The sequence below is a fragment of the Arachis hypogaea genome, chromosome 1 (genome assembly GCF_003086295.3).
Source record: "Arachis hypogaea cultivar Tifrunner chromosome 1, arahy.Tifrunner.gnm2.J5K5, whole genome shotgun sequence".
Lineage (NCBI taxonomy): Eukaryota > Viridiplantae > Streptophyta > Magnoliopsida > Fabales > Fabaceae > Arachis > Arachis hypogaea.
In genome coordinates, this window is record NC_092036.1 from 18,620,022 (window position 1) to 18,692,110 (window position 72,089).

A 72,089-nucleotide genomic window follows, 5' to 3' on the forward strand; every position below is an offset into this window, starting at 1 on the left:
CGATGAATGCATATATTGACAAGTACACAAGGGGTCAACGGGATTCAAAATAATGAAATGTAGATACAAAAATCTTAATGTTTTGTTATATATAAAAATATAGTGTATATAAAAAATTAGATAAAATTATAATAATATGTCAATATTTTATTAATATTAATATATAAATGAGCTTATTTAATATTTTAACTTTTTAAATTATACAAAATATTTTATATAATATATTATAATATAGTGGATACTACAATGAAGATTTTATAATTGTCTTCATGTGAATATATTTCTTTTTGACCCTTAAATGATGAATTGTATGGTTAGATTTTGATATTTATAAAAGTGTTGTTTTTGTTTAAAGTGTGGCTAAATAAATAAACCACACTTTTAACCAAAGCATCTTCATGAGAAGATATTTTTGCCATCTTCATTGTAGTATCCACCTTATAATATACTTTAGAATGACAGATGTTATTTTTCTACTTTTAAATTAGTTTCTATAATTAAAATAAAAAATAAAAATCTTTATTTATCATTTTATTTTATTTTATTTGAACACGACAAGTAAACAAACTGTGTCCATCTTCTTAAGTTCCGAAACAATGATGAATGCTAATCACATCATCGGTACAAAGAATCTTGCCTATATAAACCTTTCTTCTACAATTATCCCTTCTCACCTCTCCATTCTCACACTTACAAACACTTAAACACTCTCAAAACCCCACCAAAAAAAAATGGAAGGTAACACTCTTCTTTCTCTCGCATTGCTCTGTATTGTAGTTGCCGGCGTAGGAGCCCAGTCTCCGGCGGCCTCTCCGACCGCATTAACAACAACTCCGGCCACCACCACTCCAGTTTCTTCTCCCGCACAAACCCCTTACAAACCTAAATCACCAGCTCCGGTTGCTTCTCCCAAGCCAGCAGCTTTATCTCCGGCAACAAATGCTGCTGCTCCTGCTCCGGCAACCAACCCTCCGGCGGCGACTCCTCTGAGCACTCCGCCGACAGCACAGATTCCGGTGAGTTCTCCACCGGCACCTGTTCCAGTGAGCTCTCCACCTTTGGCAGTGCCAGTGAGCTCTCCTCCAGTCGCGGCGCCAATCACCCCCGTGGCTCCTGCTCCAGCGCCGACGAAACCTAAGAACGGAAAGAAGAGTAAGAAAAACGGTGCTCCGGCACCGGCACCGTCGTTGCTTAGTCCTCCAGCTCCACCAACAGGAGCTCCTGGACCCAGCGAAGATTCTTCGTCTCCTGGTCCTGCTGCTTCTTCTAACGACGACGTACGTTCGTTTATTTTCTTTAATTCTTAATTTAATAATTGATTTTTTAATTCTATTATAATTTTATAAAGTTAAAATGATGTAGCAACGTGTTCTTCTATCCCTTAACCAGATCGTATCAGTTGGATTTTTATTGGAGACCCAAACGACCGTTGTTCGATTCTTGTTTTGGGGGGGGGGGGGGGGGGAGGGGATTCTTAAAGTAACATATGTTATCATCAAAAAAAAAAAAGTAACATATGTTAATTTTAAATTTTAACAGTATTTAGGTTCTTTTTAATTTGAGATTTGTATCTCGAGGACTTAAGGAAAAGAAAATACTATTTATATATTAAAATTAATGATATTATATTCGTATATAAATATATATTATTTAATTTATTTTTAATATATATTTTATATTAATAATTAATTTTAATGCACATCTAGTATAATTATAAACAATAATGTAGTATTGTCACATGTGTCATTATTTAATTGACAACATGTCTGATTTGACTAACGAAATATTTTAGCGATTAATTTAATTAAAAAAATTTCTAAAATCAATTTAAAAAATAAATTATTTTAAAAACGAAATTAAATATTAATTTCTATAATATTTGGAATCTGAATTTGTCCGCCTTTTGATTTGCAGAGTGGAGCAGAAAGTTTCAGGAGCTTGAAGAATGTGATGGGATTCTTGGCATTGAGCTGTGCGGCTCTTGTTTTCATCATCTAAACACCACACACTCCTTTTGCTGTTGTCATATTCTTGTATAATTCCTTTTTATCTTTTTAAATTTTTCTTTGGGCCCTGCTATGGGCATACATTACATTTATTTACATTGTTTGCTTGTATCATTTTGTTCTTAAGGTTATTATCATTATCATTATCATTATAATTATTAATCTCAATAATGCTTGGCCTTTCGGTTGGTTCGATCATTTTGGTTTGTGCATTACTCTTTGAGTTGCTTTAAGGTTCAATGTCATGATGATCTTTAGGCTTTAACGACTTATGATTATGACTTATAAGTGGTTGCATTGCACACACTTGCCCTATCGTTTAGAGTGAAAGCGAAGGAAAGAAAATAATATGTGCTAGCATGAGGCTACTTTTTGTCAAAGAAAAAAAAAAAGAATGTGAGGAGGTCAGTAAATTTTGTGTTTTGTAATCATTAATTGATTATCAATAGTGTTTTTAATAGTGTGAAATTACATCTAATAGTAAAAAATTACTTTTTTTTATGGTTAAGTGTTCGTTAAATTGTTAAAAAATGCTGATTCTTAGACTTTAATGAGTCGATATTGTTGCAATATAATACGAATACTAAATTATATTGAATAGAAAGCTCAAGCAAAATTCTTTTCTCTTCTTGGAATGGTTTGGAAACAGTTTTATCCTTAGTTTACTTTTTTAAGTGGAATTAAAGGAGAACATGTCAATTAAACAAAAGTACATACGATAAGTAGGTTTATGAAAAGTCATTCTTATTATTATTGTCAAAATAGTTTCTAAAAAATTATACCTACTTTAATTTTGTTGTCAAAACATTGGAGCATCAAATCGGTCCTAATTTATGTCGCGCATCATCTTCTAAGCTCTTAGAAGTTAGAACCAATATGATTCGGTTATATTTTTTGGTGATTAATTTAATGCATTAATCTTTCAATAATGAACCTGACACACGTGATTTTCTAAAGACCATTTCAATAATGAACCCTAAACCATTTTACATATCAATAATCTTTGGTAGATGATGAACGGATAATTTATACACTTTTTGACATTGTTTTTAGGTAGTTTTTAATAAGATCTAGCTATTTTTAGGGATGTTTTCATTGGTTTTTATGCTAAATTCACATTTCTGGACTTTACTATGAGTTTGTGTATTTTTCTGTGATTTCAGGTATTTTCTGGCTGAAATTAAGGGACCTGAGCAAAACTCTGATAAAATACTGACAAAGGACTGCTGATGCTGTTGGATTCTGACCTCCCTACACTCGAAATGTATTTTCTGGAGCTACAAAACTCCAAATGGTGCGCTCTCAACAAAGTTGGAAAGTAGACATCCAGAGCTTTCCAGCAATATATAATAGTCCATACTTTATTCGAGATTAGACGATGCAAACTGGCGCTCAACGCCTATTCCATGCTGCATTCTGGAGTCAAACGCCAGAAACACGTCACAAACCAGAGTTAAACGCCAAAAACACATTACAACTTGGCGTTTAAATCCAAAAGAAGCCTCTGCACGTGTAAAGCTCAAGCTCAGTCCAAGCACACACCAAGTGGGCCCCAGAAGTGGATTTATGCATCAATTACTTATTTCTGTAAACCCTAGTAGCTAGTCTAGTATAAATAGGACATTTTACTATTGTATTAGATATCTCTGGATTGTATTTTGATCCTTTGATCACGTTTTGGAGGCTGGCCTCTCGGCCAAGCCTGGACCATCACTTATGTATTTTCAACGGTGGAGTTTCTACACACCATAGATTAAGTGTGTTGAGCTCTGCTGTACCTCGAGTTTCAATGCAATTACTACAATTTTCTATTCAATTCAGCTTATTCTTGTTCTAAGATATTCGTTGCACTTCAACATGATGAATGTGATGATCCGTGATACTCATCATCATTCTCACTTATGAACACGTGACTGACAACCACTTCTGTTCTACCTTAGACCGAGCGCATATCTCTTGGATTCCTTGATCAGAATCTTCGGGGTATAAGCTAGAATTGTTGGCGGCATTCATGAGAATCTGAAAAGTATAAACCTTGTCTGTGGTATTCCGAGTAGGATTCAGGGATTGAATGGCTGTGACGAGCTTCAAACTCACGATTGTTGGGCGTGATGACAAACACAAAAGAATCAATGGATTCTATTCCGATATGATCGAGAACCGACAAATGATTAGTTGTGCTGTGACAAGAGCATTTGGACCTTTTTCACTGAGAGGATGGGAAGTAGCCATTGACAATGGTGATGCCCTACATACAGCTTGCAATGGAAAGGAGTAAGAAGGATTGAAGGAAGGCAGTAGGAAAGCAGAGATCCAACAGGCACAAAGCATATCCACACACTTATCTGAAATTCTCACCAATGATTTACATAAGTATTTCTATCTTTATTATCTGTTTATTTATTATTACTATTCGAAAATTCCATAACCATTTATTATCCGCCTAACTGAGATTTACAAGATGACCATAGCTTGCTTCACACCAACAATCTCCGTGGGATCGACCCTTACTCGCGTAAGGTTTATTACTTGGACGACCCAGTGCACTTGCTGGTTAGTTGTGCGAAATTGTGAAGAAAGTGCTCAGTTAGTAGATGCGCATACCAAGTTGAATGCCATTATTAAAGATCACAATTTCGTGCACTAGTAGACAAAAATAATTAGATAATTTAAAATTATTTTATTTAGTATTTATTAATTATTATTAAAAAAATCATATAATTTTAAATATTATAAATATATCATTATAAATATTATGTTAACTAAGATAACTTTAAGTATTATTTTTTAATATTATTGTTTATATATGTTAATGTTGTACCTATTATATAGGTTTTTATGTTTCTTGATCAAATGCAGATATATTTGACAATAGTTCAGTCTCTAAGGCAACGTTTGGTTTATATATTGAGATAGGGACGAAAAATATAGATGATATGGGCCGTTACCAAATAAATCGGCTTTACGAGTTATAACTCGGCTGAGCTGTTACAAAACGTTTCGAACGTTACGAATCAGCCATTAATTGAAATAATTGCCTAATAAAGACGATGATAAAACACTATGTAACGGTTGATAATCAAATATAAAAAAAGGTAAGATGTCATATTCTCGGATATAGAAAAAATACATAAAACTAACTGATGAACGGATAATTTATACGCTTTTTTACATTGTTTTTAGGTAGTTTTTAGTATGTTTTAGTTACTTTTTAGTATATTTTTATTAGTTTTTATGCAAAAATCACATTTCTGGACTTTACTATGATTTTGTGTGTTTTTCTGTGATTTCAGGTATTTTCTTGCTGAAATTGAGGGACCTGAGCAAAAATCTGATTCAGAGGCTGAGAAAGGACTGCAGATGCTGTTGCACTCAAAGTGGATTTTCTGGAGCTACAGAAGTCTAATTGGTGCGCTCTCAATTGAGTTGGAAAGTAGACATATTGGGCTTTCCAACAATGTATAATAGTCCATACTTTGCTCGAGATTTGATAGTCCAAAATGGCATCTAAACGCCCACCAAAGACCCTTTTCTGGCGTAAAACGCCAGAACTGGCACCAAAGCTGGAGTTAAACGCCCAAATTGGCACTCAAGCTGGCGTTTAACTCCAAGAAGAGCCTATGCACGTGAAAGCTTCAATGCTCAGCCCAAGCACACATCAAGTGGGCCCCAGAAGTGGATTTCTGCACTATCTGCACTTAGTTACTCATTTTCTGTAAACCTAGTTTACTAGTTTAGTATAAATAGCACTTTTTACTATTGTATTCATATCTTTGGACCACTTTTCAATCCTTTGATAAGGTCTTCTTCCCCTGTTTTTGAATTCTTATGCCATTTGGGAGGCTGGCCATTCGGCCACGCCTAGACCTTTTGTTCTTATGTATTTTCAACGGTGGAGTTTCTACACCTCATAGATTAAGGTGAGGAGCTCTGCTGTTCCTCATGAATTAATGCAAGTACTATTTTCTTTCTTTCAATTCACGCCTACTTCTTCTCCAAGATATACTCTCGTACTTAATTCAGTTAAATCAGACTGAAGGGGTGATCTGTGACAATCACCCACTATCTTAAGCACTCGCTTAGCCAAGATCCGCGTGCCTGACAACCACAAGCAGTCTACATGATGTTCAATATAGTCATTGGACACCAGCTGGAGTATAATATCTTTGGTCTCTGATCCATGCGTTTAACTAGCATCTCCTGACAATAAAGCATTCAAATCAGTGAGATTAGAACCTTCGTGGTATAGGCTAGAAACGATTGGCAGCATTCCTGAGATCCAGAAAGTTTAAACCTTGTCTGTAGTATTCCGAGCAGGATCTGGGAGGGGATGACTGTGACGAGCTTCAAACTCGTGACTGTTGGGCATAGTGACAGTGCGCAAAAGGATCAATGGATCTTATTCCGACACAAGTGAGAACTGACAGATAATTAGCCCTGCGGTGAGAACCGTAGCTGGACCATTTTTACTGAGAGAACGGATGGTAGCCATTGACAACAGTGATCCACCAACTTACAGCTTGCCATGGAAGGGAGTGTGCATGATTGGACGAAGACAATAGGAAAGTAGAAGTTCATAAGCAACAAAGCATCTCCAAACGCTTATCTAAAATTCTCACCAATGAATTACATAAGTATCTCTACCTTATTTTATGTTTTATTTATCTTTTAATTATCAACACCTCATAACCATTTGAATCCGCCTGACTGAGATTTACAAGATGACCATAGCTTGCTTCAAGCCGACAATCTCCGTGGGATCGACCCTTACTCACGTACGGTATTACTTGGACGACCCAGTGCACTTGCTGGTTAGTTGTGCGGAGTTGTGAAAAGTGTGATCACAATTTTGTGCACTACTAACTTAAGCATCGGAGTGTCTTTTGCAGGTACACTCCCCCGTGTTCATATTGCTCGCAATAAGGAATATCTTCGGACGAAAAGCTCAGATTCTTCAAGTTCTAAGCTCAGCGCAGAGGAATTAACTCGGTGGCGATTCTTAAGAACCGAAGTTAAGCCCAGACAGGTGATCCAGAACAAATTGGCGCCCACCGTGGGGCCGAGAGCACAAAAAAAATCCCTCTTACTCATCGGTCTCAAATTCTCACGCGTTAATTCATGGCCAATGCGCCCTCTCCTACTCCATTCAAACTTCTTCGGATGGTAACAGAGCTTTAACAAGCAAACCAACGTATGGCGGAGGCCAACCAGCGAATGACAAAGGAAAATCAAAGAATGGCCAACCAAATTGCCAAGCTAGCTAACGCTCGGGTTGAAAATAATAATAATCGTCGTGAACACCTGGAGGACGAGGAGCACCAGTCTGGGCCAACACACATCTCTGAAACCCCTCAAAACGAGGGGACTCGGGGAGATGATGAAACTCGGCACAACAAGGAGACGCAACCATAGAACGTAAATGCCGAGCTTGACAACTCTGTTGGACCCTTTACAGCCGACGTAATGAACTTTGAGCTGCATAGGAGGTTCACTCTGCCAACAACCTTAACGCCCTATGATGAGTTGGGAGATCTAAAGAAATATATAAAAAAATTCATATCTATAATGATCGTGAATGGTTCTTCTGACAAAGTTTTATGCCGATGTTTTCCTTCTTATTTAGATGGTCTTGCACTTAATTGGTTTTGTTCTTTGCCTGCAGATTCAATTTCTAGTTTTCAGGAATTAATAAAGCTCTTCAAGGATCATTTTGCTGGCTCTACTATTTATTTGCATGACTCTGACTATCTAAACACTATAAAACAGGGATAAAATGAAAGCCTCAAGGACTATATGACACGCTTCACAAAGGTGGCAATGACTATACCGGACCTCCATCCCGAGGTACACCTGCATGCGATTAAAAGTGGTCTTCGGCCAGGCAAGTTCCAGTAATATATCACTGTTGCCAAACTAAAAACCTTGGACGAATTTCGTGAGAAAGCGAAAGGGCAAATTGATATTGAAGAGTTACGTCAAGCTCGGAGATCAGATAAGACCAGTACAAGGAAGATGACAAGGCTCGGTAAAATAAGAAAAATTTCAAATTAACGCCAAGATACGAGAGCTATACTCAATTCAATACAAAGAGGGATGACATAATTAAAGAAATTCTCAACTCCAAGCTGATCAAACCACCTAGGAGGGCCAGAACTTACCAAGACACAAAAAACGTAGACAAATCCAAATATTGTAGCTTCCATCAAAAGCACGGTCATATAACCGATGAATGCATTATTACTAAGGACCTGCTAGAGCGTTTAGCTCGGCAAGGTCACCTGGACAAATACATCGGCGGACATACTACACAGACGTCCCCTTATTTAACTGACAACACATCGGTGGGACAACACTCCAGAGACAAGGAAAAGGCGACTTCAAGTAATCCTGACCAACCCCGAGGTGTAATTAATTGTATTCCTGACCAACCACTTCAAGATCTATCACCACCACATCTATGGCAGATGACGTTCAAAGCGTCCGATCTTATCACGACCACTCTGACCTTATACGACCTTCTGGTACGCAAAATACTATTGGATCCAGGAAGTAGCGCAGACGTCCTCTTCTACTCAACCTTCCAAAAAATGAAGCTCAGTGACAAGATCCTCCAACCTTCTACAGGAGATCTGGTCAGGTTTTCAGGTGAACGCATCCCTATGCTAGGATCTATGTGGCTAAAAATCACACTGGGTGAGCATCCCATATCAAAAACCTATGATATACAATATTTAGTGGTTGACTGCTTTAGCCCATATAATCTGATACTTGGTCACCCCTTTTTAAACAAATTCGGTGCCATAGTATCTACTGTTCATCTCTGTGTAAAGTTTCATGTGCAGGACGACGTTGTTGCCACCATTCATAGTGACCATAGAGAAGCTCGCCAATGCTATAATATCAGCCTTAAGCATGTCAACCGTCCTATAGCGACACAAGTGAACAACATCCACAACATCGGCGAATCAACAAATTTATCAGATCTCGATCCTAGAGCCAAGTTCCTTGAAAGGCCAACACCTACAGAGGATTTGCAAAAAGTATATTTTGACACTAACTCAGAAAAATTTACATACGTAGGTACCACACTCAGCCCCGAGAAGAAGATCAGAATGCAAAAGTTTCTATCTCAAAATGCCGATCTGTTTGTTTGGACACCCGCTGATATGCCAAGGATTAATCTCAAGGTTATATCACACAAGCTGGCATTAAATCCATTAATAAAACATGTAGCTCAGAAAAAAAGGAACTTGGGCGACCAAAAAAGGCAAGCGTCCTTGGAGGAAACCAAAAAGCTACTTCATGTAGGTTTCATCAGAGAAATTCGGTTCACCACTTGGCTGGCGAACGTGGTTATGGTAAAAAAAACAAAATGGTAAATGGCGCATGTGTGTTGATTTCACTGATCTCAACAAAGCATGCCCCAAAGATGCTTACCCTCTACCCTCTATGGATTGTCTAGTTGATAATGCACCAGGTTACCAAACTTTGAGGTTTATGGATGCGTATTCTGGGTATAACCAGATCCTTATGCATCCATCCGACCAAAACAAAACTGCTTTTAGTACTGCTAATGGTAATTACTGCTATAATGTTATGCCTTTTGGACTTAAAAATGCAGGTGCAACTTATCAACGGCTCATGGACAAGATCTTCGCCCACCAAATCAGAAAAAATCTGGAGGTATATGTCGATGACATGGTGGCAAAAACTAAGCTCGGCAATTACCATCTAGCCGACTTTTCAGAAATCTTCAGCCAAATCCGACAATATAAAATGCGACTAAATCTGGAGAAACGTGCGTTTGGAGTGCAGGGAGGAAAATTCCTCGGTTTCCTGCTAACAAATCGAGGAATTGAAACAAATCCAGAAAAGTGCCAAGCCATATTAGACATGGCGAGCCCACAAACCATAAAAGAAGTACAACGCCTCACAGGGAGACTCGCCGCACTCTCAAGATTTTTACCATGCTTAGCCTCTAAATTATTTCACTTTTTCCAAACGCTTAAAAAGAAAAACAATTTCCAATAGAATGGAGAATGCGAGGTAGCATTTTTAGAAATAAAAATAATGATTTCAAAACCCCCGATTTTGCAAAAATCTCTTCCAGGAGAGGAACTTTATTTATACTTGTCTATTACTGATTAGGCAGTAAGTTCCATACTTGTTACAGAAAGGGAGAAGGTACAACCGCCAATCTACTTCGTCAGCAAATCACTTCAGAACGCCGAACTTCGATATCCGAAGATTGAAAAGCTGGCACTGACATTGATTTTGACAGCTCGTCATCTCTGACCTTATTTCCAGAGCCATATCATCAATTTGCAAACTGACCAGCCCTTAAGACAACTGTTACACAAACCTGAACTGGCTGGACAACTCATTAAGTGGTCGGTGGAGCTCTCTGAATTTTGACATTTGCTACAGAAGCAGAGGACCAATCAAGTCACAATATCTTGCCGATTTTCCTCACCGAGTTCACTGAATCAGACCCAACAAATAACTCGGCAACATGGACGTTATATGTAGATGAATCATACAACCCTCAAGAATGCGGGGCAGGGGTTATTCTAGAGGATGGGAATGGCTTCGCTCTAGAACAATCCTTGCACTTTTCATTCAAAGCAAGTAACAATCAATTCGAGTATGAAGCGCTAATCGCTGGACTAAAGCTTGCATCCATCCTAAATATTTCTGAACTACAGGTATATTGTGATTCTTTGCTTGTCGTACAACAGGTAAATGGTATTTACCAGGTAAAAGATTCCTTACTAGTAAAATACCTTGATATCGTAAAAGGATTAATTTCAAAATTTCATAAGTGTGAACTACATCACATACCTCGGGAAAATAATCACCGAGCCGATATCTTGTCTAAACTTGCAAGTTCCCAGACGCCAACTTCCTCTTTATATAGATCCACATTACTTACACCAACTGTAACTTTGACCGACATTTTGAGCTTAACTCAGGAAGAAGACTGGCGAAGACCTTACATAGAATACATAAAATCTGGGAACATCCCACCCGGTACCACAAATATAGCAAAATTCAAAAGAATGGCATCCTTCTTTATTGTCTATGATAATTGTGTGTACAGGCAAGGTTTTTCTCGATCTTTGTTGAAATGTCTTTCCAGGAATGAAGCCGAACTTGGACTGGCCGAAGCCCATGAAGGTATCTGTGGCACACACATTGGCGGCCGAAGTTTGTCCTCAATACTATTGCGCGCAGGCTTTTATTGGCCAACAATCCAAAAGGACAGCGCCAAAAAAGTTAGGACATGCCAGAATTGCCAAATGCATGGCAACATCACACACCTACTTGCTGAGGCCCTCCACAGTTCTGAGGCAACTTGGCCATTCCATCAATGGGAGTTTGATATTCTCGGTCCATTTCTATTAGCACCTGGCCAGGTAAAATTCTTAATAGTTGCAATAGATTATTTTTCAAAATGAATAGAAGCGCAGCCACTCACAATGATAACATCTCAACAAATGATTTCTTTTGTCTGGAAGTATAATCTGTCATTTCGGCATACCTCGGCACATTATCACTGATAATGGTCGCCAGTTTGCCGATCATAAATTCACTTCTTTTTTGCAGAATCTCAAAATCAAACAACACTTTTCATCAGTCGAACATCTGCAAACAAACCGATTAGCAGAGGCTGCGAATAAGATCATCTTACACGCGCTAAGGAAAAAGCTCGACGAGGCAAAAGGCCTCTGGTCCAAACTAATCCCTGAAATAATATGGGGATACAACACCACTGTACATTCAACAACTGGGGAGACACCTTTCATATTAGTGTATGGCTCAGAGGCGATGATTCCAGTGAAAATCTCTCAATCCTCAATCCGAGCACAACTTGATGATAATGCAGCGTCAAATCAGTCTAGGAGGCACAACCTAGATATGATTGAAGAAGTCCGATCCTCGGCAGCAATCTAACATCAAGCTTTACAACAGCGCATAGCTCGGCAATACAACAAGAAGCTCCAACCAAGAATGTTTCATCTCAACAACCTAGTGCTGAGGAAAACTGTGCAAGCCAGAAAACCTTCGAGCCACGAAAAATTAGCAGCAAATTGGGAAGGACCGTTCCGCATCAGAGAAGTGCTCGGCAAGGGGGCATATATGTTAGAAACCCTCGATGGTAATATTATACCAAATACTTGGAACATTTCCTCTTTAAAATTGTATTACAGTTAAAAGACAGGGACGGGCAAGTACTTTTTTTCCTACTGACAAGATTTTTTCCCAAACTCGGATTTTGCTTGGAGAGGTTTTAACGAGGCTTGTCTACCTGCACCTTTTTAAAAAAAGGTTTCACAAAATAATATATTTCCCTCATTACTTGTCCATTGTTTACATACTCATCAAACTTATCTAATTGGCCTAATATGCCTCTAACAAACTCGGTTCAACCCGAACAATATATCATACGATATCAAATCACAAAGTCGGCTATTATTTTTCTGAGTCATGTTCCAACAAGGAATATTACAGACATAATCATAATTAACTAACTCACACCCAAAACAATGAGTATCAAAAATATGTCAAAGAAGTACACACAGTACTCTCATAATTAAACATCAAAGTTAAAATTGTCTTCACCAAAATACTTTAACAAATGACCAAACGAAACCACAAAGAAGAAACCATCAAACTTCTTTGTTGAGATTGTCCGCGCCATCCTCAGCAACTACTTCATCTTCAACCAAATTTTCATCTCGAACAATCTTCCCAGGATCCATTTTCGACAAATCCTGGTCAGGCAGCAAGAACTTCGCTTGGAGGACAGCCCGCTCGAAACCCTCTATGAAGGCATCCAAAATTTCAGTCTATTTTGACTTCTTCAGGTCCTTCATTTTAACAGAAACTTCCATTATTTGCTCCTGCAAACTTGCAAGCTCAGCATTCTTCTTCTTCAACAACTCAGACTCGTTTTCATACTTCTCCTTCATGGTACAAAGCTCTTTTTCCTTCTCTGAAACTTTTTCTTCTAATTCATCAATAACTTTTTTCTTCGTCCCAAGCTCCTCATTAAACTTGTTAGCTTCCTCAAACAACAGCAAAGACTTCCTATGCCTAATCTCCTGGCTACGCCTGAGACTTGCAATCCGCAATCCAATGACCAGAGAACAACGCACAATATTCATAACAAAAAAAGCAAAAGCAACTGATCACCAACAAAAAATACACACTTATACCTGCATAAACTGGTCGATAGCGATATCACCAGCCTCCTCTACCACAGCCTTATTGGCCTCAGACTGGCCGATATCATCAGTGATAAAAATGTATGTGCCATCCTTACTCCATAGAGAGGAACCTTCCCCACCCTCTGTAAAACCATGAAAACGTTTTTTATTTTCAACAAATCTAGACAACTCTTCTAGGGGAACCCCCTTATCCCCTTCAGATAAATCGTCAGAATCTTCAACATCAATCGTACTCAACTTTCTCTTTTTTACGATAACCTTCCTACGACCTCGGCAAGGTTGATTAACCTCACTTTCCAACCCCACCTTATCCGGCTTCGAAGTCGACCGTTCTTTCTCCAAATTTTTACTTTTAAAACGATCCCTCAGGGTTGAAGCTGACACACCAGGATACTTCCCACCTGTAACAAGTAATTAACAGCAATATTAGGAACAGAACAACTTGAAATATACCGAAAATATAACAATACTTACTTATGTACTTAACCACAGAACTCCTATTGTCTTCCCAAGGGAGAAGATCAAAAACTGAAAACAAACTTGTTTCACGAACATCCTCAACTAAGAACTCAATAATGCATTCGTTCTCCACACTAATACGCTCCGGACCCAGGATATGGTTCGGCTGCGACGACCAAAACAGGGGAAACTTCTCCCAAGATTTTCATCCAGATAGAAAGGAAAACAATCTTCAGAAGCCCTAACCTTTAAGAACATCTCTTTAAAGTCTTTAACAGAAGACTTATACAGTTTAAATACATCAAACCCCGAGGTACTGTTTAAATTAACCCAGCTCCCTTTCCAGACCCCTTTAGCCTGGAACAAAGAAAAGAACAACTCCAAGGATGGCTTACACTCCAAAAAATCTAGCAAATTTTCAAAGCATTTTAAAAAAGCCCACCCATTTGGGTGAAGTTGGGAAAGTGCACAGTTTAGCTGCTTCAGAACAGCACACTCAAAATCAGGGAAAGGCAGTTTCACATATAGTTCCTCAAGAACACAACTATGCATGAAGAAAAACTCTAAATCATTTCTTCTATGAAAAACTCGGTCTGATCTAGGACATGGGAGTAACTCTATACGAATTCCAGAACCTTTTCTAAGAATCTTGTTCAAATCAATCTCACCAACACTCTCAGCATCTACGAACAGAAACCCCCATATCTTAACATCATCACTAACCCAAGTATATAAACCATCCTCTATCAAAGGTTGTTCCTTTTACAATTTTTCATTTCCCATTTTTTCCAGAAGAAGACAGAAAGACAAGGAAGAAACAGATAAGAAAGGGAGAACCGTACCTCTTTTGCTCATGCTGACTCAAAAAGTTTAGATAAAGGTTGATGAAAACCCTCTAGTTCACAATAAAACGAGCATGCAAAAACTATTCTAATCCCTCACTCAACCCCAACCGTTAGATTTCATAATGAGATACTATTTCCAACACTCTAAGTAAATGTAAGGGTCAAACCACACATCATTCAAGAAAAGGGGGGTTTGGTCATTAATCAACATTTTATTCTTCATTCATTGCAACACGTGCACACACTACCTATTTTCATTTTAATGAAGCATTTAAGCTTAGGGGCTAAACATGTTATGCAACTATTGACTTATAGCTCGACTTTCAATAAGCTCAACCTGCTTCATCAAAACGACAACAGGTCAAGATTAGCGGCTATGATATGGGCCGTTACCAAACAAATCGGCTTTATGAACTATAACTCGGCTGAGCTGTTACAAAACATTTCGAACGCTACAAATCAGCCATTAATTGAAATAATCACCTAATAAAGACGATGATAAAACACTATATAATGGTTGATACTCATATATAAAAAAGGTAAGATGTCATATCCTCGGATATAGAAAAAATACACAATACTAACTTAAGCATCGGAGTGCCTTTTGCAGGTACACTCCCCCGTGTTCATATTGCTCGCAACAAGGAATATCTTCGGACGAAAAGCTCGGATTCTTCAAGTTCTAAGCTCGGCGCGGAGGTATTAACTTGGTAGCGATTCTTAAGAACCGAAGTTAAGCCCAGACAGGTGATCCAGAACAATAGACATTACAGATATAGATACAAATTATATATTGTGTTGGGTAAAATATTGAGTAAAACATAAAAAAATAAAAATCATGCTTAAAATATTATGTTTATAATAATTTTTTTTTAAAATAGAAAAAAATCATCCATTGCTACTACTATCCTCCACCATCATAGATTCATCATCACACAATTTACCACAAATCATTTAGTAAGAATTTTTACAAGAATCAACAAGAATATTTATATTTCAAAAAAAAAAGAAAAAAGAAAACCGAAAGAGAAGGAGAAGACAACAGAGGAGAAAATTTGTGAAAGGGGGAAGAAGAAGGCAACGGAAGAGGAAAGTGGCAGAGACGAAAGGTGATGGAGATGGAGGAGGAGCCAGAACCGAGGTAAAGGCAAAAAAATTAGGGAGAGACGTGACAGTGATAGACTCAAAGAGGGAGATGGATGGGCAGCCTTGGGCGCCGCGAAGAGGAGGAGAGGCAAACATGAAGAAGGAAGAGAAAAAGTTGGCAACTTTGGACAGAGAAGGAGGAGACGCGACAGCGCCAACAAATCTGGCCGAAGAAGGAGACGTGACAACCACGGATTTGGACAAAGGGGAGGAGATGCGACAGCAATGGTTCTGGATGAAGGAGGAGGAGACGCAGCGGTGGCAGCAGTAACGGAGGAAAAAGTAGTGATTGAGGGAGAGGTCAGTGGTGGAAGGAAGATGGAGGAGGGAGGAAGGAGGAAGGTGAGCATAAGAGAGAGGGAAAAGGGGATTAATATTAGGGATAATTTTTTTATTTATAGGATAAAAATATAAAAATGGTGTCTTTATGTCTTGGCTCATTTTTTTCCATATGAAAGAAATTATGGTGTGCTGCAATGAAATGGACGTGTGTTAAAAATTTTTGCTGCTATGTCAGTCTAAACCACAACCTGCGTTTTACCCTTTTCATTTGTTTTTTATTTTTTTGTTTATCAAAACGATCAAACACAGCCTGCGTTTTAGTCTTTTCAAGTTTTTCAATTTTTGATTTTCTTTTGGCCCAAACGCAGCCTATGTTTATGGATGGCAATATTTGAATTTTTTTGAAACTCCAAAACACAGCCTGTGTTTTTAACGTGTCAAAATCTTTTTTTTTCGAAAGCTTCAAAACGCAGGTTGTGTTTTGTGTAGAAAAAATATTTTAATCGAGAGCCTTACTTATAAATACAAAATGCGATTCATCCGAAGTTCCTCACTTCATTTCTACTCTTATTCCTCTTTTTTGCATATATATCATAGTTGTGAGTTTTTTTTTTTTTGCCATTAGATGTGTCAAAAAAGTCGGGTTAGGTGAGGTTGAGGTTATGGAAGGTATTGCAAATTTGCGAGTGTATTATAACGATGAGATTATACCAAACACACACAAAGGAGTGACTTTTGTTTGTGAATATCCGTTTTCATTTGCTCTTCCATGCACCAGGAGTTTTGTAGAGTTACAAAATGGTCTTTGTGATAACATACAAAGTTACATTTTGTTCATGCCCTGGGTCGAGCTGTATGACCCGGGCTAATTGACGACAAGTCGACCGACCTCTTCAGATCAGGATTATCCGACTTCTTCTTAAAGAGCTCGGCCAAAATGCTACAAAGGCCCAAGAAGGCCCAAACAGAAGAACGCGACCTAAATCTAAAGGCAGCCCGAGACTAGAAAGATAAGGGCGGTTCCCTTAAATATAAGATAACTCCACTCAAAGGATAAGATAAGATAACTATCTTATCCCCAGAAAAAGTCACTCTACAACATTATAAATATACTGGAGCACCCAGGTATAACTCATACTCTGATTCTACAAAAAACATGCTTAATACCCTTGCTAACTTAGGCATCGGAGTCCCTTGCAGGTACCACCACCCTCCGATGACGAAGGATCAGCACGACCCTCCAGTCTAACAAGTCGAACACAGTGGCTCCGGCCACCACCATCAAGTCGAACACACAGCGCCGACCAGTACAGAAGATCTCATCTGAGATCGACCTACAATTTCAGGTAACCCTCGGAACACATTTCGAAAAGGGTGAGTAACATTTTATACAGGAATCATGTACAAGTATTTGGTGGGATGATACAGTTTCAAATAATGTCCATCACTGACGATGCAAGTATGCAACAGATGTTCTATATTTATCAACAAACTCGATTTCACGTGCCGATGATAGAGTTGTACGTTGAGTTCGAAAAGCATACGGGGCTGGACGTGGTTGGCGAGGAGGTCAATGTTGATGAGGTCGGGGATATAGATTGGGAAGAAAACAACAACGACAGTAAAGAGGAGTTCGAAACCAACTATGAAGTTGATAACAAAAACGATGACGGAAACCTGGCAAGCAATCCGGCGGTGCAAAATGAAGTGGATGTGATTGTAAGCCAGCACCTCTTTGATGTTTCATCTTTTATGCGAACTTTGGATCTCGAAGCCATGCATGCCCCAGAATTTCCTGAATATGCGAATGTTGGTATATTATGAATTAATTAAAGTTACCACTACCATTTATTTTATTTGCCTTGTCTGACGGATGGTGGTTCGCATGTCGTAGGTGAAGGCAACGTTGCGGCGGAAGATGGTGAATTTAATGTCGAAATGGAATTTGGTTCTAGAGAGTTGGTAATATCTGTAATCAAAAGCTACACAATCTCTAGAGGAGTTGATTACACTATGTATGAGTCTGAGCCGCAGACATTCTATGCAAAATGCAAGGGTTATAGTGCAGGGTGCGATTGGCTTATCCGAGCTAGCTTGATTTGAAAGAAAGCTTCTTGGGAGATCAGGAGATACAATGGCAAACACACGTGCACCATGGGCATGATTTCACAATATCATGCCAAGTTGGACTCAGACACAATTGCAGATGCTATTAAGCTGTTAGTTGAAGCTGACACGTCGATAAAGACGAAGTCCATTATTGCAGAAGTTTAGTCTAAGTTCAACTGCATTGTAAACTACCGCAAGACTTGGTTGGCAAAGTAGAAATTTTTTGTAAAAGTTTTTGGTGATTGGAAAGTTTCTTACCAGATTCTGCCAGTATGGTTGAAAGCAATTACTGCGAAGATGTCAAGATCTCGTGTTCAAATAAAAACACTCCTCGTTTACTGTGAGAGTGAAGAGGTTCAAGGTGTAAGAGTTCTCCATTGAATTTTTTGGAGCTTCTATCCGTGTATTGTAGCATTCAGACACTGCAAGCCATTGGTTCAGGTTAATGGCACACACCTGCATTTTTTACAACTATGCATACGAATGGTTAGGCATGCGTACGCACGAACACGATCACGTGCCTCATTAAAGAAAACACACTGGGGGCAATATTTAGACCTGTCAGAGCCCAATCCAACTCATTTCTGAAGCTATTAAAGGCCAAATTCAAGAAGGATGAAGGGGAGAGCACTTAGGTGTAGTTTAGAAACATATTTTAGGTCATTTTCTAGAGAGAGAAACTCTCTCTTTTCTCTAGAATTAGGATAGATTAGATTAATTTCCTCTTAGATATTAGGTTTTAAATCTTGTCTTGATTTAGTTTTCGTTGCAATTTCTTGTTATTACATTTTCGCTATCTTAGTTTTACTTGTTATTTCCTTATTTTATCACTTTTATGTTTATGAGCCATTGTTGGATTATGATTTCTATTAATGCAATTTGATGTTTCTTTGTCTATTGTTGTTTAATTGAGTTTCTAGTATTGTGATCTTGCATTTGGTAGCTTTAGATTTTATTAATTCTTGATATTTACCATACTTTCATTTTATACCTTCCAAGTATTTGATAAAATATTTGGTTGGATTTTAGAGTAGATTTTTATACTCTTTGCTTGAGATTGAGGACTTAGGTGCCTTAATATCATTGATGTCCAGTGTCATTGGTGATTTAAAGTTGTTAGTTGATTCTAGAATCAATCATGTCCACTTGATTTAACCCTCCGATGTTAGAGGAAAACTAAGTTGAATTAATCGTTTGTAATTACCATGATGTGGTCAATGATACAAGATAAGAAACCTTGACTCTTGATCCTTTCCATGAGTAACCTTTTAGCATATATATTATCTTAGTTGTTAGCTTTATTTTCTTGTCATTTACATTTCTTGTCCATCATTACAATATCCCCGAAATACTTCATAACTAAAAATATGCACACTTTCCTGCAATTCCTTGAGAGACGACCCAAGGTTTAAATACTCTCAGTTTTTATTGGTTTGACTTAAGTGACAAACAAATTAAACTTTGATTGAGGGTTGTTTGTCGGTTTTGATCTATACTTCGACGAGATTATTTTTGTGAAAATTCTAAACCGACGATTTTCCTCCGTCAAGTTTTTGGCGCTAATGTCGGGGATTGAACCCGGGTCACCCGCATGATAGGCGGGAATACTCACCACTATATTACAATGACCAATCATTGTAAATTTTTGGGTGAAAAATTCTAATTCAAACACTTTCACATTTTAATTTTACTGTTCTTATTATGTCTTGTAGAATTTTTATTTGTATTTTCTTGGTTTGCATATATATATATATATATATATATATATATATATATATATATATTATATATATATATATATATATATATATATATATATATATATATATATATATATATATATATATATATATATATATATATATATATATATATATATATATAATAAGCTTAGTCTAAGTAATGAAAATTTTTAAGAAAAACATTCTTAATAGAGTATTGACATCCCAATTGATTTGAGTTAAAATACTTTTCATTGAAACTTGCTTGAACTATATTGTGGAACATAGTTTTTGAGCTAAGAACACACAACCTTGTGAGTTTTGAGTCTAATTGTATGGTTGCATCATATATCCACTATTTTTCTTCTTGTGTGTTATTCTCTTTATATGATTGTAATATTTAATTTGTTTGATTCTTTATGTCTATATTCTGTGTATGAATGCATTTATATGATTGAGGTCATCATTTCATTTAGCTCACTTATTCAAATAGCCTACCCTTTTATCTTCCATTGTTAACCAATTTTAAGCCTATTTTAATCTCCCTTTGTTCTTTATTTTATCACATCACTACCTCTAAGTGAAAAACAATAAATATTCTTAATTTGGATGTTTGATTAGCTTAGACTAGTGAGAGTGTGTATCATTTAAGTGTGGGAAAGTTTGGAAATAATGGTAGAGATAAAAGTGTATTTTTGTATTTTTGTTGAAGATCTTGAAAATTTGGTACATACTCATACATTAAATATTTAAACCATATGCATTAATACTTTTGTATATATGTTATGTTGAAGAAAAAAAAGAAAGAAAAAGAAAATTAAAAAAAAGGAAAAGAAAAAGAAAAAAAAGAAAAAAAGCAATAAAAAGGGGACAAAATGCCCAAAAGAAAAGTAATAAGAATAATGCATATGGGATGTGAATGGAAAAGAATGCATGAGTGTGTGAAAAGTAAAGAATGGGTAGTTAGGTTTGCATTAGAGTAGGTTGTAGGTTGGGTGGGAAGTGTAAGTTAATTAAAGATTCAAATTCTAGTCCACTTGTCCAAATACAAACTTACCTTGACCTAGCCCCATTACAACCTATGAAAAAGCCCTCATGATAATTGTATGCATGCATTGAATAATTGTTGATTGTTAGATGAAAAACAAATCTTAGAAAGCATGATTTAGAGGAAAATTGAGTAAATCAACCCTAAACACTTGAGCGATTAGAGTGTATACACATCCGGTGAGGGTTTCGATTACTCAATTCTATGTTTTCATCTATGATTACTTCTTATCTTGCAAGTTGTAAATTCTTTTCAATAACTCTACTCAATTGTTGGATTTGACTTGGTTGTGATTGCTTTAGCCCTTATGTTCATATATGTATTCTTGAAAATTGATTTATTTTGACCAAGTAGTTGCATACATTTAGATAGATCACATGTAGATAGATTGCATATAGGTAGTTTACTTTCAATAAATATTTATACCCCTTTCTTGTCTTTCTTGAGTTTAGCATGAGGGCATGCTATTGTTTAAGTGTGGGGATGTGATGAATCCATATTTTATGGTATTTATTTGCTCTAATTGGGTAGATTTTATTGACTTCTCTTGTATTTATTCACTAAAATAGCATGATTTTGTGAATTCTTCCTAATTTGCGCTTAAGAGTGAAAATATGCTTTTTATACCCTTAATTTGCTAATTTTAATTCACTTTAATTTCATTCGATGTCTTGATGTGCTTGATGAAGTGATTTTAAGTTTCTAAGGCAAGTATGGTTTGAAGGAGTGGGGAGAAAGCATGTAAAAGTGAAGAATTCATGAAGAAATGAAGTTTAGAGTGTTTTACAGCCATATGCATGCACAAGCATTCATGCTATGCACAAATGCAGTTTTATATCCATGTGTACGCACGAAAATTGATTCGTACGCACGGCTGCATTTTTTACAACCATGCGTACGTATGGTCAGGCATGCGTACGCACGAATGCGATTACGTGCCTCATTAAAGAAAACACGCTAGGGGCAATTTTTGGACATGTCAGAGCCCAATCCAACTCATTTCTAAAGCTATTAAAGGCCAAATTCAAGAAGGATGAAGGGGAGAGCACTTAGGTTTAGTTTAGAAACATGTTTTAGGTCATTTTCTAGAGAGAGAAGCTCTCTCTTCTCTCTAGAATTAGGGTAGATTAGATTAATTTTCTCTTAAATTTAGGTTTTAAATCTTGTCTTAATTTAGTTTTTCTTACAATTTCTCATTATTACATCTTTGCTATTTTAGTTTTACTTGTTATTTTCTTATTTTGTCACTTGTATGTTTATGAGCCATTGTTGGATTATGATTTCTATTAATGCAATTTGATATTTCTTTGTGTATTGTTGTTTAATTGAGTTGCTAGTATTGTTATCTTACATTTGATAGCTTTAGATTTTATTAATTCTTGCTATTTACTATGTTTTTATTTTATGCCTTCCAAGTGTTTGATAAAATACTTGGTGGGTTTTAGAGTAGATTTTTATACTCATGGCTTGAGATTGAGTACTTAGGTGTCTTAATATCATTGATGTCCAGTGTCATTGGTGATTTAGGGTTGTTAGTTGATTTTAGGATCAATTATATCCACTTGATTTAACCCTCCGATGTTAGAGGAAAACTAAGTGGAATTAACCCTTTGTAATTACTATGTTGTGGTCAATGATACAAGATGGGAAACTTTGACTCATGATTCTTGCCATGACTAGCCTTTTAGCATTTATATTATCTTAGTTGTTAGCTTTATTTTCTTGTCATTTACATTTCTTGTCCATCATTACAAAACTCCCAAAATACTTCATAACCAATAATATGCACACTTCCCTGCAATTCTTTGAGAGACGATCCGAGATTTAAATACTCTCGGTTTTTATTAGTTTGACTTAAGTGACAAACAAATTAAACATTGATTGAGTGTTGTTTGTCGATTTGAATCTATATTTCGACGAGAGTATTTTTGTGAAAATTCTAAAAACCGACGATTTCCCTCCGTCATTTGACGAGATTATTGAGAATGCTCTCTTTATTCGTAAAATTGAATGTGGAGTTGTTCTTCTGTTGTTGTATGTTAATGACATGACCATTACTGGAGATGATATTGATGGTATCTCTGATCTTAAAGCCTCCCTCACCGTATTTTTGAGATGAAAGATCTTGGTTCTCTCAGTTGTTTTCTTGGTCTCGAGGTCATATCCACAGATGATGGTATCTATCTCTCTCAAGCTAAGTATGCTTCGGATCTTCTTACTCGAGCCGGTATTACAATAGTCATACTGAGTCTATTCCTCTTGAACTTAATGTTCGTTTTACTCCTATAGATGAAACTGTTTTGGATAATCCTACTCTTTATCGATAGTTAGTTGGAGGACTAGTCTACTTAACTGGCATCTGACCAGACATTGCCTATCCGGTTCATGGTCTTAGCCAGTTCTTGTCAGCTTCTCGTACTACTTACTACGCAGCAGTTCTTCGCATTCTTCGCTACATCAAAGGCACCCTATTTCATGGCCTTTATTTTTCTACCCATTCATCTTTATCCCTTCAGGCATACTCAAATGCTGATTGGGCTGGTGATCCCACTTATCGTCGTTCTACTACTGCTCATAATGATGTGTTTCATGAAACTGAATATCGTGCTCTCGTTGACACTACTGCTGAGGTTGTCTCAATTTGTTGGCTTCTCGAAGACTTGGGTGCACCATAGTCGTCCGCAATTGATTTTTTTGTGACAACTGCAGTGCTATTCAGATTGCCCATAATGATGTGTTTCATGAAGGCACCAAACACATTGAGATTGATTGTCACTTTGTTCGACAATGCATTCTTATTGATGTGGTTCGTCTCATCGCTATTGGAATACTGGATCAGACTACTGATATCTTCACGAAGGCTCATCATCTGACTCGTTTTTAGACTCTGATATCCAAACTCAAAATAGTATTCTTAGCTCCCACTTAAGTTTAAGGGGGGTGTTAGAGAATAAATTAGAATCAATATTGTATTAATTAGTATTATTTATATTTATATAATATATCTGTCTATTAATTATAAGATTATATACTTTTATTATTCTGATTCTTCTAGCACCTATATATACTTTTTTTTCAGTTTAATATCTTGTTTCTAATAATAATAATAATAATGAAATTGTATCCTTCGTTGAGAATTGTTCCCCTTGTTAGTTGTTACGTTCATGCCATTCATGTAAATCGTAGACGTGTTGTTGGCGCTAAATAATAATAATAATAATTACTTAAGGTGTTCCAGTAATAATTAAAATAATATATTATGATGTGAGCATAACGGATATATTAGTTAGTGTTACAGTAATAATGAAGTTTTAAGTATTACATAGTTAAATTCTACTAGATGTCACCATTAGATTTATTGAAAAAAAAATGTGATTTAAAAATTTTGGAGATATTATATGTATAGCGTATTTGTAATTAAATTTAACTAAATTAGTACAAGTCCAAACAAAAAAGCGCGAGTCATTTTTTTTTTACGTTTTTTTAACACATAAATTTTTGTTAAAAAGTATAAAAAATTATTGATATAGTACAAAATTTTTTGCACATAGAACAAACTTATTAATATAGCACAAAATTTGTTTTACTTAGCAAATAAATGTTTACTGCATGCTATAAATGTATTTTTGTTAATTGAGTGAGTCAATATTTTGTTTATGTGCTCCTTCAAAAATTTGTGTAACAAAATTTCTGTATTGTACACCAAAATTTATGTACTATAAGCTAAAATTTATATGCTATGTATATTCTATTAGTTGAATGTCAATGTTTTGGGTATGTAGTCTTTTAAAAATTTCTATGTTCTCTAGTAAAATATATATGTTATACACCAAAATTTCTGTGTTTTGTATTCTAGTTTTCTGAACATATATATAAAAAAAAAAAGATGAAGAAAACAAGGACTATGATAATGATAATAAAGGATGATGAGGAGGAAAAAGGACAAAAAATCATAGACGTGGTAGCACGACAGTAGTGATAGCGGCAATAGCAACAACGATAACAACAGCAACGACGATAACGAAAAAAAAGAAAGAAGAAAAAAAAGAAGTATCGTAAAAAACATTTGAACACCTAGCTTTATTGTTCAAATTTACTAAAACTCTTAATGTTCCAATTTTTTACTGAAACGTTTTAGAAGTATCCGAAATATTGCTAATCTTAGATGTTTCCATTTATCTTCCATTGATTCAATTTTAGTCCTTCAATTAGTCAAGTGTTCCTGACCTGTAATTTGTAATGTCCCACCAAGAATTTGTCCACAGTAACCGGTAGCATCTAACCGTCCAATAGATTAATACAATCTCTTTTAGACGACAAATCCAATGAGAAAAATAGCAATAGAGGAAATAAGTAAATAACAAAGTAAAAGCCACAGCCTAATAGAAATGCAAAAATTACAATATATGAAATTGCATCTCAACTGTATGCTGCCACTGTATCATTCACCTGTATATTACAATATTCACAAAAATAAGAAGAAAAAGAAAATAGCGTTTTACAGATGATGGAATATCTAGAGAATTTTCTGTGCCTCTATCAGAATTCAATGATCACTGGTTATCGTGAGCAGAATAATCGTTGTTAAAAAAAAAATCTAATCAGTTGATTGACCAGGTTTGCACAAATTGAGCCTTGATAGAAGTTGGATATGCTACTGACACCAATCAAGCAAAGATAGCAAGCAGTAGCTGCATAACATTATATATATAGCTCATAATGGCTGTAGTTCTTGCTCTGGAACAGCCGCATTCACTGGCTTGTAAGTATGTGCGCTTTCCTGTCTTCTTTTCCAAATTACGAATATTCCAAATGCCGATAATCCTATAAGCAATGCGATCAAAACAGCTAAACCCACAACCCAATAGTATTGCTGCCACCAATTCCTGCATCATTTTGGAAAAATGTATCAATATCCAAAGTCGTTCCAGTTAAGGCAAACCCAGTAATGAGAAATTCTCAAGTAGACACTACTTACCACAAGCATTCCATCCAATATTAAATTTATGTAAAGTTGTGTGACAAGAATTACATTCTAAGTTTGACAAACTGAGACACGCTGTCAATTGTCGAATGGAACAACTGTTACTACTGTCAACTTAAGAATTTCTCACTCCAATTTTTGTCAATATGTATCAGGGACTTGGGTATTATGGAGTACCCAAACTCCCACATCAAATAATATAGGATGCTTGGTGTTGTATTTAAGAGAAGTGGTTTTTCTTCCCTTAACAACTAGTTTTTAAGCTGTGGTTTCCATTTTTCTTAGGTACTTAACACTTTGTTGTTGAAGTTTTTCTCTCGATAAACCAGGAGAACTAAAAATATCTATATATATTAATATTAATAGGTAGACTAATTTTTCCAACTATTCACTCTTCATTTCTAAGGTGTAGTTTCCCACTTTCCTTAGGTACTTAACACTATGTCATTAAAGTTAACACTCGATAAACCAAAATTTTCCAACTATTTACTCTTCATTTCTAGCTCACAACACCAATGGAAACTATGAGAATTGAACACAGCATATACGTAAAATATTTGTTACCTGAATATAAACAATGAAACATTAACTTGTAAAGTGAAATTATAGCATGTTGTAAAGTGAAATTATAACATTAACTGAGTATCTGCTTCCTAGATCCCTCATTATATGCAATACCCTTTCTGAAATTCAGTGCAAACACACACACACACACACAAACCACAACAAATGCAGGAGGTTCACAGATAACTTTTCCAAATTTAGAGCTTTTCAATTTAAAGGAAAAAGCTACCGTTTTGATGAAGGCTCAACATTCCAATCAATCAACTTATAACTCCCAAAGGTGCCAGGAAGTTGCACATGGTGTTCAGCAAGCCGACCAATTATATTCTGTATTAAAAAAAAATAAAACAAAATAAGTAGGTAGTTTTCACACAAATTCAGCAACAAATGTCCACTTGCCTTTGCAGTTGTGTTAGAAATGTAACTTGCATGTGCACTTGGGGTTATGGCCCATCTAGATATGGAATCACTTCCAAAAGAAGTCAAATTCAGCAAGTGAACCTGTGAATATCCATCCATGAGTGTTATAACATAAAGTAACAAAAAACATATTTGCAAATAAAATTTTCTCTGGAAAACTACGACGTCTTCATGTCCTAGCTTAGGGTGTCTACCTAAATTCCTGCCTATGCTAAAGCATCCAAGGTAGCCAAAGTGGTTAGGTACATCTGTGACCAAAGCCTTTTCATTGCACTAGATTCCTGATTAAACTAAAGCTAAAATATGTTCCTAAATATGGTGAATGTCTGAACGATTTCTAACCTGAGAAGTATTAACATCTAACCCATGAGCAATGAGCCCAGTCAATTCAGGAATGCGAGGCTTCATATCCACGTAGCTGATGTTAAATGAAATTGCAAGTGTTATTTGTGCAATTTGGATTTCACCTGTTCATTTAAGTTGATGAAAGCACATCAGTCAATGAAAATATTAATTCAAAAGGAGATCACACTATATTCTGAAACACATAGGTATCACTAATTAAAAAAGAGATCAGCATATTAACTATAATACCTGGAGGTGCATTATGCTGTGATGCAGATGGAGCAACCGAAGGTTCAAATGTTTGGGATGAATTTTTCACTCCTGAATTTGGAGGCATCAACGGTGAGGCATTGGAGACTTGTAATCTTTCCCACAACTCAGCACAATTAGTTTTCCAGAAACCAATTTTTGTATGCTCACGATCATATGTAACAAGAGTGTTTCGGACAACGATACCTAGGCAGACAAAAATGACATCAGAATGGCCACTAAAGTATTGCAGAAGCCTTAAACCACAGAAGATAGCGGTATAATATGAAGTTTGAGAAGATCAAGAATTCTCTCAAAGCAAAGCATGAGGGAGAATGAAGTTACCAAAACAAAGCAAAAAAGTTACCTCCTAAAAGAGTAGTTGGATCCTTTCCATTCTGGAATACCCCTAGACAATAAGCACCTCGCACTTTTGAATGCTTCATGAAAAATTTATGAAGTAAAAAATCAGCCAGAAGTGTTTTGATAAACAATTTTGCAAAACTGTAAACACAACTAAAAATACTAAGGAGCATTATATAACTAACCCGGAACATGTAATTTTCAGGTGACAGTGAATACTTCATACCATTTCCAAATACCATGTCAACCACTGGAAAGCTTTTCGAGAGTTGAGAAACATCACTGAAATACACGTAAAGCCAAACTATTAATTGAACTGAAATGGAAGAGTGATTTGAACATCTAGTAATCCTATACACATACCTTCCAGCACCAGAAAAACATATATCATTGTAATTTGGATCTGGACCACTGATTTGCTTGAATGAATTAAGTTCCCTCTCAATCTGCAGATATATAATGATAGTCATGAGGTATAAGATACAGGAAACTTGAAAAAGAAATACGCTGAATGGTTCCAGTCTAACTGATAAATGAAAAACTAAATACTTCAAATTCTGATTTTCTTGAGACCACACAAGCAGAAAAGCTATTAAATAAGCCCACAATTCGAGAGACCAGAGATTCCTCAAACTTCAAGAAAGAGAATTAAGAATTACGAATAATTTATAAAAATCAAGAAAAAGATTCCTCAAAGCTATTAAATTGGCCTACAAAACTACTACTATTTATGCCTATTCCACCAATAAAGAGAATCAATAATAATTTATAAACGAACATCTAAGGCTTGGAATTCAAAACTTAGCACCAAACTCCAAATCAAATATTAGAGAGAAGCTGTACAAAACAATCAGATCTATATCCAGTCTTACATATAATGAATATCATTATGGATTGTACAAACTTCTTGCAGCATCATAATTAACTTTGCCAAAATTACCAGATTAATCTCCAAGACATACCTAATTCATTGTCTGTAAAATAATTTAAGCCATTTAAATCTTTATTACTTAGCAGGGAGTCAGGGACACAATATGTCCATGCAGTGAACATGATTCTTTCACCAACAATAGCATACAGAGGTGGCTCCTCTTTGTGTAATAGTCTAATAGAGGAGTCTAGGCCTCCCCAAAATATTCAAACTTCCAAAAATTCTCTTTTATGTTCTACTATGGTTCCAATTATTACAATATGTGTATATGACCTGAAAGAGAAACAAGACTCTTATATGTTGGATCCTTGGGCAATTTAAATCAATGCCAAGCCTAAATCATATGAAACTCAATTTGAAAACAACTCAGTGTGTTTAGGGAACAGCAGAATGTGACACTAACATACGCAACCCAGAAAAACCCTTTTGTGGAAATATACATTAAGGAACTTACAGCGTCTTTAAATGCATGAAATGCAGCTTCTGGTAGGTAAGCATAAGTCGTACCACTATCCAAGACAGTTCCATGTTTCTTATCAAAAACCTGTGGGTCTAGAGGCAGTTTCTTCCCCGCAACATGTATCTCCTTCAAATCGATATTGTAATATGGGCTGTTGCCACCCCGAAACTAGAGTAAATGTGTGAGATTAATAAAATGCATTTGTTAACAAAATGCATCTCATATCCATAAGATTGGTATTTTTAAATAGATACCTTCGCACAGGATCTGAATTTGCAAAGACCATGCCCGATGGGGGAGATATGCCACCAAGAACCATTGCGCCTCCACCAACATCCATTCCACCATAGCATAGAGAGAATGAATCACTTATTACATTTTTATCAACTAGTTGATCCATGATGCTAAGATCTCCACGGCCCAATCCCATGATGCCATCAGCATGCTGGCTATAAAGATCACCAGTCTCAACAGTTTCACAACCAAAAACAGCTCGCTGTGGGGAAAGCTCACTCTGATTTCCAAAGGATATGACATCCTCGCCAAGGACACCACTGCTAGAACTCATTTCAGCATACTGTCTCTCATACACACATTGGTTCTTGTCAGTGTCACAGTTGCAATCCAATGTACATTTGACAGCTTGATAAGTGCTTGATGAGTCTGGCTGGAACTTCGGATCCTGTTAAAATAAAATTGGACACAAAATCCAAAATGCTTCAGATAAATTGCATCAACAATAACAAACACATGCATTGGCATGATAAGTTTTGGATGAACTCATTTTTTAACATCTATTTCAACCTAGAGACCTAGACAAGGTATTAACAAGGAAACATATAAGAGGTATAAGTGCTAGTTTGGATTGGCTTTTTTTAGTGAAAAAGTACTCTTTTTTTTATAAAGTACTTTTATTCAATTTAAAACCTATTTGGATACATCTTTTAAAAAAAGTACTTTTATTAAAAAAAAAAAGCAAAAACAAAAGACGTTTTTAATACTTAAAAACTCTTTTTAAAAAGCCTATCCAAATGTTAAAAAAAGATCTTTTTTAAAAAGATGAAAAAAATAAGTACTTTTTTCAAAAGCCAATCCAAACTGACCCTAAATATCCTGGGTGTTGGTAGGGTTGAAAATAGCCAAATATGATAGGTATACCAATTTTCGCAAAGCACTTCCCTTAGAAACGCCCACGACTAGATATAAACTTTCCTGTAAGCTCAACTCAGTCTTCTCTTTTCATAAAATATTAAAACCTAAGGCCTGTTTAGAGATATAAATGCTTTCTTTTTTATTCAACTCCAAAAGTTATCTCAAGAAGCTTTTTAGTAATAAACTGTTCAGGAACCAAAAACAAACTGATCTAAGCACACTACTAGCTTATCTTGAAATCATATTGAGAGGTCTATATTGGACAAATAACTTTCAACAAGTCAATAGGCCAAGGACTTCAAGGTTTCAAATGGGCACAGGTATCATATCAAAATTATCACACTGTATGGTTTATGTTAAGAAAAAAGTGCAACCTAGGCTAACCACAGACTAGACCCCTTAAAAGGCATAACATACATAGACAAACAAGGGTAACTTGTCTACTAAAATAAAAACCCCCACAGATCCACCCTTGTCAACTATATTGTACTTGCTGTAAGTAAAGATGGAAAATATAAATATAAATGGTGGAATGAAAATGAAGGAAGTAGACTTATATAGTATCCAGTTGTGTAACAACACCTAACAAAATCTTGGTTACAAACCAAGCTGTCCTTTAATACACTAGCTATGTATTTTAAACTTTTTATTGTAGAGTTTACATATCCACATTCACAGCACAATAACATAACATCTACAATATTTTCACACAATTTAATTATCATTTTCCATTCGCAGAATACAGGGATGCAATTAAAGCAATGATCCATGTAGAAAAGGTACCCGAGAATCAATATAAGCACATATCATCCAAAACTGCAGATATCCTACGCAGAAGAAAATTTTGGAAATTAAAAACTCAAAAATGCATTGAAGCATTACCTGGTGGCTGCCACACTGTTCGCAAGTGGAGCAAGGAACATACGTAACTGTGCTCCCAGTGTCGACAATAAGCGCAAACATCTGCGGCGGAGTACCGATCCAAAGCCGCGTCGTGTAATACCTACGCCATTCAAATCTCAAATCTCAGAATCACAAATAAATAAAATAAACGAAAATAAAAGGAAGCAAAATGTATTTGTTGCGATGGTGGAAGAGGTTGATTTACCCATTGAGGAGGAGATCGTCGTGGAGCCTCATGCGAGCGTTAGGGTGGCGCTGGGACTCGGATCCCTGAAGCTGGCGACGAGGATCGAGCGCTGAGGTGGAGGAATTCGGTGGAGAGAGGTACAATGGAAGGACCATTGCGGTGTGGGAGCTTCGATGGCTGTTGCGGAGGAGCAGGGGGTCGCCGGCAACGCAGCAAGGAGCGAGGGAGAAAATGGTGGTGGTGATGAGGAGAAGGAGGTGAGTCTGTGCCCGCGCCATGATGAGCGAGTTGGGTGGCTCGGGCTGGGAGGAAACGAGTCGAAGATCCGAGTTATGGTTATGCGAGGAACGGATCAGAGAGAGAGAGAGAGAGAGAGAGAGAGAGAGAGAGAGAGAGAGAGAGGGGGGGGCGAAGGCGGGTAGAGAGTATCTTTTTCTCTCTCTATCTTTTATTTCTGTCTGAATTAGAGATTGGAGGGAAGAGAAGTCAGCGTCTCCTTGAAGAAAAGATTGCAGGATGTTAAATTAATTGTTAATAATTGTTTTTTTATTTCATTTATGCTTTTTGTTTTCCTTTCCGTTTTATGGATTTTCTGCCTTTATTTTTAGGTTGAAATTTGGATTGTATATTTTTAAACTCTAGACCTTTCTACGGTCATTTTTAAGCAATTCACTGTACCAAAAAAAATACTTAAGTCTTGATATGTGAAGAATTATTTTTGTTAGGATTAAACGCTTACATTAAATAGTCACCCAAAAAAACGCTTACATTAAACAATTATGTTTCATGAATCTGAAAAAAAAAATATCAGTTAGTTATTCGTTTATTTTTTTTGTTACACGTATATTTTAATGTAATAAGTCAATAACTAATTTATTATGAATTCGAGTTCCATTTAAAAATTTGTTGTTAGATAATAAATTATTAAACTTTGTTAGGAAGACAATAAAAATTTTTGACAATATGTACAATGGACTTTGAATATAGTTGTAAAAATCGGACCATATCGGCCGATTCGACTAAAAAACCGGTAAATCAGACCCTATATCGATCCGGTCTGAGATTAGGACCGTTCAAGGCAGAGAACCAGAATGAATCGGTTAAACCCGTAACGGACCGGCTAAAATCGGCCAAATTCGGTAAAAATCGAACCGGACGAACCGTTTGGTCCCAACTAAAGGCGAAGCTACGATGCATCTGGGTTCTGCAAGTCCATCATGCTCTCCATAAGCTCCAGCGTGCCAAGTGTCAAAGCTGTGTGGTTTTTGGAAAATTTTCCAAAATTTTCCATCATGCTCTCTATAAGCTCCATCAGGGTTGCAAGAAAGATAATCTAACCACCAAGCTACATTGCTTCTTACTAATACCAGCTAAACCCGTAACGAACCGGCTAAAACCGGCCAAATCCAGTGAAAACCGGATCCGGACCAAACTGTTTCCAAAATGGCTGATATGGGGTTCAAACTGCTCACTTCAGGGTTGCAAGAAAGATAATCTAACCACCAAGCTACATTGCTTCTTACTAATATATATCCAAATTATAATACATATAGCAATTTTCTATTTACTTATATTCAATTAATTTTAATTTTAAAGTCATTAATTTTTAAATCAATTATATTTTATTTAACTATAAATTTTATTTAAATATATATATATATATATTAAAAAGATAAAAAAATCATTAATCATAATTTAATTTTTCTTTTCATGATTATATGATATCTATTAATATTATTTTTTTAAATAAATACTTGTAGTATATAATAATAGGTAAAGACTCACATGCAGTTGTCTTCATATGAAATAGTTGAAAATTGTTAGATGATATTTAGTTAAACTTGTCAAATTATCTAACTATTTTTAAATATCAACTTCACATGAAAATTAACTGTATATAAGTTTTTACTTATAATAATATAATAATATAATAAATATAAATTAATTAATAAGTATTAAAATTTGAAAATGATAATTATTTTTATAAAAATAAAATAAAAGTACTTATAATAAAAAAATAATTAAATTTTACATAATTATTTAATTATACCGGATTAACCGGTTCGACCAGTGACCCACCGGTTGAACCAGTAACTCAGTGACCCAATAACTTTACCGGTTTGGTTCTGACAACTATGGCTTTGAATTTTGCCCAAATACATATAAAAAATAAAAAACCTTCAAAAAATTACCTAAAAAAAACCACTCAATTATTCTAAAAAAATAACTATCTCAAAGCCTAATTTATCAAAATATTTTACTCTAATACTCTTTTCTCTCACAATCGGCTGCCACCCCCAACCCACCTTCATCAAATATTATCCCACTTCACCATTGTTGCTTGACTTGCCACATGTCACCACCGGCGTCACTCACCCATAGTGAAAGTAACCATCCACGCAAAGATAAAAATAATCATCCGGATACTTAATAAATTGAATATCTAACATATTTTAATTATATCTAACTAAACTCAATCCAATCAAAATAATCATCCACATAATAATTAAAATAACCGTCTGTATACCTACTAAAATGACCATCCTATAATATGTTCAGTTGTGATTTCACGAATACAATTTTCAGCCGTCTTGACACTATTTTCCCGATATTTTTGTCAGGATCTTTGCAAATTTCAAGAAATTTGATTTCATTGTAATCCTACCAAAAATATATATAGTCATTTTAATTCAAATGATACATGGAACAAATGGTATTATTTAAACAAATTTAAAATACAAAAAATGAACACAACGAACATCCTCGAAAGTTAAAACAAATAAAATTATATATGATACTTACAAACATATTGATAATCCAAGTGAGATGAGAAAATTGGTCGAGAAAAGAGAGAGACGACGACAGTATGAAAAGAGAGACGGCGGTGCTTGAAAACGACTTTGACATTGGCTTTCGGCGTGGGAAAGAGATGAGTCTGGCACAATAAAAATGCGACGAGGAGGTAGGATTTATCGTCCGCGATTATGGCTGCCGGGAGAGTAGCGGGAAAACAGCGGCAAAAGGGCGAAGCGCGTCGGCTGACCGGCAGAGGTGGAGGCGGTGTTGGTGGGAGGCTGCGGCGGCGTCGGTATGGCCGGCAGGGAGTGCAGCGGCGCGATGTGAGGACCAGAGAAGATGACGGCAAGTTTTAGACATGTCTTGGAGGTTATGGTGAGATTTGAAATAATTGTACGTAGTGTGAATGAGTTTAAATGCTAATCTTAATTTTTTAAATTTTAAAATTTAAAATTAAATAATTAATTAATGATCTATTTTTTTTAATTCTATTGTACATGTTGTATACTAAAATCATTGTCTCCTCATACTTTCTCTAAATTATTACATGCACAAGGCAAGATTTAAACCTCCAATATTTATTTAAGCGGACTAATAAACTAACTATTAAACTAACTCAAATTGATTGCTAACAGTTATTGTAGTTTACATATGATATATATTTAGATTTCAAAAAAATTTTAATTATTTTATTATAATAAATTTAATTATTTTATTCTAAAATATTCAAATATCTTGATAAATAATTAATTTACTACAAGAATATATAATTATGTAATAACTTATTTTAATGGCTAAAGTGGTTTTCATTGAGTATTTCTCAACAAATATTGCTTACAATTATGTTTAGTGACAAAATGTCAAAGAAAAATGATATCACAATAAGTTTGTGTTATTATAGTAACCAAAATATTGTGTACTACTTGCTCAACAGCCATTAGTTGGGAGTAAAAATAGTGTTGATAAGAGTAAATAGCCATTTTGATATGGAAAGATTCTGATTTTGTCAAATCAGATTCCATTATTCATTTTGAAAAGATAAACCTTGACAAATATGAACTATTTGAAAAAATGACCTAGATATTAACTTCTCACTATGGACATGAATGAAAATGTTTAAGTGACACATTAAGTGCTTATATGGAGGACTTAGTGATCTGCGTGGCCTTGAAGTTACCCTCTTCGACTTAACAAAATTCTAAACACCAAATTGAGTTGTTCTCTATTCCAAACACTGAAGGGTGGAGCAAAAAATGGGAAAGCACTCACGACGGAGAATAACACATCTATATGCAAAAATAGCTACAAGACATCATAAGGTAGTGATCTTGAATTCAAAAATTCGAGCCAACTTTGGATGATGATTTTTTTTGTTATCCTTCTTGACAAATATATGTATGTGTATGTATATATGCATGCATGGGAGTGTGAGTGACTGAGTGAGTGAATGAGAGCTAGAGAGAGAGAGAGATGTTGGAAGGTAAGTGATGAACTTGATACTACAGCAACACTGCTTAATATATTTTGAATTGTGCATCATTGGGCAATCACTATTGACTATTATCCAAAGAAAATAACAAAAATTATGGGAAGATATTGTTTTCTTTTTTAACTCAATGGCAACTATGAAGAGAAGGGACGCAGGCATCTTATATTAGAGTTATGTAGGTTTTAACTGGAATATGCGCTCAGTCTTTCTTCTAATATATAGAAAGTACAGCTTACACATGTCGTTGAATCATCAACAATCAAGCAAAAGTAAACACAACCCAGCGAAACCAAAATTTAATTCAGAAAATCAGTTTCAAAAGTCAAAACGTCAATTTAAGGCAATATCAAACAAAAAAAAAAGTTCAATCCATATACGCGACCTTGTGTATGTATGCATATGTAGCAGGGAGGGAAGTGTTGATATCAAAATTATATGAACCAAATGCGCAAACTAGACTATCACACTCACACCATCTCAGAATTTCATGAAGTATCATCATCAAACAGAACTTTATAAAATTGTTTCCTTTCCTTTGGGTCAAACAAACCTCCCTGTTTATTGTCTCCATCCTCATCATCATTTGAGTAAGTATTTTCGCTTCATCTTCCTCTACACTTTACTTCATCTACTCTAGCCAAAGGAACACCTTTCTTCCTCCTCTTCTCCATATTTATGAGGTGCTGCCTCTGATTGTACTCATGAAGCCCCCTGCATCAGTTGCCCATATTTCTCCTTCACAACAACTAGAGGATTCTTTTCAACAAGTTCAGACCTAACAGACGCCTCCCTAAGAAGAACTGTGTAAATCTGATACTTGTTGGAAACAGAAAATCCCATGGTGCTTGAGCAACAACACATTCAACCTATCAGACAAAGCGAACACCCTCCTAAAATGACTTAACTTCACTATTGAGGCTTTCTTCCAAAGAGTCAAAGACAACATCTTATGTGCCAATCCCACATTCCTCTTCTCCATCTCTTTCGTCCCTTCCACCAATTTCCTGGGGTCCATGTAAGGCGAAAAGTAAGGAACCAAATCGAATACACGGAATCTCTCCTATGATTTCACTCAACTGAAAGGCAAAGAACACGAGAACGTTAGCCTTGTATTCCCATTCCTCCTAGCCGTAGTCTCCACTATGGATACAGCAAGTTCAGGGTTCCAGTGAACCAATTCAATCTCTATGAAGCTCTTCCTCCTGCCCTCGTTAACAACACAAAACAAATTCGGGTACTTTGCAACAATCCTAATCATGTAATCATCGAGAAACCCTGAATTCCTTTTCAGCTCATTGAGTTTCAGAACATTAATCCTCTTGTTGACACTCATCATAAGTAATTTTGCTAACCTGCAAAGGAAAGTATTTTCTTGAGACTCCCTAACAAATTCCTCCTCTTTGACAAGACTCATCATGCGCTTAGAGGTTACAACGGTATTCATCACCGGTGAAAGTAACATCGAAGCAGGCAGAGTACTTGTGGAGCTGATTGAGGGTTTTGCCTTTGAGGTCAAGGATTTTGAACTTCTTTTGAACAGATGGAATGGGGGTTTGGATAGTAGAGGATGATGTTCTTTATCTGGTTGTTGACAATCCAGCGGCAGTTATGGGAGAATGCAAATTTGAGGTTTGGATCCTTCTTCATGGACCACAGGGAGAAAGTTCGGTGGAAAAGAAAAAGACACTATAGTTGTTATAAAGACGGAATCACAGGACCACGACGATAAATATGTCTTGTGAGCATGTAATTTGGTCTATTGAAACAAAAATAAATGTGACAAATGGTTCGAAGTTGCATTAGGATTTATCATGGTCCAGAATAAATTCCAATTAGGTAATTAACAATTATATTGTAGCAACAGAGCCTATTAACAATTAACGATCAATTAGAGCCAATTAACAATCAATTTTTATGTCTGCATAAATAAAAATGATTGGTATGATAGATTATAGCACATAAAAATAGGACAATCTACTCTATTTTATTTATTTATTTATTTATTATTATTATTATTATTTTACACGAGTTATCTACATGCATTATCACAGGAAGCAATTAACTTAAAACAAATAATAAAAAAAGATGAATATATATATATATATATATATATATATATATATATATATATATATATATATATATATATATATATATATATATATATATATATATATATATATATATGATCATGAAGTTAGACAAACATGTGTCATTAGGTAGGCAAGTTCTTTCTTTCTAGGTAGGGGACATTAATGATATATGATTATAGATTTTGAATGTTTTAGTTTACATTTTATACACATGCATAGTTAATTGCAAAATTTTTCTTTTTCCCTTTATCACACATTATAATAATCCTGCCAAATGATAGAACATGTTTACTAATGAACGACTCTATGAATATTGTTCATGGTTGGACATACATCACTTCCATTACCATCACCATTCTCAATGTAACGTCTAGTCCCGAAAAAATGACACTTTTTCGGAATCAAACAGAATTTTTGTAAAAATTTTAGAGATTTTAGTGCATAAGCACCTTTGCTCATAGGTGTTATGTTATCAAGCTACTGAATTTGCACTAGACATCTCTCCTGATCTAAGTAAGCACGTTGTGAAAAGTTACATTTTTGAGCCACTTCTTCGAATCCAAATTTCAAAATTCTGATTTCCATGATTAGTCTCGTTTTGACGAGCCGGACCCAAATTTTGAGAAAAAAATATATTAATATAATATTTATATATTGTTATTTTATTAGAAATATTATATTATTATTTTTTCCGGTATGATTAATGTTAATCTATGTTTAGTAATATAGTAACTGAGCTAGAAATTTACCGGTAATAGATAATACTGAAATTCTTAGATGAACTTAGTTTTGCTAATGTATCATTATAGATCTTTTATTCTTATGATTATCCGGTTATTAGTATCATTTATACTAAGTAACTTATGTTTATTCATTAGTAGTGTAATCAAATGTATCTAATTTTAGTAATTATCTTCAAAATAATATTCTATTATTAAATTTTGATGAGTCATCACCTTATAACACATGGCGCTTAACAAGACCAGCCACCACATGCTTCCTTTCTTCTTCTCCAAGCTAGGATTTTTTTGAGAGCAAAGTAAGGAAATATGTGTGTCATAATACATCTAACTTTAGTAATTATCCTTTCTTAAGATATTTTTGCAAGTGACTTTAGGATAAACCTTATCCTAAGCCACGGTTTTCCAAGGGTCATATGACCATCATTTAGCTTCTTGAACAAGCCAAACTCCATGAGAGAAAATGGAAGAATTTCCATGAAAATTCCAAGCTTCAATCTCCATTCTTTCTCAAACTAAAATTCCAGTCGAAAATCTAAACTGATTAAAGTGACCACCTCATCTTTCTCTTCTCAACCATACTATTTTTCTTGAGGTAAGATAAGGTATGATGATAGCTCATGACCGTGTAAGGTTTGGCCATGGTGAAAACTATAGTAACCATATTTTTCTTCATGTTTTCTCTTAGGATCTCCTGTTCACTCACCTTAACCTCCAAGAGAACGTGATTTCTAGCAGCCTTGAAGTGAAAAATCCTTCTTTTCATCATCATGAAGCTTCAGCCTCCATGGTTCATATGATTCTAAAGTTATTTTTTTATATTAAATTAGGTGTAAAAGTGCTTTTGGAAGCTTGTTCTTGGTTCGGTTCTTGGAATAGCTGCAAAAAAGGTAAGATTTAATAAATGAATCGATGATTGATTATTTTCTTGAGGTGTGAAAATTAGATTTGGTTGTTTGGTGTTTGATTTTAAGTGTTTATATGATGATTTAATCATGAAATCTTCTTGTTTTAATGCTTGGAAGTCAAATAATTGAAATGTTGTTGTTGTTGTTGCTACTGAAATTGTGGCTTTCCAGCTTAAATATCTATGTGTTTTCAAGTGATTTTGGTAGGTTTGGATGGCTGAAAATGTTGCTCTTTGGTTTGGTAAAAATTGGTTACCAAAAAAAAATGAAAAACTAGTTAAAAATCAAGTGAAATTTTGATGAAATTTTGAAAAAAGCTTTTCAGCCCTTAGAGAACAAAAAACCCTCGAGTTTTAATTGTTTTGGAGTCAAATTTTAATTATTAAAAATTTTGGAATTAAAAGTTAATTAGTGAAAAGTTGAAGGACCAAAATATAAATATTAAAAGTTAAGGGGGTCAAAATATAATTTTCAAAAACTTCGAGATCAAAATATAATTTTTGAAAATTTTGAATAAAATATTATTATTTTAATATTTATATTATTTTATAAATAATAATAAAATATTGGTAAAAATGCAATTTTTCCTAAAAGTCTTAGGAAGACAGTTTTTAGCCCATAATTTCCTAATTCTCTTTAATAAACACATAAGAGAAGGTATAAGAGATGGTATAGAGGTATATAAGATAATGAAACAAGATTCAGAAACTTGTAAACATGTTAGTAAGAAAAGAAGTTAAAAGTTATACAACAGTAGACTTAGTCTTAAAGGGTAACAGAAAGTTGTAAGATAAGCAGGGACGTTTAGGATTCCTTTTGACCTTTATTCCTTTTGACGTTTAGGATTCTTTTTGAAATTGAAGCCATAACCTGATAGCCCATAGCCACGCACTGACGCACGATGCCCTCCACTCCACTTAGTCATTGACCACTGTCTCACAAGTCACAACGGTACAACTACATACAAGGACTAAGATACATTTTATTATATATTTTAAATTTTAATTTTTTTATTATATATTTTAAACAATTACTATGCAGATTCTATTGTTCTTTTTGATATATCTGTGTACTATATGAGTGTGACTATATATATTATTAATTTGTCTAATAGTTTTTTTATTTTTTATTTTTAGTAAAATTGACAGTGACTTATGTGCGGTATTTTACAATCCACACTACTAACCGGCAAGTGCACCGGGTCGTACCAAGTAATATCTTACGTGAGTAAGAGTCGATCCCACAAGAATTGATGGATTAAGCAACAATAGCGTTTGATAGGATTAGTTAGGCAAGCAGAAAATGGTTTTGAGATATTCAAAGAGCATTAAACAGTACTTTAAGAATTTCAGAAAGCAAGTAGCAATGAGTTGGGAATAAAATATTTGAGAAAGAAGTTAAGGTTTCAGAGTTATCTATTTTTTCAGATTTATTTTTCTTACTAACTATTTTAATCATGTAAGATTTAATTTCATGACAAACTATATGTGACTAGACCCTAATTCCTTAGACCTTCCTAGTCTCCTCTAAAATTCATTAACTGTCAATTCCTTGGTCAATTAATTCCAATTAGAGGGTGATGATCAATTTCTAGTTTATATGCCAAAAGAATCCAAATTATCCAAAAATAAGGGGATTATATGTCACGTATCCCGTTAAATACAAACAATTAGAAATTCAGTATAATATGTTTTCAAGCTGTTGTTCAAGTAAAAAGCTTTTCCAAGTTTTACAAGAACTCAATTAGAACATGGGTCATACTTCCGTTCCACCCAAATTTATAAAATAAAAAACGAAAACAATTATTGAAATATAAATCTAAACATGGATTAAATTAGAAAGATCAAACGAATAAATCCATACAAATAGACAGAGCTCCTAACTTTAATAATGGGGGATTAGTTGCTCATGGTTCATAGAAGAAAAATAAGGGATCTGGTAAAAATATACTGTGTCTAAATGTACAGAGTTCCCTAATGGAATGTACCTAATAGAAGAGAAGTCTCCCCTTTTTATAACTAATCCTAATTAATTTAAAATCTAATATTTAAAATTAAGATAATATCTTTTCCTATTTTAAAATCAAATTTGAATTTAAATCAGAATTAACTAACTACTCCGCGTCTTGTAACGTGGGGACCACTTGGCTTCACTGGATCCGCGCCTAACTTGGGTGCTAAAATGGGGCCCAGAAATCACCCCCAGCGGTTTCTGCGTTTTCTGCATGTGGCGCATGTCACGCGTACGCGTCAGTCATGCGTACGCGTTGATGGTCTTTTCTGCGAGTCACGCGGACGCATCGGTCACGCGTACGCGTCGCTGTGCAATTCTTCAATTCACGCGTATGCGTCAGTCACGTGCACGTGTCGCCATGGAAAGCTCCAAATCACGCGTACGCGTCAGTCACGCATACGCGTCGCTCCTCGTTGCTATCTCCTTTAAACTTGAGCTGCAGAAACTCCATCAAATCCAGTCGAATGCTACCTAAAATAAACAATATTGCACAAAACTCAAAATAGCATCCATAGTGGCTAAAACATAATTAATTCTTAATTAAACTCAACAAATTAGATGCAAATTCACTAGAAAAAGATAGAAAAAATGCTCACGCATCAATTTAGTAAAAAAATATTATTAATTTGTTATTGATGTTTAATTAATAAAAAATATTTAGACTTTATTTGTTCATGTGAGAATATAATTATTTGAATTTTTTTCAAGTAAAAAGAAACTAGAACATTTTTATAATGAGAAAGCAAAGTAAAATTGATGCAATTTTTAAGAGAAAAACTGCTGATAATGTTGGAGTTCAAACAAGTCAACCCCCTAATCTTATTTCAAAGAAGTTCAAGTAAGTGAACTCTCTAATCTTACTCAAAATACACATCAACATGAAGCTAAAGTTCCAAGATTAGAAAGAGATGTTGATATCTCTTTACTAGAAAGGGATCCATGAAAGCAACGTCCAATTTGGCAGTATAATGTCAATGAACGTGATAAGATTCGTAAAGCATACATAATAATTGGGCCATACCAACCAACAAATATTAGCTATCCAGCTTCTGGTAATAACAATCACCGTCGATATTTTCAATCTTCTTGATTTAAGAAATTTTCAAGTTGGTTAGAATATTCACCAGAAAAAGATGTTGCTTATTGTTTGCCTTGCTACTTGTTTAGTAAACATTATGGTGCTCGCAATGATGGAAAAAATGCATTTTCAGAGTTAGGATTTAGTAATTGGAAGAAAGTAAACAATGGAGTGAATTGAGCATTTGTATGTCACGATGGTTCTATTCCTAATTCTCCCCATAATTTATGTGTGAAATCTTGTGATGATTTAATGGCTCATTCTAAGCATATAGACAAAGTTCTTGATAGGCATAGTGATGAAACTATTGCAAATAACCGCTTAAGGTTGAACACATATATTGATGCTATTCGATGGCTTGCATTTAAAGCATGTGCATTTAGAGGCGACGATGAAAGTCTTGGATCTTTGAATAGGGAAAATTTTATTGAGTTAATTAAGCTTTTAGCTTCATGTAATCAGAATGTTAATAATGTTGTCCTTGAAAATGCTCCTGAAAATGCTCAATATATATCTCTCGGTGTTCAAAAAGATATATTGCATATCTTTGCTAGAAAAGTGCGTGCAACAATTCGAGAAGAAATTGGTGATTCTAAATTTTGTATAGTTATTGATGAAGCAAGAGATGAGTCAAAGCGAGAACAAATGTCTGTGGTTTTGAGATTTGTAGACAAGCACGGTTGTGTTCAAGAAAGATTTTTTTTATCTTATACATGTTTCTGATACGTGTTCTTTGACATTGAAAATAGAAATTTCATCAGTTCTTTCTCGTCATAATCTTGATGTTCAAAATCTTAGGGGACAAAGGTATGATGGAGCTAGTAATATGCATGGTGAATGGAATGGATTGCAAGCTCTATTTTTGAAAGATTGCCCTTTTGCTTATTACATTCATTGTCTTGTTCATCGATTACAATTAGCACTTGTTTCTGCAGCCAAAAAAGTTTGTTATGTTAATTAATTCTTTTCAAAACTTACCCTAATTGTGAATGTTGTGACTGTTTCTCCTAAATGCCATGATCAGTTAAGGGTTGCTCAAGCAAATAATGTTGCAAACTTAGTTGCCATGATCAAATTGTGACAGGTAGTGGACTTAATCAAATTGGTACTTTGTAAAAAGCTGGAGATACTAGATGGGGTCTCATTTGAATTCTGTACGTAGCTTGCTATGCATGTTTGATGCTACTTGTGAAGTTCTTGAAAAAAGCACTGAAGAAGGTAATTTCTCCACTCGTGGTGATGCTAGTGCTACTTATGATGCTATCACATCCTCTGAATTTGTCTTTATTTTGTATTTGATGAGAAATATTTTGGAAGTTAGTCATGATCTTTGTCAAGCTTTGCAACGAAAAAATCAAGACATATTGAATGCTTTAACTCTGGTTTCTACTACCAAGACTTTAATCCAATGAATGAGAGAATCAAGTTGGGAGGTTTTCATAAAAGAAGTTATATTATTTTGTGAGAAACATGAAGTTGAAGTTCCTGATATGAATGCAATGCATATTCCTAGAAGAGGCCGAACTCGCAAAATTGTTGACCAAATTTCAGTGGAGCATCATTACCGTGTTAATTTATTTCTGGCTGTAATTGATACACAGTTGCAAGAGATTAATAGAAGATTCAATGATAATATGGTGGAATTGCTTACTTTAAGTTCAACTTTAGATCCCAGAGAAAATTATAAGCTCTTTAGTGTCAACAAAGTATGTGAATTAGTAGAACGGTTTTATCCAGGCGACTTCAGTGACCAAGAGAAATTTCACAATAGAATGCAAGCTCAACATTATGAACTTGATGTTCCTAATCATGTTGAGTTAACTAACTTGTACACAATTTCAGAATTATGTCAAGGATTAACGAAGACAGGAAAGTCTTTAACATATCCTTTGATTGATCGTTTGATTTGCTTGGTATTAACTCTCCCTGTTTCAACTGCTACAACTGAGAGATCTTTTTCAGCAATGAATATTGTGAAGAATAGACTCAGAAACAAAATGGAAGATGAATTTCTTGCTGATTGTCTTTTGATTTATATTGAGAAGAAGATTGCTGAAAGATTTGACATCGATTCTATTATCGATGAATTTTATGATATGAAGAATCGACGTGTACCACTTCGTTAGTAAAAAGAACACATATTTTTTTTGTACTTTAAATATATATTCTCTATCGGTATATTTTTGTAATGCATCTTACATTATAATTTATTTACATATTTTTTTAATATTATATATGTTATTGGCCCCTCACGATAACATTTCTGGATCCGTCCCTGAAGATAAGGTCACAGAGATGTTGTGATATTTGACTTATAATTATGAGAAAATGATAAAGATAATTGCTAAGTGCTTGGATGTATGGATATATGTGATTTATGAGTCTTCGGGCGATGTTTGAGAATATTGTGTGGGGACACCTGTATTGTGCTGTTGCTTTTCAAACAGGCTACAATAAAGAATGTACCAGCCCTGCAAGTTGAGAATACTTGGTAGAGGCCTGACTAACATACTTGCGGTATATTGAGATCTGATCAAATACTAGCCCTGCAAGTTAAGGGTACTTGGTAGAGGGTATGTTGTACTTAATCTGGGATTAAGTTATGGGAAAGCCTTATCTGACGTGTCGGATTACGTCAGGTGTGAGTCGAAACTGACAAATGAGCTCATTACCTACAGTATGACCAGATATGCATCATACTTATTTACGCATAATTGTGTGATTGCATATTGAATGTGATTGTGCATATGTCTCTTGTTTCTTCTGCTATTTGTGTTTGGGCTTATAATGTTGTTATGTATATATTTGTCTAGACTTTATTATGACTATGTAATCACATATGTTATAAATAAAATTAATTGTAAACCCCGACCTTACTAAGAACTCCCCAATTCTTACCCCTTACTCCTCTTCAGATGGACACGGGAGTCCTATTTTATGAGATTGATCATCTTTATATCCACGAGGACCTGGTACGCAGCGAATATTACATCTATTGTGCGGTACCTCGTGCTCGTAACTATGTAGTACGTGGTAAACCCTTTTAGTATCCTATTAGTACACCTTACTTTGACCCCGACGCACCTTATGACTTTTCTCTTTATTAGCTGCATGTTGAGGAGGACCCCGAGATCGTAGATATCTCTTTTGATAGTGATGTTCTACATGAGGCACCAGTGGATGAACATCACCACTTGCCCAACGATTTTCTATGAGGTGCTTGGATCAGAGACGAGGAGACCTTTTGGAATGTCTAGTCTAACTTTAATGCGTTAGATTGTTTCCCTCACTTTTGCTAGTATGCTCAGAGGGAATAGGCATGTCATAAAGTTAGGCTAGCCTGGGTGCCAACTTAGGGACTTTTTGGATAGGTCAGGCCCCGGGACGTCTTATGTATATATATGTAAATATTATATGAATCACTAACTGAGAAACGCTGTATCACAGTTCTGTACTTGTATGACAGAGCTACTCTTGTATTATTATGTCTATTATAGTGTGATGTTTTATATGTTGCCTTATACTATTGTATGAATGTGCGTGCTTATGTTCCCTTGTTATACTGTATGTATGCAACTCTAAACTACTATTGTTTTTAAAAAAGAAATTACTTGTAAACTCGCAAGGTGTTAATAACGAATCAGGTTTATATAACAAATAATAGTTAAAGTTAAGAAAAGCAAATTGGTAGTGCTCGACTTCTAGTATAATCATGACATACTGGAAGTTGGGCCGTTACGGTCACCACTGCCATTATCATAATCATAATCATATCCATCAATCAATTAATCTCTTTGTGTATGTCTCAGTGGGTAAATGGTTGAATGCGACATTGAAGGATGTGAATGACGCCTGTTACAAAAGCCATGGATGAGTTTTATTTAGCTATGAGATTTGAGGTTTAATTTTTTTTAAAAAAAATTATCCTTACTGAGGGGTTTAAAAACTATTATAAATATTAATCTCTATGAATTTCTTCTCTTGTATGTTAATATTTTGATAATCTTTAGCATCATGTCTCACATTCGACAAAAGCTAGTTTCTTCCATGTCTATCTCATTATGAGTTTTGTTATGTTTCACATGCTCTATTTAAGCTTAATTAGATTTGAAAGAAAACAGTTGACGTTTTAGAGTATTGTATTGTGTGGGGTTCTAAATTTAGGTCTCTCATTGACCTCTTTCTGTCAATGATTCCTTATATTTAAGCTAAGAAATTTCAGAAGTTAGTGTAGTGCACGATGTTATATATAATCTCAATAAATAATTATACTTTTGTATTTTAAAAAGAAACTAATTCCATTGAAAGAATAATGGTCAATCATAGATATTCATGGATCCTTGTGTATAAATTTTACTACTGTCAATATGGTAATAAAAAAAGTTCTCTAATTAAACCAAATGTCTTTAAATAGCCTGACAATTTCACCATGAGTTCCAAACTCCAACGAATGCAGGCGAATATTATACAATTCCACTAGAATAACTGTTGAAGCTTGATCAACATCTTTTCTGTCATAAATTTTTTTATATATCAAGAAAATAGTTGCTAGTATATCTGAATTTGAAAAACAATATGAATAACTAAATATCTAAATCCACACATGATTATCAATAAACCAAAACGGGTTGTATTGTATCAAAATTTTGAAACAACTAATATGGTAAGTAAAGGAGGCTCATATAGGCCTAGTGGAGCCCATAGGAGGGGGTATAAGTAGCGTGCGTGTGGAGCTTTGTCTCTTCATCTCTTCATTATAAGAAAACATATCATTTTTGTTGTCGTCTTCATTTTCGAGATCTCTTTCGATTCTTTTTTCAGTTTTTTTTTCTTCTTTTCTTTTCCTTCAATTTTTGTGTTAAAAAGATATAATTTTTTGGTACATTATTTTTGTGCGTTAAACTTCTGTGACCCAAGTAGCATAGGACTATGTGAGGGGTTTTGTGTGGTTTTATATGATGCTCTTATTTTGTGTGAGGTTTTAAATTTAGGTCTCTTATTGACCTCTTTCTGGCAATGATTTCTTATATTTAGAAAAAATACTCAGTTTGGTTCCTGAAGTTACACTCGAGTCTCAATTTAGTCCTTAAAGTTTCGATTGTCTCAATTTAGTCCCTAAACTTTTCAAATTTTAATTACGTTAGTCCTTGTGGTAGTTTCTGTCAAATAGTCAATTGAAAAGTTTAGGGACTAAATTGATACAGTTAAAACTTCAAGGACTAACTTGAGGCTCGATGTAACTTCAAGGACCAAATTGAGTATTTTCTCTTATATTTAAGCTAAGAAAGATTTCAGAAGTAGTGCAGTGCATGATATTGTATATAATGTAAGTTTAGCAAAGCTAATTATAGAAAAGAAAAAAAAAACTAAATAATGAAAGGAGAAAAATACTCCTAAGTAATAGCCATCAAACTTTGATGGTGGAAAAAGAGAAAGAATAGTAACCTCATGTTACAGGTGGTTTACATAACAGAGGTTCGCTTATAAATTGAAAATCTTTTCATTTTGTTTTTAATCAAGTCATCCAGATAGAATAACATAATATTTCTTTGAGTAGTTTTCTCCTATATATGTAGAGAAAAGTGTGTTCTCTTTTTGTCAAGAGAGATTGTTATTGTAGTCTCCTTGTGATAGAGAGAAGTTGTAATTCTCAAAGAAAGTTATTCAATTGTTTCTATATTTTATATAAATTTCTAATTTTTTATCTCTATATATTTTGCTGTGTCATTTGTTTGGTACCTAACAGTGGTTCCAGTGGGAGTCAAAGTAGACCAAAATCACAAAGTAAGAAGTATGTCATATGCTACAATTGTGGTAAGAGAGGGCACTTCAAGAAAGATTGTTGGAATAAGAAGAGTATAGAGAAGGTTCCAGAAGTATCAAGTTCTCAAGGATGTGTTGCGAGTACCTTTGATGATGGAGAAATTATGTATGGCAAAGCAACGATTAGTTCTAAAGGTAGTAAACAGCTCACTGATGTTTGGATTGTTGATTCAGGAGCAACATGGCACATGACTCCTCATCGTGATTGGTTTTGTACATATGAACCTGTCTTGGAAGGATCAGTATTTATGGGAAACGATCATGCCTTAGAAATTGTTAGAATGTGTACTTTCAAAATAAAATATTTGATGGTTCTATTCGTTCACTTCAAGGGGTAAGACTCGTGAAAGGCTTGAAGAAGAATTTGTTGTCGATTAGACAATTAGATGAACTTGGTTGCAAGACCCATATTGAAGGTGGGATTTTGAAAGTTATTAAAGGAGCTCTTATGGTAATAAAAGCAGAAAAGATTGCAGCAAGTCTATACATGCTTGTGGGAGATACTTTGCAAGAGGCAGAGGCATTAGTTGCTTCAATAAGCTAAGAAGAAATGACGATGATATGGCATTGCAAACTGAGCCACATGTCAGAACAAGGCTTGAAGATTCTTGTAGAACGTAATCTTATTCCCGGGCTCAAATAAGTAAACTTACCGTTTTGTAAGCACTGCGTTACAAGCAAGCAACATAGATTGAAGTTTGGTAGATCAACTGCTTGGAGCAAACACATATTGGAGTTGATTCATTCTGATGTGTGAAAATCATCGGAGATGTTCCTAGGAGGAGTAAAATATCTTGTATCATTTATTGATGATTACTTTAGGAGGCTATGGGTGTATCCGATCAAGAAGAAGTCAGACGTATTTGCCATGTATAAAGAGTTCAAAGCGAAGTTAGAACTTAAATTTGAAAAGAAGATCAAGTGTTTAATGATAGATAATGGAGGAGAATATGTCGATGGTGATTTTCTAACATTTTGCAAGCAAGCAGGTATTCAATGGCAATTCACAGTTGCATATACGCCTCAGCAAAATGGTATAGCAGAGCGAATGAATAGGACTCTCCTAGAAAGAGCACGAGCGTAGTTTTAGCCAAGTCTTTTTGGGCAGAAGATGTTAAAACCGTCTGTTATGTGAATCGGTCACCATCAACTGCAATTGGGTTGAAGACAATAATGGAGATGTGGCAAGGTAAGCCACCTAATTATTCTTTTTTACATATACTTGGTTGTCCTGTATAAGTGATGTGCGATTCCCAACAAAGAACAAAGTTGGACCCAAAGTCTAGAAAATATATATTCTTAGGTTATGCTGATGGAGTTAAGGGATATCGTTTGTGGGATCCCACTGCCTGCAAGGTAGTTGTTAGTAGAGATGTGATATTTGTAGAAGATGAATTGCAAAAAGAACAAGAAAATGACAACATTGTTAAAGAGATAACAACTGTTCAAATAGATGAAAAATGCAGAGAAGATGATCTTTCTGAAGCAGAACCACAGTATAAAGAACAAGAAGCAGAGGCCAATGATATAGAAATTCGTCAATCCACTCGACAAAGAAGAACATCATCATGACACTCAAATTATATTTTGACAAACCATGATGCATATTGTCTTTTGACAAAAGATGGAGAGTCAAAAACTTTTATGGAGGCTATGCGCAATCCAGACGCTTCTATGTGGATGATAGCAATACAAGAAGAAATTGAGGCATTACATAGGAACCATACCTAAAAACTTGTTGTACTTCCAGCATGTTGGAAAGCCATTGGTAACAATGGGTTTACAAGATCAAACGAGATTGTAATGATTAGGTGGAATGATATCGTGCAATATTGGTTGTCAAGGGATATTCTCAGAAAAAAAGATGTTGACTTCAATAAAATATTTTCTCCAGTGGTGAGACTAACCACTATTAGAGTAGTTTTGGCTATGTGTGCTGTATTTGATTTACATCTAGAGCAATTAGATGTAAAGATTGCTTTTCTTCATGGAGAACTTGAAGAAGAGATATATATGCTCCAACCAGAAGGTTTTGAAGAACAAAAAAAATAAAACTTGGTTTGTTAGTTAACTAAATTTTTGTACGGTCTAAAGCAGATGACAAGGTGTTGGTACAAGAGATTTGATTCTTTCATTATTAGCCTTGGATACAACAAACTTAGTTCAGATCATTGTACCTATTACAAGAGGTCTGGTGATAATAATTTCATTTTTCTGTTGTTGTATGTGGATGACATGTTGGTGGTAGGTCCTAACAAAGATCAAATCCAGGAATTGAAGGCACAGTTGGCTAGGAAGTTTGATATGAAAGACTTGGGACCAGCAAACAAGATTTTAGGAATGCAAATCCACCGAAACAAAAGGGATAGGAAGATTTGGCTATCGCAAAAGAATTATTTGAAGAAGATATTGCAACGCTTCAATATGCAAGAATGTAAGCCAATTTCAACCCCACTTCCTATTAATTTCAAATTATCCTCAGGTATGTGCCCTAGTAGTGAAATAGAGAGGATGGAAATGTCACGAGTATCGTATGCATCAGCGGTGGGAAGCCTTATGTATGCCGTGATCTGTACAAGGCCAGATATTGCTCAAGCAGTTGCGGTGGTATGTCGATTTATGGCAGATCTGGGTAAAGAGCATTGGAATGCTATTAAGAGGATCCTGAGATACATCAAAGGGATCTCGAATGTTGCATTATGTTTTTGAGGATCGAAATTCATTGTCAATGGATATGTTGATTCAAACTTTGCAGGTGACCTTGATAAACGAAAATCTACTACAGGATATGTGTTCATGCTTGCAGGAGGAGATGTGAGCTGGCTATTTAAATTACAGACTGTTGAAGCTTTATCTACTATAAAAGCTGAATATATGGCAGCTACACAAGCATGCAAGGAAGCTATTTGGCTCCAAAGGTTTATGGAGGAACTTGAGCACAAACAACAGAAGATTCTTGTATATTGTGACAGTTAAAGTGCCTTACACATTGCTTGGAGAAAAATACTCCTAAGTAATAGCCATCAAACTTTGATGGTGGAGAGAGAGAAAGAATAGTACCCTCATGTTACGGGTGATTTACGTAACAGATGTTCATTTATAAATTGAAAATCTTTTCATTTTGTTTTTAATCAAGTCATCCAGATAGAATAATATAATATTTCTTTGAGTAGTTTTCTCCTATATATGTAGGGCTGGAAGTGGGTCAAGCCAGCTCGAGCTCAACTCATTAATAGCTCGATAAGCTAAGCTCGTGAGCTAGTGAGCCAAGCTTGAGCTTGGAATTGAGCTCATAAATTAAATGAGCCGAGTTTGAGTTTAGATAAGCTCAGCTCATTAGCTCGTGAGCTGACTCGATTATATATAATTATTAATACACATATTCTATATGCATTTAATCTATACTTTTTATATTATATTATATTATATATATATATATATATATATATATATGAAATAGTAATATATAATTATATATATGTTAATGATCTTAGTTATTTAAAATTTTATATTTATTTTTTACATATAATTTTGATGTAGGACATAAATAAAAAATTTATAATTTATTGATAGATAACAATATATATAATTGATCTTTTTAAATATTTTTTAAATATATAAGTTATAATTTATTGATATAGAATTATAGATTATATATTTATGTTTCTATTATTTGAGCCAACTCGTGAGCTCAAGCTAGCTCGTGAGCTTTCGGTGAATCGAGTTTGAGCTTAAGAAATATGCTCGATTGTTAATGAGTCGAGCTGTGAGCTAAGCTCAATTTTTGTGAGTCGAGCTTGAGCTTGGTCTAGCTCGACTTAGCTCGGCTCACTTCTAAGTTCCAGCCCTGTATATATGTAAAGAGAAGTGTGTTCTTTTTTTGTTAAGAAAGAGTGTTATTATAATTTTCTTGTGATAGAAAAAAATTATAATTCTAAGAAAAAATTATTCAATTATTTTTATATTTTATATAAATTTCTAATTTTTCATCTTTATATATTTTACTACATATAAATTTGTAAATAATCAGACCTTTGTAATTTGAAGGAAAACTAATTCCATTGAAAGATTAATGTTCAATCATAAATCTTCAATTAGATATTCATATCAATATGGTAATAAAAAAAGTTATCTGAATTAAATCTTAAAACAGTACTAAATTTTTTTAAACCATACGTCTTTGAATAACCTTGCAGTTTCACCATGAATTCCAAGCTCTAACGAATGTGTGCGAGTATTAAACAATTTCAGTTGCCAGTATAATATTTACTGTTAAATCTTGATCAACATCTTCACTATAATAATTTTTTATATATCAAGAAAATAGTAGCCAGTATATGCGAAGGATTTGAAAAACAACGTGAATAACTATATCTAAACCCATGCACGATGATTAATAAACCCAAACGGTTTGTGTTGTATTTGTATCACAAATTTTTTTTTAATTTTTTATGGTACAGGTCAAAAACTACTTTATCGCAAATATGAGCTTTCATTTAGGGCTTGCCGCTCGGCAATAGATTACTTGTATCATAATTTTGAAACAGATGATACGGTAAGCAAAGGAGGCCCCATATAGGCCCAGTTGGAGCCGACAGGAGGGTGGTATAAGTAGCGTGCGCGTGGAACTTCGTCTCTTCATCTCTTCATAGACGCCGTTGAATTATAAAAAAAACCTATCATCCTTGTCGTCTTTTTCATTTCCGAGGTCTCTTCCGATTCACTTCATTTTCTTTTTCAGTCTTTTTCTTCTCTTCTTTTATTTTTCTTTTCCTTCAATATTTGTGTTGAAAAGGTATAATTTTTCTGGGTACATTATTTTTGTGCTCTATGGTGATAATGCCCAATGATGCAAATCTCAAAAATCAAAATGTAATGAGACAGTTATGCCGTGGTTTTAAGTTCATCGATGACTTTCCCCATCCATCTCTCTCTCTCTCTCTCTCTCTCTATATATATATATATATATATATATATATATATCTTTCTTACTTTCTTTCTTTCTTTTAAATGTATACATACATACATACACACTCAAAGTTGGTGGTGGTGGTGTTGATGGTGATGGTCGTGGTGGTGGTTGTGGTGGACGCAGCAGTAGTAGTGATGACCATGATCATGATCACAACAACAATCATACATTGTTGGAAGGCTTTTGATGAACGCCGCTGGCTTAGTAACTGTCTCTGATTATTTCGTTATAAGTAATGAGATCTGAGGGCATTTCCTACCTCTTGTTTTCTATGGCAAACCCTTTTTTGGCTTTTTGTTTCCGAAATAATATTGATTGACGCATGCAACGACAGCTTATCTACCTTTACTTTCACTGCATTATTGATCCAAATGCGCAAACTATAATATTATGATGTTTTGATTAATTTTTTTATTGTTATTTTGGTACTACTTGGATATTTGAACCCTATGGTTTCATGTAATCTAAATGGGGGGTTCTTGACCGTCATGCAATTCCAAGTAGCTTTTGTTTTGTTTGCATTTGCCTCATCGTTCAATCAATGACAACAATAGTTTGATGGTTAAACTTCTGTGACCCAAGTAGCGTAGGACTATGTCAGGGGTTTTGTGTGGTTTTATATGCTGCTCTTATTTTCTTAGATTACTGAGAACTGAAATTTCCTTCTTTTTTTTTTAATTCTTTCAACTGAAATTTGTGGCAATTATTTTTGTACTTCCCAATGATGAAAGAAAAACACCGTTGAAATGCTACAAGGTTTTGTTCATAACCCGAGCAGCACCATCTCTCTCTCTCTCTCTCTCTCTCTGTGTGTGTGTGTGTATGTGTCTGTGTGTGTGTTTGTTTATATATATATATATATATATCCATCTTCGATATGATGCTTGAAGGCTGTGAATGAAACCAGCTGCAAAAGCTGTAGATGATTTGTCATTTGTAGCTAACTATGGAATCTGAGGGCTCTGTATTCACTTTTGATGGCTAAGTTGCTACATAACAATTGATTTCATTTTGCAAGTCCGATGAGAAATTCTGTATCCTGCCCAATGATGGATCACATTTTCTAATGAGCGGTTGCACTGATTTGTTCATATCTAGATAGTGCACGGAGATATGGATAAAGCATGCTGCAAATGCTGTATATGAATTTCTTGTAGCTATGAGATCTGAGGGAATCTGTAGGTTCAAAGTATTTAGCCTTTATAGAATAAAATTTTCATGTATGCTGTGTGAAGGGCTTTGAATAAATGATAGTGTAAACAAGCTTGGATTACTATTTAGTACTTCAGTTGCATATTCTATGGTTTTAGTTTGCTGCTTCTTTTTTTGTGCGGGATAGTATAAATATGTTCCTGCTGTATTATTCTCTTTGTAGCAGAATGGATCCTTTTATATGTTGTTTTACAAAATGTAAAGGCTATATTTTGCTGTCATTTGAGCCTTTTTTATGTGCCCAGTGATGAATGCTTATTGTAAGCTGGAACTTGAACATAATTCAAAGCCTTTTCATCCCTTCTGCCTTTTTTTCCCACTGCCATCTTGCAAAATATGTTGCTACTTCTACTACTTCTTCTTCTTCTTCTTCTTCTTCTTCTATAGCAGTTGTTGGTGTTGTTGCAATCTTCTTCTTCCTCCTCCTCCTCCTCTTGTCGCTCTTTCTCTTATTATTATTGTTATTGTTATTACATAATGTGAAATGACAGTGGGAAAAAGATGGTGGGGGCAGGCGGTGATCACTGCCTTAATGGATGCTAACAATTTCTGAGGGCACTGTTCGTGTTCATGGTTCTTTTATTTTTTAAAAAAAATATAATTTTCCTGGTACAATATATTTATAGGTTCAAAGATGATGGTTCATGATGATGCCCAATGATGCACATGTCAAAAATATATTGAGACAGTTATCCTGTGATTTTAAGTTCATCACTTTCCTTCCCCTGTCTCTCTTCCTCTCTATCTCTCTCTCTCTCAAATGCATATACACACACACACGCACTAAATTTGGTGTTGGTGTTGGTGCTTGCGATGATGATGATGATGATGAAAACTTCTATTCTGGAGGGGTTTTGATGAACGTCACTGGCTCAGTAACTGCCTTTGATTATTTATATATACTATGAGATCTGAGGGCATTTCTCTCTAGTTTTTACTCATAAATTTTTCCAATCTTTGTACCGAACTTTTACACCTTGTTTTCGATCTATAGTTTATGTACTGGGTTCAGGTCTTGTTTCCTTGGAAAAAATTAGGTTTTTTTTTTCACAATTAAACCTTTCTTTTGAAAATTGATGCAATTGCCTTTAGTTTGTTTGCATTTCATGTGGAAAATTTATATAGCTATATCTTCTCCATTCAACTATTTTGCTTTAAGAAAAAAAAAACATTTTTAATGTATCTTATCTTATTTTGTGGCTGGGAAGAGAGAAAAAGGGGGGGGGGGTGGAGTTGAGGAATTTTATGGTTCTACATGAAAATTTGATCCATATAAATCTACAATTCCGAGCTGCTTTGGTTCTGTTTGCGGTTCCCTGCTGCATAGTTCAATGACTATGTCAGGTGGTTTATGTGGCTTATTATGATTTTTAGTGCACTTGAATTTTCGTTTACTTACCTTAGTAGCTTAAACTTCCAATCATTTTACCGTGATTCTTTATGTAAAACTGTTTTGAAATAGAGGACTGAAAATTTGTGCTTATACTCTCTGAGGTGAAATAGTGTAACCGATAGCAAATTAATTGTTTTAAACTTATGCTCGATGATGGAAAAAACCACTATTGAATGTCTACATGGTGTTGTTCATAACTCTCTCTCCCTCTCTCTCTCAGATACTTGCTTACTCTCTCTGTGCGTAGATTGATAGATTGATAGATTATAGATAGATAAATATATTATATCTCTTCCAATGGTGCTTGAATCCTGTGAATCAAAACCACCGCTTCAATAGCTGTAGATGAATAATGGATTGTAATTAACTATGAACCCGAGGGCTCTGGATACAATTTTTCTGTCTAAGTATCTTCCTAATTTAATTTTTGGTGCTCTATATTTTTTTTTATAAGTTATGGATTTGGGATATTTTGGTTAGCATTTCAACAGTGTTTTGTGTTAGCCCCAAATTTATCTTTAATGCTTCTACTTGCATTAAATTAGTAATTCTCTACTCTGCCCAATGATGGAGGAAATTGACTAATGAGCGGCTGCACAGCTTAATTCATAACCGGATGTGCGCAACCATCACTAGAGCCATCTCCACTGCCACCTCTATCATCATCATGGCTATCTTCTACCCTCTCTCTTTCTCTCTCTCTCTCTCTCTCTCTCTCTCTCTAATGCAAATATATACACACACACTCAAATGTTGGTGGCGGTGGTGGTTGCAGTTGAAACGGTGATGTCAAAGATGACAAAGATCAGAATCTTGTTGGTAAGGCTTTTGATGCACACCACTGGCTTAGTAGCTGTCTATGATCATTAAAATTTTGTAAGCCATGAGATCTGAGGGCACTCTACATTTTTGCCCCATCATTATACATGGAAATTTAGGTGACATGGTTTATTTGGTTTTGATATGATGTAGTGACTTAAATATTGCGTTAGTTATCTTAGTGGCTTAAATTATTTAGTGTTTAACTTTGATGATGCATCAAAACCAAGAAAATTTAGATTTAACGGCTAAACTGAAACATTGCCTGATGATGGAACAAACACTACTGAAAGGTCACGTGATGGTTTTGTTCATAACTGGAGCCTGCATCACTCTCTCTTCCTCTCACTCAGTCACTTAATCCGATTCTGTGGGGGGTGTGTGTGCGCCCACGCATATGCTGCACGTGTGTGTGTGTGTGTATATTATATATAAATATATATCTTCCAGATGGTGCTTGAAGGCTATGAATGAAACCGATGGAAAAAAGCAATAGTTTATTTGTAGTTAAGTATTAAACCTGAGGGCTGTGTATTCATTTTTTCTCGTTAAGTGGCTGTATAATTGAAGGTTCTGTTTTGCTAGCTATCTCTTTGTTATTGATTTCATTTCTTGTTACTTTGCAAGGACAGTATTTATTAATATTATTATTATTGTTGTTATTGTTGTTGTTATTGAGCGAAAGTCATTTGTATGTCTATCCTTCTATTTTACACTTCATTTTTTATTTTGACATTGTTTGTCCTCCTGCCCAGTGACAGAACAAACAACAAACTGACTACTGAATGGTTTCATGGCTTTGTTTATAACTGGATGTGAACCACCACCACCTTTGTCTGCATCGTCATCATGATCCTCACTGCTGGTTGTAAATTGTGCACAAAGGATGTGGATAAAGCTTGCTGCAAAAGCTGTATATGAATTTGCTCTTAGGCCATGAAATCCGAGGGTTGTGTTCCATTTCTATCTCACCTCCCCACCACCCGAAAATTAACTGGATGCAAAATCATTTTCCTAAAGAGCCTTCGTGAGACCAGATTATCAGAAAATTGTGCATTGCTCTTGTGACTTATTTTTCCTTACTCTGATCTGATCATCATGGCTGGATGCATTGTTTTTGTTCCTTTTTTGGAACTGCTCATTTGCATAGTTATTACTCCTTTTTTGGCCATGGCCTTGTGCTTATACAGTCAATATTCCATAACATTAGCTTGGTTATCTAATATGCTTATACCGCATTTGTGAATTAGTGGTTTATTTTGTATGGATTCTTAAATAAGCAATAGTTTCAAACTTGGACTACTATTGAGTAATTCAGATGCACCAGCTATAGTTAAAAGTTTGACGATGCAGCATTTTCCTAACCATTCCCATGTCACCTGTCTGATGAAATAAGCTACACCGCAGCAGTGGTCTAATTGTAATGCAATTATTATTCTTATTTTGATAGGAATAAAATGACAAATAAATTCGTGAGGAGTTATATTTTGGATAAATTAGCATTAAAAAAAAAAAGTATTCATAAAGTTTTTCAAGATAACAAATGTGGACAATTTGAAGGTAGTGTGGACAATTTGAAAGTAGTTCGATTACATTTGCTATTTTGGAGGATTTTATTAATACTTTTTTTTTTATGTTTAAAGACAAATCTATGTAAATCCTCATAGTTTAATTGTCACCTTATTCTTTGGATAGCATTGGATTGTAATGGAATTATTGCTCAACAACAAATTTCAATTTGGCCATCCCTATGTAGAATGGCATTTGATTTTAAATAAAATAATCTTGCGGTAGTTACATATGGGTAGAAACATAACAATAAATGCTAATGCTTGAATAACTAGAGGGCAGAGGCATTCTTGTCAAACTTAATGATTGAAGAGCCTGTGTCTTGTGACTATTTTCTTTGGCCATGCGTGAACTTGCCGTATAAAAAAGAATGCCCATAACAACATAAGGGTGCTGATCAAAAGTTTACAATGATAGAATATTACATTGGCGATTTATAAATTATTTGTTCATTGAAATTTTTCTGTTAGAAATCTTAAGGCAATGATTAGCATAACTCAAAAAAAGAAATATGTTGAAAATAATATAGCCATTATTATTTATTTATCAACAAATTTTGAGTATATTACAATAATCTTTTTGCTATACAAATTTTAAGGAGACAGAAAGAATTTTATATTAAAAGAAAAGTTTTGCGGCAAATGAAACAGTCATGTGGCTTTATAATCATTATTAAGACAACAAATTGATGCTTAAACTCTAAGTAATATTTAGAGTACAATTGTTCCAGAAATGCTTCGTGTCTTCATCTGATTAATTTAAGGAATAATGTCTGAAGAGTGAAGAAGATGGGTATGTTAAGTGTTTTTGTCTTGCATAAGTTTCTAATTAGGTAGATATTGACTTTAACAATAAACTGTGGCTATATATTCATCCTATTTCTTCTTCCGATTAACAAGGTCTTAAAAAAATGGAAGACATACAATAATGCAAGTGGGTGATCAGTCTATAAAAAATGCACCATATGCCTGTGGGATACATCTTTTGAAAAATATATCTAATAATGTGCATTGTAAATTTAATTAACATGTGGCTTAAGAATACATGTTAAAATTATTAATTAAAAATTATTTATAAGAATATAAAATTTAATTTTCAATGTATTTGTTATGTGTTTATTAAAATTAAAAATTGAAAATTTTTTACTTACTAATAATAATCTTAATTCTTAAGACACATTTGTTTATTAAATATTTAAAAATAACAAGTTTTTATTAAATATCAAATATCAAAAAAGTTATTGATTTGGCTATTACTTTATAACTCTTTTTTTACGGCTTTGTTTTTAATGGAGGGTGGGATATTAAGTTTCTCGTCTAACTCAAGGTGTAGTAAAGTGGAGACAAAAGTTCATATTATTTGAGATTGTGTGAAAATTTCTCCTATTTGATGGTCGTTCTCGAACCTAAAAAGTGATAACTCTTTTTTATTGGATTGGTGTTTCCCTATTTTTACCAGAATCATATAAAGTTGTTACTGATTTTGATTTTAATGTGACATCTTAGGTTGTTTTTTTGTCTCATATAGCTAGAACGGTAAAAATGGTAGCTAATATGTTGACAAAAAAAGTGTTTTAGTATATTCAAAATAATCCTTTGTAATAAGTATGAAACAGAATACAAACTCAAAACCAAAGTAATGCTCAAATCAGGGGATAGAAGTACAAACATGAAACACAAGCAGAGGTTAGAACTTAGAAGTTCGAATCACAGGTACGCGCAACAACGACCAGAATGATATAAGTAGAACAAAAATTGAATGAACGTTGTTTTGGCACAAAATGGGATAAAAGTCAAAATTGCAAATTCGAGAATTGAAGTGAGTTTGTCCAAGTCTATTCGAGTTCATTTAAATCCATCCAAAAATAAATTTAATGTCGAGTCAATTTGATTCTATTACCTAAAAACGTAAACTCAAAATATTCTATGAATTAACTTGAGAGTTGACAACCATATTTGAATAGACATAATGATCCCTTTCTCTATGTCCCATAGAAAAAAATATAAATAAAACAAATAAATACAACGAAAGCTGGGAAAATTAAATTAGAAACTACCCCAACTAATCCATTTAAATTAGTTATGAAATAATAAACATATAACAACTTAATAAACCTTGCATGATCAAAATTTGCTTAGTTTTTCTATTTTTCTCTATAATAATCTTTCATTATCTTTATGACATAGTAATTAATTAGGTTCTTTGGCGTAATTTTTATTTCGTAATATAATTGAAAATTAAAATATGATATAAAAGTGAAAAAACAATATTTTTATTATTATTTTTATTTTTTACAAAAATTTAAAATATTAAAAATATATAAGTTAAATATGACAATAATTTTAATTTTTAATCTAGTACTTTTTTAAAAAGCGAATCTAACTCTTTTACCGGAGTCTAATTATTTTCTTCACTCGTTCATACAACTAACATATATATAATTTAATTTTTATAATTAAATTATTAATATAAAAATATTTTATAAAATTAATTAATTATATATTATAATTTATTTTCAAATATATTATCCAAAAAAAATTAAATACATAAATTTGATCGAATCACTGTATAAAACATTTTTATATGTATATCACATATCGTAATATATATTTGCATTAGAGTACCTACATGCTCAAAAAAAAGATGAACCATATAGCATATTAGCATATATATCTGTATAGAACGCAGCATACTGTAATAACTACAGAAGTATATATAGGGTGTGGTAAAGTACGTATTACATATACATAGAATAATTAAATTGACAGAGTTACGAGACGTGAGCACAGAATTAGAAGAAGCTTCTTGCTTGCATATGATGGAGTAGCTGAGCCATGCATGAATCTCGTCATGCATATCCATCTACCGTTGTTGATGATGCCTTCATATTTAGACGCACTTCAATTCTTTCGGTTATGATAGATAGAGTGTGTGTATATATATGGAGAAGCAAAGAAGGCCTTCTCACCACTCACCCCTACCCTCCATTCATATATATATATATATATTCCTCCTTCAATTCTCTCTCTATAGTCTCTTTTCGTCTGGATGCAAATAAAGGACATTCTTATATAAGAATTATTATTATAATTTAAAGCAAAAATAATAATTATATTATATAAGAATTTAATTGTGATGTATGTCACTGTAAATTAAATTTATTTATAGTAATAAAAAAAATTCATGAAATGCCGAATATATATTCTTATACATAATAGTTGATCAATAATTAATTTTTAGTATATATATGACATAATTAAAAATAAAAATTAATCACTATATATTTTATATTTTTAAATATATTCTGTATTTTTATATTGAGATATTTTATTCAAATAATTAATTTATATATTTAGGTATATAAAAAAATCTATCATTAAATATTAATTATTCATATAAAATATATGTTAGAATATAAAATATATATTAAAAATAAATTAAATATATTTATATATAAATATATAATAGTTATTTTTTGATGTATACATAATATTAAATATTATTAGAAATATAACTATCTATATATATATATATATCAGTTTAAATTTTAAAAAAAATAATATCATAATATAATATCATAAATTTTTTATGATAAAAAAAATTTAGAATTCAATTTTTATTAAATTTTGAAAAAAGAAATACATAATTGAAAAAAAAAAGAAAAACATGGACAAAAAAAATTCAAACAACCCGAAAACCACTCTTACTCGTATTTTTTGCTGTAGAAATATGTAGTGAAAGGCTAGCAGGCTATGCACATGGTTTGATGAGATAGGAAGTAGTGGACACTGTATATAGAAGAGGAGCCACCCTCTATAATTTGCCCCCCTAATTAATTTAATCTCATTGTTTGGGTGTTTATGAATTAGATTCGATTTGTATATCTACGGTGTTTATTCAAATTCAATTTAAAAATTATAGATATAGATCCAATTCGTAAAACTATCAGATCGGATCTAATCGGATCCGCACACACTAATTAGATCAGATTACGAATTTTGTGTTGGCATCCGCATATCCGATCCGCTGCAAAATAAAAAAATAAATAAGTAAATATTTTTTTATGTTTTATTTCAACTAATAATTAACATATATGTTGTATTATTTTAATTTATTATTTAAAAAAATATATTTAATATTATTTTAAGAGTATACATATTTAAAAAGAATAAAAAAAATAAATTTTATTGATTTTTTTAATAAAAATAAACTTTTAAAAATATTTTTGTGTTTTGCGGATATATTCGATACCCGATCCGATCAGATCAGATTCAAGCTTAAAATATGCAGATATGAGATCCGATCCAATAATTTAAATACGAATCGAATCGAAATTTTGACCATATCCAATTCGATCCTATCCGCATTCACCTTACTCATTATATTAGCTTTAAATGTATGCAATATGGGATAAACTAAAGTTAGCTCAAACTACCCTATTATTAGAGTAGTTAGAATTTTAAGAGTTCCAAAAGTACTTTTCTAAACAATTAACGGAAAAGATTCTTTATTTAAATTGATATTAAATTAGTACTAAAATATTACACCTTTCTTTATTACTGCCTAACTTTTGGTAGAGTATGATCGTTCTTTAAGTACAAATAAATTTATAATTAAATCCATAGTATATGAATATGAGGCCCGCATATTGAATGTTTGTGTTGCATTGGTTAATTAAGTAATATTATATTTTTATTTAAAGATAATCAATAAGAAAAATCCATCAAATAAAACAAAAAATGTAAATATAATTAAAATAAAAAAGTTTGTGTAGAGATTACTTAAACTAACTACTAAAATTATATTTTAACAATAAGGAATATATAAAATATTGAATTGAAACCCGCAGGTTTTAATAAAATTATAAAAAAATAAAAAATATTATATTTGTATTTTTTAATTGATTAATTAAAAAATTATAAAGATAAAATTAAATATATATATATAAAATATTATCTATAAAAAATAAAAATAAATAAAGATAAGATAAAAATTTAATAAATTGTAAAACAAATAATAGATACAAAATGTTAGTTACATGATGAATAGAAAGATAAACTAGCAAAAATAATAATGATAAACCAACCATGTTGAAAAGGCCAAGTTTAATTTCATATATATATATATCCCAACGAGCTAACACAAAAAAGTTGAATCTTGTAGACCTTATTTTTATTTGGTGCATTGTAATATCAGATAATTTGTGGTCCCAAATAAACGAATTAATCCCATGTGCACACATGCGTATATAACTATATATAATAAATCGAGGTAGAAAATAAATTGTTTGGGTTATATATATATATATATATATATATATGTTCGTAGTTGGTGGAGCACTATAGTTGGAGAAATTTTAATATCATCATAACTAAATGAAATGATCCTATATATATATATATATATATATATATATATATATATATATATATATATATATATATATAGGTGGAATTAATTGCAGTTCAACAAAGAATTGCATTGGATTACTGAGAGACAGAATCAATCTTAATTCATCACTACTATAGTGCATGCCAATTATATGTTTTGAAAGATATATATACGACTCAACAATATTGGTGTCACTTACTTTACGCTACTTTTCATCAGCTCCACTAATATTATAGGACGAACGAATTTTAGTTTGAACAAAGAATTAAAAAATTAGAAAAAAAAATTTGAAAAGAGAATTTGAGATTATAAAATTATGTGTAAATTATAGTTATACTCAGTCTTATATATCTTAAAAAATAAGAGAATAGAAGACTTATCATTTATAACAATTTAGCCGAACATACCTCAATTCACTCTACTAGCAATAATAAATTTTAATAAATTTTTCGTTCATAAATTGACTAATTCGTATCTTTTTCATCCCTTTTTAAATTTGAGATTGGTTTTGGAACCACTCTGAATTTGCTCTTCAACCGCTTCGAAAGTGACAGTAGTGAGGAGTTTGGTCAAAATATCTGCGATTTGCTCACTTTCTGAAATGTGGACCACATGCAATAACCTTTTGGTAAGTTTGTCTCCAATGACTTGAATATCTAGTTGAAAATGTTTTGTCTTGTCATGTAACATCGGATTATAAACTAAGAAAATTGTACTCATGTTATCACACAGAATTGTAGGAGCAGTCTGGAGCTTTATTCTAAGTTCCATCAATAGATTTGTGAGCCAGCAAATGTCCCCTTCACACGCTGCCAAGATCCTGAACTCTGCTTCAATGGAAGATCTGGAGATTGTGTTTTGTTTCCTGCATGACCAGATAATTAAGTTAGTTCCCAAATATATACAATACCCAGAGATTGATTTCCGATCATCGAGGTCAGCTGCCCAATCAGAATTCGAAAATCCATATATTATGTAGTCATTGCATGTACGAAAAATTAACCCATAAGTCTTTGTTCTTTACAGATAGCATAAAATTCGTTTTAACAGTTTTCCAATGAGATACCAGTAGCTTGTGCATGTACTGAGTTACTTTACAAATGGCAAAAGAAAGCTCAGACCTAGTGATGGTGACATATTGTAGAGCTCCCACTACAGATCAGTATAAAGTTGGATCTTCGAAATCTTGAGATCTCGACGATAGTAGTTGAAGGGAGGAGACCATTGGAGTGGGCATGGAAGCACCTCCTTGCATGCCAACTTTGGATAAGAAATTGGTAATATATATTGTTTGAGATAAATGTAGTTGTCTTGCTTGAGTGTGTAAGACTTCAATACCTAAAAAATAATTTAAATACCCAAGATCTTTAAGAGAGAAAATATTATACAGTTTTTGTATCATATCAGATACAGCATGAAAATCACTATCCGTAAGTATAATATCATCAACATAACAAAATAAATGCATAACACTTTTGCCATCATTTCTAACAAAAAGGAAAGTATCTGATTTTGTAGAATAAAAACCAAATTTTTGTAGAGTATGACTAAGTTTAAAAAACCACTCTTGTGAAGTCACCAAAAAAAAAAAAATCCACTTTCGTGGTGTTTGTTTGAAGCCATAGAGGCTCTTATTTAGTTTAAAAACCATGTCTGATGTATTTTGAACAAATCTTAAAGGCTGTGTCATATAAATAGCTTGATGTAAATCTCCATTTAAAAATACATTATTAAAATCAAATTGGCATATCACCCAATCCCTAAATAAAGCAATAGATAGAATCACACGTACAGTGACAGGTTTTATAACTGGACTAAAAACTTTCTTAAAATCAAACCTTCAGTTTGGTGGAACCCTTTTGCCACCAAGCAAGCTTTGTAACGTTGTATGATACCATCTAAGTTCTTTTTAATTGTAAAGACCCACTTGCAACTAATAATATTGGCATGAGGTGGAGGTATGATAAGAGTCTATATTTTGATGTTCATGAGGGCTTTGTATTCCTCTTTCATGGCATCATGCCATTTTGATATTTTGAGAGCTAAAGTAGCATTCTTGGGTGGTTGTTCTTCTATATCGTAAGTGCTATGTATAGAAGTAGTATATGCTTTAGGTTTTGATATGCCACTATTTGATCTAGTGATCATTTTATGAGTATTAGTAAGGTGTGTGCTGTTGGGAGGTAGTGGAATGTCTACTACAGAGACAGATTGCTGCTAGGGGTGGCAAATGGGAAAGTCTGCCCTATCCTGCCAAAAGTCCGTCCTCGAGCGGGCTGGCCTGCCCCGCCTAGTGAGACGGTCCTGAAACCTCACTCCGTCCCGCCTAACAATGGGCTGGCGGGCTAAACTCGCCAAATCTCTTTTTTTACTTTTAAATATTAAAAATATATATAATTTCATAACTATTTTAATAAATTTATAATTTCTAAAGACATAAAAAAAATTATAGTTTCTAAATTCACAAACATTAAAGTCTTTAAAATTATAAATATATAATAAACATAATCATAAACCAAGTTTTTTGAAATAAAATAATAAAACTAATATTGTCCAAAACAAAATAAGCACTGTCCAAAACATATAATTAAACATCTACAAGTTTAGAACATAATCAATCAAATGTAAAACCTTAAATCCAGAACACTAAATTAGAATATTTTCAAAAAATGTCCCTAGCAAAAAAAAAAAAAGCATTGGGCCCGCTAAGGAGGCTCGTCTCGCCCCGCTAAATCCCGCGATTTAAGAGGTGCGAGTTAGGCAGGCTTTTAAAATATGGCGGTCTCAATTTTTCAACCTAGCTCATCTTTTTTTGCGGGTTACGTGGACTGGCTCGGTAGATTTTGGCCCGTTTGCCACCCTTAGTTGCTGCTGTTGTATGGGTTTAGATAATGAGGATTCATCAAGGGGAAAAGTCTGATGAGATGTTAGTAGTTGTATAAGATCAAATGAGGTTGAGGATGCGATGGACGCGCGTGCGCGCGGCGGGGGGGGGGGGAGGGGGTTGTTATATGTGGTTCAATGTTGTTGTTAGGTATAGTAGGTGTTTTAGGTGGAGACAGAATTGGTTGTATAGTTGGTATGCAAGGAACTGGTGTCTGATCTAAGAATTTTGCATTGTCTGATTTGGGGAAGAATAAACTTTGAAATGGAAATCGAAATTCATCAAAGAGATCATGACAAGTAATATAAATTTACTAGTGGGAGAAAGACATTTGCAATCTTTGTGTTGAATAGAATAGCCCAAGAAAACACATTTGTGTGACTTAAAATGAAATTTGGCAGTATTGTAAAGATGAAGGTGGGGTAACAAGCACTGTCAAAGGTCTTAAAAAAGGTGTAATCAGGTTTAGCAAAGAAAAGCATTTCATGGGGTGTTTTGTGAGATAAAATAGGAGTAGGGAAGCGATTAACTATATATGTAGCAGTTAAAAATGATTCATCCCAATAGGTAAAAGGTATTTTAGCATGAGAAAGCATGGCCAAACCCATTTTAGTGATGTGGCGATGCTTCCTCTCTGCACGTCGATTTTGTTCTGAGATGTATGGACATGATAAGCGCTAAAAAATGCCATGATGTTGAAGGTATTATTTAAAGGAATGAGAGAGATATTCCTTACCATTGTTGGATTGAAATATTTTGATGTTGTGACCTGTGAGTTTTTCCATGGATGCTTTATATTGTTTAAAAGTTTCAAAAATCTGTGACTTATTTACAAGCAAATAAATACAGGTATATCTAGAGTATGCATCGATAAAAGTTACATAATATTAAAATCCAAGATGAGAAATCATGGGTGCTAGATCCCAAATGTTAGAGTAAACAAGTTTTAAAGGATAATGATATGTAATTTCTGAAATAGAAAATGGTAACTTATGCATTTTTGCTTGTATGCAATGATCACAAGCAGAGTTAAAAAAATATGAAGAATTGACAATTTTATTATATTTTGGAGGATTACAATTTGTAAGGACATGTTTTACAATTTTAAGAGAAGCATGTCCAAGTCTATAATGCCATAAAGTGTAAGAGGTACATGAATCTGATTTTTTCAGCATTGTTAACAACAGGGGTGTGATTTTTATATGTGATAGTATTAACAAAATTGTAGATTCTTTGAGTCCTATGTCCATGTAGAAGAGTTTCTCGAGTGTGTTCGTATTTGACTAAGCAATTATGTGCATGAAATTCAAAGAATATCTGATTGTCCTCACAAAATTTACCAACATATATCAAATTCTTTATCAAATCAATAGTATATAAAATTTTATTTAAAGCAAACAGGCGATTCGAGTCTTTTGCAAGAATATATGAATTTTCATAATGTGAGATGAACATACTTGAACCATCTCCTAATCGAACCTGTTCTGGTCCATGATATTCATGGCTTGAAACAAGATTATTCAGGTCAGAAGTGAGATGGTATGAGGCACCAGTATCTAGATGCCAAGAATCATCTGTTAACATTGATGGTGCAGCTACATATGCCTAAGGATGATGAAAGGAAGAAGAAAGTGGTGGAGGAGTGGAGGATCTTGTGGAGTTTGTAGTGGTGGAAGTTCTGGATTGTTGAGAGTTAGTAGGAGGTCGAAAACCCTGAAAATTAGACGAGGAAGGAAAGCTTTGATCAAAGTAATGATAACATGACCACGCAAGATGACCTAGTTTTCCACAAACCTAGCATTATGGACGAGTTGAGGTGTAGGAATTGCGACCTCCTCGATTAAACCTAGTTTCTCTTCTACATTTTCCCCTAAAATTTGTTTGTGAATAGTGTGCTTGAGCAATCATGAATTTTGGTTTGCGAAATCTTTCTAGCATATTGTCATGTGTTTGTAGTAAATTCTTAACTTCATTGAGTATGAATGATTCTGTTTTTGCAGAGACAATGGATATGAATATTTGATAATCTTCATTGAGGCCCTCAATGATAATATAATTTGTTCTTCAGTAGTGAGTGGATTTTCCAATGCTGCTAAGGAATAAAAGAGGTGTTTAAACTTACTCATGTAATTGGTAACTGTTAACCCAACTTTTTTGATAGTTTTGATTTGAAATTTGAGTTACTTAACTTTGTATCTTGTAGCCTTGGCAAAATAATCTTTAAGCTTTTCCCTTATTTCATAACAAAAGGTGTTGCCAATCATCTTTTTATTGAAATCTTGATCCATGGAGGCTAAAAGAAAAAAAAGTTAAGTTATAATCTTCTTGTCTCTGTTGCTTGTAAGTCATGGATTCAATACTAGTGAGAGCATCAGCATCAGATTCAAATTGAGGAGGAATTGAATCATGCTTGAGATGATCTTGCAGATCTTGGCCTCTGATTGCTACAAGTGCATGTGCTTGCCATGTTTTGAATTTGTTCTTTCTCAATTTGTTGGCTATAGGATTCTGAAAAATTTTTGGAGTGAAAATTGCTGGAACAATAACAGCATTATTGTTTAGAGGGTTTGAGTTAGCAGAATCATTAGTAATGGATGAAGCAATGGAGCAAGGTACCACAGCTCTTGATACCATGAACGGATTTTAGTTTGAGCAGAGAATTAGAGAACTAGAGAGAAAAAGACTGAAAAGAGAATTTGAGATTATAAAATTGTGTGTGAATTATAGCTAGGCTAAGTCTTATATAGCCCTAAGAATGAGAGAACAGAGGACTCATCATTCACAACAACCCAGCCAAACATATCTCAACCCACTCTACTAGCAATAACAAACTCTAACAAACTTTTTTTCCACAAATTGACTAACCCGTATCCTTTTAATAGGGAAAACAAAGTTATATCTCAACAACATGCATATTGAAGTGTGCTCCACACAACGCATGAATATCGAAAAATTTAAGATGAAGTGTACAATAATATACGTGTATGTTGATATATAATTTTGAAAACTTTTGAGATTAGATTATCATCATATGTAATATGCTCGGGCCTAGCCCAATAAGGGCTGGAAGTTCAACATACGGACTGCCGACCCAACAGGTCCTTGACCCGTACACGTCTGACGGAGCTTCAACCCGTACAAGAAGGTGACCCACGTATCGTTTCTCTCCTGGATGAAAATATGTAGAGCTAGCAGAAGCTTCCAAAAGGACGGGCCTGAGTCAAAGGCCCATTCGAGCATGAGGTATAAATGGGAAGGGACCTACCCTTCTTGAGAGGCCTGTCACTTTTACCCTAATTAGCTACTTCATCGTACAGACTCTTACTTTAGCAGTAGAATGTCCTTGCAGGTGGCCCCACCCACCAACCCACCGACGATTGGGACAACACCTCTCTGTAAAGCTCACGCACAGGTCCAGAAACACCGACGATTAACCCGTTGCTCTCAACCCGACGTCCATCTGATCCACTACTCTAGCGAGCAACCGTACGTTGGTGTCGTCTGTGGCTGACGCAACAATGGAGTTCATTCCTCGTACGGAGGAAGTATGAGCGAAGGGAGGAACCCACCTGTGGAGTAGGGTTAGTTTGGGGACCTCACAGGAACGTCCGAGATCCCCGTCGTACCAGGGTGACACTCATGCCCGGTCTCCTGAGAAACACCCGTTTGGTGATTCTGAGAGCGGTATCTCTTGAATTATGCAAGAGCTTAGACACAGAGTGCAAAACTTGGAGAGAAAACTGGTAGCGAGGGACCGTTATCATTCCGAACACAGCCGAGACTCTCGTCCGAGCCTGTCACAAACCCGATTTCCCACAAAGAGGTTGGTAGACCGTAAGAAGATTCCTAGAAGCGATGACGAGTGTGACAGAACTGACACTCAGTCCCTCACCTACACCCATGACAGGTCAGAGGACCGTGGGGACCGAAGAAAAGACAGAGAAAAAAATGGCGAGATCCCGTTATAATGGGAGCTTGATGCCAGGGCATCTTGGCCAGTTTCACTGACCTTTTCTTTACTATTTTAGGGTAGTTTCACGCATTTTCATAGTAAATAAGCAAGTTTTGGATAAAAATACACTTACATCTTGATTCAAGCAAACATTGTGAACTTTACATGATTTCATGAGAATTATGCAGGAATTGAATGATAAAATGGATAATGCATGATCTCATGACTTGGAACAGAGCTTTGATGCACTTTATTTGCTTGATTTCAGGACAAAGGAAGCAAGGAAGAGTCACGTTAGCATCCATGTTAATCTAATTAACGTGACCACTAATGTGGAATGGGAATAAGCTTGCAGCGTTAATGGAAAAAATGATCGTCAATAACGCCTTCGAAGCCATCATAGCCCACGTTAGTTGCCACATTAATTACATTAACGTGGTAGCTAACGTGGAGGAAAAGGGGATCTCCAACGTTAGTGGTAAAAGTGAATACCACTAACATTCCAAAAAGGCACACTTAGCCATGTTAAGAGTCACGTTAATCCAATTAACATGAACTCTAACGTGGGAGGAGAAAGCAATCGCCAACGTTAGTGACACTCACCTTTGTCACTAACGTTGGACTAAGCCAATATTGCCCACGTTAGTGGTCACGTTAAGACCACAAACATGAAGGGCAATGTGGAGTAAGGAATGATAGACCAACGTTAGTGACACTCACCTTTGTCACTAACGTTGGAGATGGCAATCACCACCACGTTAGTGGTCACGTTAATGCAATTAACGTGAGGTACTAACGTGGGAAGAAGGGGGCGTTTGAAGTGTTAGTGACAAAGGTAAGTGTCACTAACGCTCTCGAAGCTTGGGCATGCCCACATTAAGGGCCACATTAGTTACATTAACGTGGATCACTAACGTGGGGAAAAGAAGCAAAGTGCAACGTTATTGGTAAAGGTGAACGCCAATAACATTTGCGAAGGACTAAGAGACAACGTTGTTGGTAAAGGTGAATGTCAATAACGCTTGCGAATGACTAAGAGGCAACGTTAGTGGTCACGTTAGTGCCACTAACGTTGAAGTTAACGTGGATCAATTTGGTTTAGAGCGTTAGTGAAAAAGGTTATCGTCACTAACGTTCTCGAACCCACATTTTCACTTAACGTTAACACCACTAACGTCCCAACTAACGTTCAACCATGCCTGACTCACACTTTTTCTGCAAGCAAAGCTGAGCCCACTGAAGATTGTAACTGCTTCAACTCAAGATCAAAGGCCCATATCCAAGACTTGAAGAGCTGACTAGAAGATCAAAAAGAGTAGTATATATAGGAGTAGTTTTGAACTAGAAATGAGCTTGGCATTTTGGAGAACTACACTCTGTATATTTACTTTGCCTGCAATTTCTAGTTTATTTTAGAATGTACTCTTCTCTATCATCTTCTATTTCCAGAGCTATGAACAACTAAACCACTTTTCATTGGGTTAGGGAGCTCTGTTGTAATTTGATTGATCAATTATAGTTTTCATTCTTCTTCTTCTTTCTTTTCTTTTGA

General features: G+C 34.4%; 2 protein-coding genes and 1 long non-coding RNA gene across 20 annotated transcripts; 2 read left to right on the plus strand and 1 right to left on the minus strand.

Moving 5' to 3' along the window:
• The first annotated feature begins 513 nt into the window (after window positions 1-513).
• On the plus strand, window positions 514-2,204 carry LOC112799850 (uncharacterized). Its single transcript, XM_025841854.2, has 2 exons — window positions 514-1,277; window positions 1,915-2,204. Exons 1-2 carry the CDS (start codon window positions 732-734, stop codon window positions 1,996-1,998), a joined length of 630 nt encoding a protein of 209 aa, XP_025697639.1. The 5' UTR covers window positions 514-731; the 3' UTR covers window positions 1,999-2,204.
• Window positions 2,205-25,227: 23,023 nt separating this feature from the next.
• On the minus strand, window positions 25,228-31,958 carry LOC112799862 (aspartic proteinase 36). Its single transcript, XM_025841865.3, has 12 exons — window positions 31,424-31,958; window positions 31,198-31,318; window positions 29,418-29,845; window positions 29,158-29,314; window positions 28,136-28,218; window positions 27,958-28,054; window positions 27,777-27,849; window positions 27,410-27,616; window positions 27,158-27,282; window positions 26,795-26,896; window positions 26,625-26,722; window positions 25,228-25,733 (listed from the first exon to the last, which is right to left on the minus strand). The coding sequence occupies exons 1-12, from the start codon at window positions 31,681-31,683 to the stop codon at window positions 25,562-25,564; spliced, it is 1,923 nt and encodes a 640-aa protein (XP_025697650.1). The 5' UTR covers window positions 31,684-31,958; the 3' UTR covers window positions 25,228-25,561.
• A 6,813-nt stretch (window positions 31,959-38,771) lies between these two features.
• LOC112799880 (uncharacterized) lies at window positions 38,772-58,043 on the plus strand. Of its 18 annotated transcripts, none has more exons than XR_011861863.1 (7): window positions 38,809-39,118; window positions 39,212-39,268; window positions 39,354-39,413; window positions 40,275-40,382; window positions 43,607-43,740; window positions 45,438-45,555; window positions 45,630-46,043. It is a non-coding gene; the product is annotated as an uncharacterized lncRNA (long non-coding RNA). The 18 variants fall into 18 exon arrangements; XR_011861864.1 differs by having other exon boundaries at window positions 45,438-45,548; XR_011861868.1 differs by having other exon boundaries at window positions 45,438-45,494.
• The last annotated feature ends 14,046 nt before the right edge of the window (window positions 58,044-72,089 follow it).

Excerpts from the sequence above, each read along its gene's own strand:
- LOC112799850 (XM_025841854.2), top strand. The coding sequence starts at position 732 with ATGGAAGGTAACACTCTTCTTTCTCTCGCATTGCTCTGTATTGTAGTT. Across the intron at positions 1,278-1,914 it reads CTGCTTCTTCTAACGACGAC|AGTGGAGCAGAAAGTTTCAG; the intron begins GTACGTTCGTTT and ends TTTGATTTGCAG.
- LOC112799862 (XM_025841865.3), bottom strand. The coding sequence starts at position 31,683 with ATGGCGCGGGCACAGACTCACCTCCTTCTCCTCATCACCACCACCATT. Across the intron at positions 29,846-31,197 it reads AACAGTGTGGCAGCCACCAG|GATCCGAAGTTCCAGCCAGA; the intron begins GTAATGCTTCAA and ends TTATTTTAACAG. Across the intron at positions 28,219-29,157 it reads TTCATGCATTTAAAGACGCT|ATTGAGAGGGAACTTAATTC; the intron begins GTAAGTTCCTTA and ends ATATATCTGCAG.